Here is a 72,089-nt window from a genome sequence, read left to right on the forward strand (position 1 = left end):
GTAATAAAGTCACCAAGCATCTTCCTTGCATCTGCACCATTGTTATTAGGTTTGACCATGTCTCCTTCTTTTTCAAAAATTTCTGTCAGGTCCTCTCTAGAGGGTTGTGCCTTAGCTTCCCTTAGCTTCCTCTTCAGAGTCCTTTCAGGTTCAGGATCAGCTTCAACAAGAATGTTCTTATCCTTGTTCCTGCTCATATGAAAAAGAAGAGAACAGAAAAGAAGAGGAATCCTCTATGTCACAGTATAGAAATTCCTTTATGTGAGTAGAAGAACAGAAGAGTAGAAGAAGGAGAAGAGAAAAACTCGAACACAGAGAAGAAGAGGGGGTTCGAATTAAAATTTAATTTAAAATAAAATGGAAAATATTTTTTGTTTTTATTTAAAAATGTAGTTAGAATTTGAAAATTAAAAAGAGAAACAAAATAAAATTTGAAAAAGATAAGAAATAGTAACTAATTTATTTAGTTTTCAAATTTTAGAGAAAAGATATGATTGAAATGGAAAACTTTTAAAATAAAACAAAAAGTCAAGTAGTTAATTGAAAAAGATTTGAAAATCAAATTTTGAAAAGATAAAAAGTTACAAAAGATTTTGAAATTGATTTTGAAAAAGGTGTGAATGAAAATCTTTTTGAAAAAGATTTGAAAAAGAAATTTAAAAAGATTTGATTTTGAAATTAAAGTCAATTACTTGACTAACAAGAAACTAAAATATATGATTCTAGAATTTAAAGATTGAACCTTTCTTAATAGGCAAGTAACAAACTTAAAATCTTTGAATCAATCACATTAATTGTTAGTAAAGTTTTTGAAAATATGGAATAAAATTAAGAAAAAGATTTGGAAAATCAATTTTAAAATTTTCGAAAATATGAAAGGAGAATGAAAAAGATTTGATTTTTGAAAAAGTTTTGAAAAGATAGGATTTTTTTTAAATTGAAAATTTGACTTGACTCATAAGAAACAACTAAATTTTAAAATTTTTTGACTAAGTCAAACCAAATTTTTGAGATTTTTGAGTAAATAAGAGAAAGATATTATTTTTTATTTTTGAATTTTTAATGAAGAAAGAGAAAAATATCAAAATGACTCGAAACATGAAAATTCAAGATCAAAACACATGATGCATGCAAGAACACTTTGAATGTCAAGATGAACACCAAGAACTTATTTTTGAAAATTTTTAAGAAAAGACACACCTGCAAGACACCAAACTTAGAAATTTTCAATGTTTAGACACTAACAAATTGAAAATACATATGAAAAATAAGAAAAGACACAAAACATGAAAATGCAAAGATCAAACAAAGATGATCATGAAGAACACCATGCATGAGTTTCGAAAATTTTTGTGAAAAATTAGAACATGCAATTGACACCAAACTTAAAATTTGACACAAGACTCAAACAAGAAACACAAAATTCTTTTTGGTTTTATGATTTTATTAAATTTTTTGGTATTTTTCGAAAATTAATTTGGAAAAGCAAAATAAAGAAATTCAAAATTTTTAATAAGAATTCCAGGAATCATGCAATGTTAGTCTAAAACTCTGGTCTAGGAATTAGACATGGCTTACTAGCCAGCCAAGCTTTCAATGAAAGCTTCGGTCCAAATCACTAGACATGGTCAATGGCTAGCCAAGCTTTAGCAGATCATTACATACAATAGCTAAATTGATGAGAAAGACAAAGAAGCTCTTCTAAGGATAAGTGAAACCTCGGTCCAAAAGATTAGACATGGCTTAACAGCCAGCCAAGACTCAACCTATCTCATGAAACTCTAGAATTCATTCTTAAAAATTTTGAAGCATTTTTAGAAAACAAATATTTTTTTTTTGAAAATTTTTCGAAAATAAAAAGATTAAAAATAAAATAAAATTACCTAATCTGAGCAACAAGATGAACCGTCAATTGTAAAAACTTGAACAATCCTCAGCAACGGCGTCAAAAACTTGGTGCATGAAATTGTGATCTCAACTACGCCAACAACTTGGTACGCACGATTATAATCTCAATTCCTTTTTCACAACTCCGCACAACTAACCAGCAAGTGCACTGGGTCGTCCAAGTAATAAACCTTACGTGAGTAAGGGTCGATCCGACGGAGATTGTCGGCTTGAAGCAAGCTATGGTCATCTTGTAAATCTCAGTCAGGCAGATTCAAATGGTTATGAAGTTTTAATAATTAAAGGATAAATAGAACATAAAATAAGATAGAGATACTTATGTAATTCATTGGTGAGAATTTTAGATAAGCGTATGGAGATGCTTTGTTCCTTCTGAATCTCTGCTTTCTTACTGCCTCCATTCAATCATTCAGACTCCTTTCCATGGCAAGCTGTATGTTGGGTATCACTGTTGTCAATGGCTACCTCCCGTCCTTTCAGTAAAAATGGTCCTCTACGGTTTCTGCACGGCTAATCAACTGTCAGATTTCTTGTCTCGGATGAAAAATACCAGGCACAGCTACCGCATGGCTAATCAGCTGTTGGTTCTTGATCGTGTCAGAAGAAGATCCAATGATCCTTTTGCATACTATCACTGCGCCCCACAGTCGTGAGTTTGAAGCTCGTCACAGTCATCCCTTCCCAGATCCTACTCGGAATACCACAGACAAGGTTTAGACTTTCTGGATCTCAGGAATGCTTCCAATTGATTCTAGCCTATACCACGAAGATTCTGATCTCAGATTCAGATTCTTTGTTGTCAGGAGAGACAATTTGAATCGATGAAGAGAGATCCAAGAGATACTCATTCAAGCTTGTTTTCATGTAGAACGGAAGTGGTTGTCAGGCACGCGTTCATAAGTGAGAATGGTGATGAGCGTCACATAATCATCACATTCATCATGTTCTTGTGTGCAAATGGATATCTTAGAATAAGAATAAGCTTGAATTGAATAGAAAAACAATAGTACTTTGCATTAATTCATGAGGAACAGCAGAGCTCCACACCTTAATCTATGGGGTGTAGAAACTCCACCGTTGAAAATACATAAGTGATGATGGTCCAGGCATGGCCGAATGGCCAGTCCCCAAGTCTAAGGAAAAACATTCCAAAGACCTAAAAATGATCCAAAGATGATCACCAGATGTCAAATATAATAGTAAAAAGTCCTATTTATACTAAACTAGTTACTAGGGTTTACAGAGATAAGTAAATGATGCAGAAATCCACTTCCGAGGCCTACTTGGTGTGTGCTTGGGCTGATCATTGAGCTTTACACGTGTAGAGACTTCTCTTGGAGTTAAACGCCAGGTTGCAGCCTGTTTGTGGCATTTAACTCTGGTTTGTAACCTGTTTGTGGCGTTTAACTTCAGAATATGGTAGGAAGTTGGTGTTTGAACGCCAGTTTGCATCATCAAAACTCAGGCAAAGTATGGACTATTATATATTGCTGGAAAGCCCAGGATGTCTACTTTCTAACGCAATTGAGAGCTCGCCAATTGGTTTTCTGTAGCTCTAGAAAATCCATTTCGAGTGCAGGGAGGTCAGAATCGAACAGCATCTGCAGTCCTTTTTCAGCCTCTAAATCAGATTTTTGCTCAGGTCCCTCAATTTCAGCCAGAAAATACCTGAAATCACAAAAAAACACACAAAATCATAGTAAAGTCCAGAAATGTGAATTTTGAATAAAAACTAATAAAAATATACTAAAAAGTAATTAAAACATACTGAAAACTACCTAAAAACAATGCCAAAAAGCATATAAATTATCCGCTCATCAAGGATCTATTGGTTAAAGTTGAAAACCACTACATCCCTGCAAACTTCATTGTCTCGAATATTGGAGAGGATGAGGATGACTGCATCATCCGTGGAAGACCTTTCCTAGCTATAGCCAATGCTATCATTGATGTGGCTAAAGGAGAACTAACCCTAAATTTAGGGGAAGATCACATGTTATTCAAGATGTCTCATCTCAATTCTCCCTCTAAAAGAGAGATAACTGTTCAACACCTAGTGTGCCAAACCTCACTTTCTATGCAGACCATTGCAGAACCCCCAGACATCAATTCTAAGTTTGGTGTTGGGTAGCCATCAAGAAGCTCTAAGCACAAAGGTACTAAGAAGAAAGTACCTAAAGGCTGGAAGGACAAGAAAGTTCCTACTGAAGGCCTCTAACCTAGCATGAGAGTTTTCTTCACTAAGAATCCAGTCCTACCACATATAGTGAGTCATGTCCTATCTCTAGAGTATGTAGAGCTCATTCATGAGAGAACAGGAAGAAAATTCACTGTCAAGGGCAAAAATCTGAGCCCATACTCACCTCCGTAAGGAGCTAAAGGTCAAGCTAGTGACGTTAAAAGAGTGCTTGTTGGGAGGCAACCCAACCTTAAATATTTTTTTATTTATTTCCTTTTATTTTATTTTATTTTTCTTCTAGGGTCATGATCATATGCAGCATTCATTCAAGAGATAGAATTTCACAGCAGTGAAAACAGAGCGCTCTGGATGGAGTGTCAAAGTTGAACGCCAGTGAGGAAGCCTTCACTGGGCGTTCAACGCCCATCATGGGAAGCATTGCTAGCGTTGAACGCCAGCCAGGGAGCAGCCCCTGGGTGTTCAAACGCCAATGCAAAGGAGTAGGAAAACTAGATTTCTCAGCCTCTCAGGACCTGTAGGTCCTACAGAAGTTCCACCTACCCTACGTTCTTCTACCCTACTTTGCTCGAGGACGAGCAAAACACTTAAGTTTGGTGTTGTAAAAGCTCGGCTTTTTGACTTCTACCACTCCTAGGTATGGAAGAAGAGGATGGAGCAAACTAGAAAGCATGCATATGAGCCTGTGCAGCCACCTCAACAGAGACAAAGGAGTGACATTGAAGAGATCAAGCATTACATTGGATCCTCAAGGAGGAGCACTAGCCACCATCATTCTCTTTACACCCCTTTTCTATTATTTTTCTATTTTTTGTCTATTTATCTATCTATTCTCTTGTTCTAGTTGCATGATCATTTGCATTGATGTCTTAAAAGTTGTAAAATGCTCCATATATCTCTCACCATGCTTAAAATAAAATTTTTTAATTAAAAAGAATTGAGAGATACATGAATTTCAAGTTTAAAATAAGAGTAGTTTAATTATGTTGATGTGGTGTAATTTGATTTTGTTTTCTGAATGTATGATTAAACAGTGCATGTTTGAAGTTAAAATTTTAGAATGTTGGCTCTTGAAAAAATAAGGAAAAAGGAAAAATATTATTGATAAATCTGAAAAATCTGAAAATTGATTCTTGAAGCAAGAATGTGATAACCTTATGCCAGTTCAACGCATTCATATTGATGAAGAACGAATATATATCTTTGAATTGATCAAACGCGGATCGAAGAGAAACAGTAATATTTTTATTAATTCATAGGATTCAGCAGGGCTCCTCCCCTCAACCTAGGAGGTTTAGAAACCCATGCTGAAGAGAAAATACAATGGAAAAACGTGTATAATGGTAAAAAGTATGATATGTTTGAATGATTAAGTAAAATACATTTTAAATACTAAACAGATGACTAGTAAGGATAAAACAGTCTATTTAGTTTTAAAATCCACTTCTGAGGCCCACTTGGTAAGTGTTTGGGCTGAGCTTTAATGCGATCCACATGCTATGAGGCTCCATGGGCGTGGAATGCCAGCTAGGGGGTCCTCTCTGGGCCTTTGGACCCTGGGCTCTGCTCTTTGGGCGCTGGACGCCTGAAAGGGGGCAGGAAGCTGGCGTTGGATGCCAGTTTTGGGCCTTCGGCTTTCCCAGGACATTATATGTTAGATATGTGGGCACTGTTACCATGCTGAGAACCTCTGGTTCTCACCAATACGGATTTTGTGGTTTTCAGATGCAGGGCATGAGGCTCCTTGCTGAGGCACGCTGGAAGCTTTCGATTTTGTGAAGATCTTTATCTTTTGGGCTTTATTTTGGTTATCTGTATTTTGGCACTCTTCTGTTTTTCTATCCATGTTAGTTTATATTTTTTCTATGTATCGCTTACGTTATCTCATTCGTGAGTTTTGCACTTTTCAATTTAGTGGTTCAGATTTACCATTTTCTATAAAGGCTCTTAGTTATAAATATTTTTCACACTACTATATATACTAAATTTTATTTTTAGAGGTTGTAATACCTCACCACCTCTGTCTTATGACTTAAGCATAAGGCTCTGTGTGGTAGGGTGTTACAGCTGGTCTTTGTGTTGAGGTATTTCTCCTTTGTTCTTATTCAATATACCATGTTCTATTGATTAGTCTGTTTGACAGAGTGTGGTGTTGGCTTTGATATGATAATTAACTAAAAGTTTGATTTTTTTATCCATTTATTTATTAATAATTTTTATTTTTTATAGCTTGAGAATGTGGACAGGCTCCATCTACTTTCTGTTGATGATGATAAAGAGCAGTGCATTCAAATACCATGTTGATTTTTGGTTATCATTGCTAGAATTTAACATGTTATGGAGGTTGATGCTGAGGCACACACCTATGATGATGAGGTCATCAAGAAAGCTGAAACAATGGGAAAGCCCGGCCTTGTAGAAATCAATGTAAAACAAGATAGCTTTATATTCACTATGGAAACTACTAGAGCCATAAAAGCCTCTCAGTTATTGCTAAATGCCACTGAAATCCTAAAGCAGAAGCTGGATGTTGTACGTCTATCTGAGGACATAGTGGAGGCTGATGATCAATTTGGTGAATTGGGTGCACATATGCAAGGAGGTTGATCAAAATTATTGTTAGATAGCATCGCAAAGTTATTGGAATTGTCATTCATGTATTAGGAATACATGTGTAGTTGTTATGACATTGATTTTGGTATTTTGTTATACTATCATGTGATTAAATACTTTTTTTAGTGAAAAGTTTATGTGTGTTGGATTGGTTGATTTAAAATTATTGGTCATTGTCTAAATTTTAAAATTATCTATGAATTTTGTAAAGTTTTATTACGAAGATTAAAAAAAGTGACTGAACAAACTTTTTGCCACGCTTTAAAAGCGTAGCCATATTGTACAACAGTCATCAACAGCCACGGTTTAAAACTGTAGCCATATCTCTTGCTATTAGCACGCTTTAAAAGCGTAGCTATATCTCACGCTATTGACACGCTTTAAAAGCATAGCCATACGTCTCGCTATTGTCCTGCTTTAATAGCGTAGCCATATGTCTCTCTATTGGCATGCTTTAAAGCGTAGCCATATCTTGCTATTGGCACGCTTTAAAAGCATAGCCATATCTGGCACATATGGCCACGTTTTAAATGCGTGGCGATCTTTAAAAGTGGGGCATGAATCCCCATATTTTTTTACAGCTGTACAAGCAAGTGCACTGGGTCGTTCAAGTAATACCTGAGCAAGTCAGGGTCGATCCCACGAGAATTATGGCTTGAAGCAAGCTATGGTTGTCTTGTAGATTTTAGTCAGGCGGAATCAGAAGGTTGTAGGCTTTCATTCATGAAGAGAAACTATTTCATGCCAAATAAAGAAAATGGGTAGAAAGTACTGATAGGAGTTATATGCTGGGAATAGTAAATAATAGGAATAGAGTTGAGAGTCGGAGTTGCTTTGTCTTTCAGAATTAACTCTGGTATTACTGCTTCCTTTGCTTGTGAGTGATTTCTCCGATGGCAGGCTAATGTGATTGACACTGGTTTGAGCGGCTGCAAATACTCCTCTGGATCTGAACCACAGGTTTAGTGTGGATCCATCTCTACTTGAGGGTGAAGCTTCTTAGGATTGTAGCCTCTACCACAGAGATCCTAATCTCCCTGTAAATCGGCTGAACTTATGTCTCGAGAAGTCCCCAACAAAATCGTGGATTAGTTGTCTGAGAGACGTATATTCAAGCTGGTGGTTCATCATTGTCCGATGAAAGACGCACTCTGAACCCATGTAGAATATGATAACCTTATGCCAGTTCAACGCATTCATATTGATAAAGAACGAATATACATCTTTGAATTGATCAAACACGGATCAAAGAAAAACAGTAATACTTTTATTAATTCATAGGATTCAGCAGGGCTCCTCCCCTCAATCTAGGAGGTTTAGAAACTCATGATGAAGAGAAAATACAATAGAAAAACATGTATAATGGTGAAAAGTATGATATGTTCGAATGATTAAGTAAAATACACTTTAAATACTAAACAGATGACTAGTAAGGGTAAAATAGTCTATTTAGTGCTAAAATCTACTTCTGAGGCCCAATTGGTGAGTGTTTGGGCTGAGCTTTAATGAGATCAACGTGCTATGAGGCTCCTTGGGCGTGGATGCCAGCTAGGGGGTCCCCTCTGGGCCTTTGGATCCTAGGCTCTGCTCTTTGGGCGCTGGACGCCTGGAAGGGGGCAGGAACTTGGCGTTGAACGCCAGTTTTGGGCCTTCTAATCCGAAGCAAAGTATAAACTATTATATATAGCTGGAAAGCTCTAGAAGTTAGCTTTCCATAGACGTTAAGAGTGATCCATTTGGATTTTTCTAACTCCAGAAAAGCTCTTTCGAATGCAGGCAGGTCATATTTGGACAGCATCTGCAGTGCTTTCTCTGTCTCTAAATCAGACTTCTGCTCCAGCTCCTCAATTTCAGCCAGAAAATACCTGAAATTTTCCAAAAACACAAAAACTCATAGTAGAATCCAAAAATGTGAATTTAACACTAAAACCTATAAAAACTTAATAAAAACTAAATAAAACACACTAAAAGCTATATGAAAGTGATGTCAAAAAGCGTATAAAATATCTGCTCATCACAACACCAAACTTAAACCATTGCTTGTCCCCAAGCACCTAAAAACACAGTAGGATAAATAAAATTAAGATACAAGAAGTTTCTAAGTTTCAAATGAAGCCTAGTTAAAAATCAGATGAGCAGGACTTAGTAGCTTTTTGCTTCTGAATAGTTTTGACATCTCACTATCCATTGAAACTCAGAGATGTTGGCATCTTTTGGAACTTAGAGTCCAGATGATATTTTTGACTTTCCTAGTTAACCTTATTTTTATTCTTGAACACAAATTTCAAAGTCTTGGCCCTAAGCACTCTGTTTTCTAGTATTACCATCGGATACATTCATGCCACAGACACTTTACCTAGGTGAACCTTTTCAGATTGTGACTCAACTTTGCTAGAGTCCCCAGATAGAGGTGTCTAGAGTTCTTAAGCACACTCTTTTGCTTTGGACCACGACTTTAACCACTCAGTCTCAATCTTTTCTCTTGACACCTTCACGCCACTAGCACATGGTTAGGGACAGCTTGGTTTAGCCGCTTAGGCTAGGATTTTATTCCTTTGGGCCCTTGATAAGAAGAGAATTGATGTCGATTTGGATTTTCTCTCAAAATAGGATCACTTCATTGTAAGTATAGCCAAATCAACAACTAACTCTCAACATCAAATTTAGATCAAAAGATAGTCACAATCAAAACACAATAACCAGGAGTTTGAAATCCCGGGTCGTCTTTCCTAGGAGTTGCAAATGAAATGTCAAGATTATTGGCTATGATTGCTTGCAAGAGAGGCAAGAAAAGCAAGAAATGTAAATAGCAAGAAAGTAACTTAACATGCAAGAAATTAAACGAAAGCAATTAAATGATCATGCAAGGAATTAAAAGTCAAAGCAATTAAACCAAGGAAAGGAAATTTCAAATGCAAGAAACCTCTTGGCATGGATTAAGAGCTAAGGTTACCTATCCTAGCCATTGACCACAAAGACATGATGATTATGAAGAGTTAATCTTACTTAGTCAACCCTAAGTAAGATTAAATAGGCATAGTTGATTCCAATCCCTAAGTCCTAGTCAACACTAATGGGTCACTTAGAGTCAAGGGAAACCAAATCAACTAACTACTCTAATGTATCAACAAGAATGGACATCAATAACTCAAGGATCACCAAAGTCATCAATACCAAGCCAAGAGTGAAGAAAAACTATGTAAAAATTAAGCCAAGCATTTTATCAAACACTTGGTGTGCATGAGAATAAAATAATATTAAAATGCATTAAAAATAAAATCTAGCTACCAAAAGAAAATGATAACAACAACTAAAAGAAGCAATAAATGAACATAAAACATAAATTGCATTAATTGAATTTAAAATTAACAAAGAGTGTTCATAACATAAAAGTAACAAAATAAAGGAAATAACAAGAGAAATAAAGAAGATAAAGACAAGAAGGCATGAAAACATAAAGGAAACTACATTAAAACAACAATTAAAGACTTAAATTAAATGAAATTAAACTAAACCTAACCTAATTCTAGAGAGAGGGGGGAGCTTCTCTCTCTAGAAACTAAGACAAGAACATAAGAAAAGCTAAACCTAATTGCCCCCCTTGTTTTCACTTGAATTGGGGTTGAAATAGCATCAGAAATGAGTTGGATTGGGTTTTGGAGTCCCAAAATTTGCCCCCAGCGATTTGCCTTAATGAGCTCACGTGACTCGTGTCACGCGTACGCGTGGATCACGCGTATGCGTCACCTGGCGAAATTCACAGCCACGCGTACGCGTCGCCTGGCTCGCGTTTGTGCGCGTGCACGCGTCGCTTGTGCGCACGCACGGATCGCTGAATCTTCCAAACTCCATTTCTTCATGGTTTCTTCCCCTTTGCATGCTCTTTTTCTCACTTCTTCAACCCATACTTGCCTTGGAAACCTGAAATCACTTAGCAAATGCATCAAGGCATCATATGGAATTAAAGTGGATAAAATTTTGTAATTAAAAGGCCTGAAAGGCATGTTTTCACTTTCAAGCACAATTTAGGAAGAAATCATGAAACTATGCTATTTCAATGGATAAGTGCAAGAAAAGTTGATGAAATCCACCTAAATAAAGCAAATAAATATCGTAAAATGTGGATTCATCAGCCCTCCTATCCACTAATGCTCAAAGCCTTGGGTTCCTTTACCCTTGCCTTTTTGTTTAAAGGGTTACTGGCTTTTTGTGCTTTTTATTTTTTTTCTTTTTATTTTTCACCATTTTCTTTTTCTTTTTCGCATGCACAATTTTTTTTTCTTTTCTTTTGCTTTTTGCTGCTTTTTCTTGCTTCAAGAATCAATTTTTAGATTTTTTAGATTATCAATAATATTTTTCCTTTTTCCTTATTCTTTCAAGAGCCAACATTCATAAATTTCAACTTCAAATATGCACTGTTTATTTCATACATTCAGAAAACAAAAGCAAATAACACCACATCAAACTAATTAAATTAATCTTATGTTAAACTTAAAATTCAAGCATCTCTCAATTCTTTTCAATTTTTTTTTCATTTAAGCAAGGTGAGAGATATGTGGAACATTTTACAACTTGAAGACATCAAATGCAAATGATCATGCAACTAGAACAAGAGAACAAATAAACAAACAGATAGAAAACAGAAAAATAACAGAAAAGGAGAAAAAGAGAACAAATCCACCTGAATGATGGTGGCCAATGCTCCTCTTTGAGGATCCCATGTAGTGCTTTATCTCATGTGCATGCTTTCTGGTTTGGTCCATCCTCTTCTTCTATACTTTAAGAGTGGTAGAAGTCACAAAGCAAAGCTTTTGCAACACTAAACATAAGAGTTTTGCTCGTCCTCGAGCAAATATGATCAATAGGGAAGAAGAAGGTAGGGTGGGTGGAGCTTCGGTGGGACCTCTTGGTCCTGAGAGGCTAGAAAATCCAGATTCCTTATTTCTCTGTACTGGCATTTGAACGCCCAGCGGCTGCTCCCTTGCTGGCGTTCAACGCCAGCAATGCTCCACTCTTGAGGTGTTGAATGCCTAGCAGGGATACCCTGGCTGGCGTTCAACTATAATACTCTTTCCGGAGTGTTCTGTTTTTACTGTTTTGAATTCCATCTCTTGACTGGTGCATATGATCATGACTCTAACAATTGAAAGAAAAATAAAATGGAAGAAAATAAACATGGTTGAGTAAGGTTAGGTTGCCTCCCGACAAGCGCTTCTTTAATGTCATTAGCTTGATGGATAACTCCTTTCAAGGAGGAAGATAGTCATAGAGGAATAGATCCTCACTCCTTACTGGAAGCTTCCTTCCTGTGCTCTCATGGAATAGCGTAATACGCTCAAGAGACAGGATTTTGTTCACTGCCTGAGGTAGGGTTGGGCTTACAGTAGTATGCTGGTGTTCCTTTTTGTCACTTTCCTCTTCCATGGTGAATACCATGATAAGATAAGTGAATACCACCATCTTCCATGGTGAAAAGCCCTCAATAGGGATATTCTTGTTTTTCCAGCCCCTAGGTATCTTCCTTTTGGAGCCTTCCTCCTTTGTGGATAGTGTACATCCAACATCAAACTTACGTTTGGTCTTAGGAGGGATTGAGTTAGTTCCATCCAAGGGATGAGGCTTGGATGCTGAATCCTTTATGCAAGTGCCTCCCTTGTCAGGGGGTAATAGAGTGTCAAGGACCTTGAATACCATCCAGTCCTTATGCAAGGTAATCCTTGTTCCCTTTTGGATTCCCAGCTTCTCTATTACTATACTTGACCCTAGGTCATACAGAGTCTTCTCAAAGGTGATGGTGCCTATGGTACAAGGAATCAGAAAGCGTCCAGGGTCTGGAAGCTTCTGAGGTTGCCCTTGTTGAACCAAAGCATTGAGGTCTTTGGAAAGTAATGGAGGTTCTTCCTCCAAAGGCTTTGTACCAAACAGTTTGGCATTCAGCTTCATGAGAGCTCCTAGATGCCGAGCAACTTGCTCTTTCCTAGTGTCTTCATCCTTACTTGAGGATGAGTAGTCATCAGAACCTATGCACCACAGAAGTGCATTCAAAGGAACCTCAATGGTCTTTATGGTTTCCTTTGGTTCTGAGACAAAGGGTTCTTGAGTGGGCTTTAAGCTCTCAAGGGGTGTGCTCTCACCGGCATTCAACGCCAGCTCTGTCAGCTTATTGGGCGTTGAATGCCCTTGCTGTCCACCCTGACTGGCGTTCAACGCCTGTCCCTCTAGCATTCTCGGCGTTGGACGCCTAGCAGGGGTGTCCTTGCTGGCGTTCAACGCCAGCTTCCCTGCGTGTATGGGCATTGAACGCTCAGTGATGGCTTCCTCACTGGCATTCAGCGCTAGGCTTACTGCCATCATGGGCGTTGAACGCCCAGTGAGGGCTTCCTCACTGGCGTTCAATGCCTTCCCAGTCTCTCCAGACTTGGCCTCTGCCTCAGTGGAAGGTATCAGATTTGAACTTAAGCCAAGATCATACAGGGCTTTGTCATAAATGATCTTTCCAGTAATCCATAGGATCTAAAAGCTCCATGGATCTGGCATCTTCCTTAGCAGCTCAAGCTGAATTAGGATACTGTACTTGTAAGACCCGGTTAATTAACGGCTAATTAACTCATAAATGAGAATTTATTCTAGAAAGCCAAAAATTTTATTTTTATGGCTTAATGTGATAGAGGAGTTTGAGACGAGAATTTCGGTACCAATTTTATAGAAATCGGACCAAGATTGGACCGAACGGGCCAAACCGGGCCAACCGGACCCAAAGTGGGCCCTTGGCCCAACATAACTAAAGCCTAAAACACTCATTTTCAGCTTTCTCTCTCCTCACATAACACTCAAACACGCTGAAATGGTGGAGAGGAAGGGAAGAACATTCTCTCATCCTCTTTCTCTCATTTGATCTTCAAACCACCATAACTTTTGATCTAGAGCTCCGATTGCCGCTCCGTTTGCGGCCACGCGTTCATCGCAGAGAGCTCTACAAAACCCATACAATTAATCTTGAGGTAAGCCACGTTTTACTGTTCGAAATTCCAGCCCTTGATTTCTAGTTTCATGAGCAAAAATGTTGAGATTTTGGGTTCTTTGATGTTATAAGACCCAACTCTCTTGAAGGAGAAGGTTAATCTTGTCTCCTTGGACCTTGGGTGTGGTAAGATTCTCAACCCTAGTGTAATTTGTTGTTCTATGAGGTTTGGGTATTGAGATGTTGTGTATGGGTATGATGATTGTGGCTTAGGTTGTGTATATGTGAATATTGGAGCTTGATTGGTGATTTTGGAAAGCTTGGAAGAGGGTTTTGTGTGATAAAAATCTGTTCTTGGAGGTGTTGATACCTTGAGAGCTTGTGGACAAGTGGTTTGGAAGTGCTCCGGTTGAGCTTGGGTAATCGGCTAAGGTATGGTTTCGGTTTCCCGTATCTAATATGTAATATGGTAGGAAATACTTAGGCTAGAGGCCCTAAGATAGGCATTGAATTGTTGGTGTTATTGAATGGTTGAGATATAAGATGTGTTCATATATGTGATTATGAATATTGATTCCTTGATTGTGTGATATATGAGAAATGCATGTTGTGATATATGCTTGATGGATGATTGAGGTTGAATTGATGGGTGGTACTATGTTGATAGTGAGTATGATGTTGATCACGTATAATGATGGTTGATTTGGAAATTGATATTATTGGAAATTGGGATGAGAAGGATGTATGACATGAGATTGTGTTTGTCCTTTAGCCATTGATTGAGAAGTGTTAAAATGGTTGGAGGTAGTTTTGGGAATTTTGGTAAAATGTCAATGTGTGAGTTGAGGATGGCTTGTTGTTGATTTTGGTACATTTTGAATGATTTCAAAGAAAAGAATTGAAATTGGCATGTTTTGATTGATTTTGAAAAGAGTTGAAAGTGGCTTGTTTTGAAAATGGCACTTTGTGGTTTTGAATGAAAAAAATGGTTTTTGGCCAAACTTTGACGGGACATAACTTGGACTACGAATTTTTGATTTGCGCCAAATCTATTTAGAAATGAAATTGGATCCGGGATGTCCATGCCGTTCGAAGAACGGGTGAAAACTGATTTAAAATGAGAGAGTTATGACCGTCGGAAGATTGGGGGTTGAATCTGTGAATTCTGCAGCTTTTAACTTAGAAAATTTTTAGCAGAATGACCCCTCGCGCGTAGGCGCACTTGGTGCGTACGCGCCGTTCTTCGAGAAAGCATCATCCACGCGTGCGCGTGGTGTGCGCGAGCGCGTTGATGCGCTGCATCGAATGCCCAGCCATTTTCCAGAGAGTTGTGCCAGTTTTGTGCCTGGGGCACAATATATTCGTGCGTATGCGTGGCTGACGCTTGCACGCTGTTTGGATATTTTTCAACCCGCGCGTTCGCGCGTATGACGCTTGCGCGTCGATGAGTTTTTGGCCATCCGCGCGTGCGCGTGGAGTGCGCATACGCGTGGCCCTGTTTTCATCCCAAAGTTGATTTTTGAGTTTTAAAAGCCAAATTTCATACTTCTAAGCCTCCGATCTCACCACTTATATCTTAAATCATTATGATATGCCTAGCATGAGGAAAAGGGCTAGTGAATGTGGTAACTTGCGAGTGAAGCAAGGGAAAAATGAATGATCAATGAGGATCAAAGATGATTATGTGAGATGCGGAGAATGGCGGTGGAAGTGCTTGTTATGCCATGGGTCGAAGGGTCGTAATTGTTAATGAATTGGCTGGTTATGGATTTAACCGTGAGCCGGATGGCTAGATTATTGCTGTGTTACGGCGGAGCCATGATTATGGCTATGTATAAATGCATATATGCTGTTGAATGAATTGTGAATGTTTGCACTTCCACTATCGGAGATGAGGGTTTCCCTGGGAGGAAGCAGTGGCTAGCCACCACGTGCTCTAGGTTGAGACTCGAAGCTCTTTTGACCCTATGTCGTCAGGGTGGCCGGGCACTGTGAAATTCTCGGACGAGCTCACCCCCATAAATATTCACCAATGATGGTGATGGATAAATATTCACCAGTGATGGTGATGGATAAATATTCACCAGTGATGGTGATGGATAAATATTCACCAGTGAGGGTGATGGATATGGATCATGATTATGATCAAGCTTATATTGAGTATAACTCGAGTTGGGGAGACACGACAGAGGGACAGTCCAATGGTTAGCTACCAGGACTTGTCGAGTTGGCTCTATAACCGACAGATGATATCATCAGCCACTAGGGACAGGCATTCATCATATGCATACTATATGAATTGTTTGAGACTGCCTATTTGACTGCATATAACTTGCTAATTATCTAAATGCCTTATCTGTTCCTACTTGTAAATCTCTTGTTTGATATAACTGTGTTTGCTACATTATACTTCTGCTGGTGGTTAGGAGGTCTGAAGGAATTGGAAAAGGAAGTATTAGTTAGACTGAAGGATCTTTAGTCAGTTGCCACTTATGGTTTAGCGTGTTTATAAGCTTTGATATTATCTGGAGGAAGTTCTAGAATTGCCTTCGGCTTTCCTCTATTATTATGTATTATATATGTGGAAGCTGTTACCGTGCTGGGGACCTCTGGTTCTTACCCATGCGGATTTTGTGGTTTTCAGATGCAGGACGCGAGGCTTCTCGTTGAGGCATGCTGGAGACTTCTGGATTAGCGAAGATCCTTGTTCTCGGGACTCTGTTTTGGGTTATATATGTTGTTTAGATACTTTTATCTCCATTAGATAATACAAACTGTGATGACTCCTCTTATAGGAGGTTTTGGAGAATAGGTTTCTGTATTTGTGTCCCTTTGAGTTTCCTTTGGGGTTTTCCTTATTTTATTATATGTATATATTGCTATGCTCGAACCGGTTATCTTCGCAGCCGGATTTTGAGTCTTGATATTCCTGTTTTTGACACTCCTTTATATATACATGATCTCGCGTTAGCTTATCCCTGTTCGTTATGTTATCGATCAGAGTGTTGCGCGTTCAAGTTACGGTTTTTGTTTACCCCTTTTTCTACAAGGCTCCTTGTTATAATCAATTATTCATACTACTATACGTACTAAGTTTTTGATTTAGAGGTCGTAATAGCTTGCCATCTCTGAATTATGACTTAAGCATAAGACTCTGTATGGTAGGGTGTTACATTATGGTATCAGAGCAGTTCGTTTCTGTAGAGCCTGAGGGACGGACTGACTATGCTTTTGTGCATTCTCTGTTTGTGTGTTATGTGCTATTAGTATATCTGCTTGATATAATTGGCATAAACGTTCATGAGCATGCATTTGGGACTTTGAAGCACTAAACTTCCGATATTGAGACTGATCAACTTAATATCGATTGTTTGGTGTTTATAGAAACCAGATGGCGCCTCGTGGACACGGTAGAAGCCGTGGTAGAGGCCGTGGTAGAGGTCGTACTAACGCTCATGCACTGGAGGTTAACCCTAATGACCCGGTGAACCTTATGACTACGTTGAAAAATATGGCTACTGCGATGCAAGCCACTGCTGAAGCTCTTGAGCAACGGATAAACAATCATGGCAACAACAGAAATAGAGCTCAGGGACCAATAGAGGTCAGAACTTTCTCTGTGATGGTAAACAAGTGTAAGGTTGCTGAAGAGTGTGTGAAGAAGGCAGCCGCTGAGAGGGGAAATCATAAGGGACCATTCCCACAGAACCGAGGGAAGAACTTTGCACCTAGAGGTCCGCCCTTCAAGTGGGGAAGTTCTTTCAGGAGGCCCAACAACAACAACTCCCAAGGGAAAAGGTTTGGGAAGCAACCACAGAATGAGCAAGCTTGTGCCAGGTGTGGAAGTCACCATCCGGGAGCCCCGTGTATGGCCGGATGGGGTTTGTGCTATTACTGTAGTAAGGCGGGACATAAGTTCCCAAACTGTCCGGAGAAGCAGAAACAAGGTGCTGGAAAAGCACAACAGACTGGTCGGATGTTCACCACCTCAGCTATAGGTGCTGAGGGATCTGAGGCACTTATTCGAGGTAACTGTGAAATGGCTGGTCAAACTTTAAATGCTCTATTTGATTCGGGAGCATCGCATTCATTCATTGCATTTGAAAAAGCCCATGAGTTAGGATTGAAGATCGTAACCTTAGGTTATGACTTAAAAGTGTATAATGCTACCCATGAAGCCATGGTAACTAGGCTAGGATGCCCGAAAGTTTCGTTTAGGTTTAAGCAGCGTGATTTTGTCCATAATCTAATCTGCTTACCGATGATCGGTCTTGATCTTATCTTGGGATTGGACTGGTTATCTGAGAACCATGTCCTGCTTGATTGCTCTACAAAGTCGGTGTACTTTATGCCGGAAGATACAGAAGGGCCGGTCGTGGTGAATAATTATTACTTGAATTCTATGATGGTGAACTGTTCTGGAATCGAATGTCAGGGTATCCTGTTGTTAACCGCTGGTGTTTCGGGTGATGATCAAAGGTTGGATCAGATTCCGGTAGTGTGTGAGTTTCCGGAAGTGTTTCCTGATGATATTGAGGAATTTCCACCTAACCGAGAGGTCGAGTTTGCTATTGAGTTGGTGCCTGGGGCGGGACCAATCTCATTTGCACCTTATAGGATGTCACCGTTAGAGATGGCCGAGCTAAAGTCTCAGTTAGAGGAATTGTTGGGTAAGAACTTTATCCGACCAAGTGTTTCCCCGTGGGGTGCTCCAGTGTTACTGGTAAAGAAGAAAGATGGAAGTATACGACTCTATGTGGATTACAGGCAGCTGAACAAGGTCACCATAAAGAATAAGTACCCATTGCCAAGGATTGATGATCTCATGGATCAGTTACAAGGAGCTGGGGTTTTCTCTAAAATCGATTTGCGATCTGGTTATCACCAGATAAGGGTGAGGGGTGAGGATATCCCTAAGACCGCTTTCAGGACTCGTTATGGTCATTACAAGTATACTGTAATGTCCTTTGGGTTGACGAACGCTCCTGCAGTATTCATGGATTACATGAATAGAGTATTCCGTCCGTTTCTGGATAAATTCGTTGTTGTCTTCATTGACGACATACTGATTTACTCCAAGACTGAAGAAGAGCATGCAGAACACTTGAGGACCGTGTTGCAAATTTTAAAGGAGAAAAGACTCTATGCGAAACTGTCTAAGTGTGAGTTTTGGAAGGATGAGGTGAAGTTTTTGAGTCACGTGATGAGTAAGAAGGGAATAGCCGTAGATCCAACCAAGGTAGAAGCTGTGATGGATTGGAAGCAACCAACCACAGTAACTGAGATAAGGAGTTTTCTGGGTTTAGCTGGCTATTACCGAAGGTTCATCAAAGGCTTTTCGCAATTAGCTTTGCCGTTGACAAAGTTAACTCGCAAAGACACTCCGTTTGTTTGGACTCCTGAGTGCGAGGAGAGCTTTCAGACATTGAAGAAAAAGTTGACCACTGCACCTGTGTTAGTGTTACCTGAGCCGAACGAGCCTTTTGAGGTGTACTGTGATACATCGTTAAAGGGCCTAGGGTGCTTGCTGATGCAGCATCATAATGTGGTGGCGTATGCCTCACGATAGTTGAGACCTCATGAAGTTAGTTACCCTACGCATGATTTGGAACTCGCTGCGGTTGTGTTTGCCTTGAAGGTGTGGAGGCATTATCTCTATGGGGTTAAGTACCAAGTCTTCTCTGACCACAAGAGCTTGAAATATCTCTTTGACCAGAAAGAGCTTAATATGAGGCAAAGGAGGTGGATGGAATTGTTGAAAGACTATGACTTTGAGTTAAATTACCATCCTGGAAAGGCGAATATAGTGGCGGATGCGTTAAGTCGGAAGTCGCTGTATGCGTCTTGGATGATGCTTCAAGAGGAGAAGTTGCTCAAGGGATTCGAGAGTCTAAAAATTGGTGTTCGAGAAGTATCTGGAACCTTGTGTTTGAGCCGATTAGAAATCTCAAGTGACTTTAAGTCCGAACTCCTAAAGGCTCATGAAAATGATAAAGTGTTATGGAAGGTATTACCGGCTATTGAGCAAGGAAAAAAGTGGAGAGTGTCGGAAGAAAAAGACGGGTTATGGAGATTCAAGGGTAGGATCATTGTGCCGGATGTTGGCACTTTGAGGCAAGATATCTTAAAGAAGGCACACAAAAGCGGATTCTCCATTCACCTGGGAAGTACTAAGATGTACCATGATTTAAAGGCGATGTTTTGGTGGCCGGGTATGAAGAATGATGTGGCGGAATATGTTTCAAAGTGCTTAACTTGTCAAAAGGTAAAGATTGAACATCAAAGACCTTCCGGGATGTTGCAACCCTTAGAGGTTCCGCAATGGAAGTGGGAAAGTATTGCAATGGACTTTGTGTCGGGATTGCCAAGGACTAGGACTGGTTTTGATGCTATTTGGGTGATTGTGGACCGACTGACGAAGTCAGCTCACTTTTTACCCGTTCGAATGACTTACACCCTTGAGGATCTAGCACGGTTATACATAAAGGAGATTGTGAGACTCCATGGTGTACCTGCTACTATAATCTCTGATAGAGATCCTCGTTTCACTTTGAGGTTCTGGGGTGCATTTCAGAAAGCTTTTGGAACCCGATTAAGCTTGAGTACAGCCTACCATCCTCAAACAGATGGTCAATCCGAGAGGACGATCCAAACACTAGAGGATATGTTGAGAGCTTGTGTTTTGGACCAACCGGCGAGTTGGGATCGGTATATGCCGTTAGTTGAGTTTGCATACAATAATAGTTACCATGCGAGCATCGGAATGGCTCCGTATGAGGCATTGTATGGGAGGAAATGTCAATCTCCGCTATGTTGGTATGAAGCTGGAGAAAAAGGCTTGTTGGGGCCGGAAATAATAGCTGAGACCACAGAACAAGTCAAGAAAATCCGAGATAGGATGCTTACGGCGCAGAGTCGCCAGAAGAGTTACGCCAATCAGAGGCGGAAGCCCTTGGAATTTGAGGCAGGAGATCATGTTTTCCTGAAGGTTACTCCGACCACAGGAGTAGGTAGAGCGATTAAAGCAAAGAAGTTGAATCCTCGGTACATTGGTCCATTTCAGATCCTGGGGAGGATTGGGCCGGTGGCGTATCGGGTGGCTCTACCACCTCATCTTTCGAACCTGCACGATGTGTTTCACGTGTCGCAGCTTCGGAAATACACCCTTGATGTGTTTCACCATGTGTTAGAACCCGAATCGGTTCACTTAAGGGAAGATTTGACGCTTCCAGTGGCTCCAGTTAGAATTGATGATACTAGTACCAAGCGGTTGCGTGGAAAAGAGGTTTCATTGGTCAAAGTTGCATGGAGTCGAGGCGGTGTTAAGGAACACACTTGGGAACTTGAGTCGGAAATGCGTACGGATTATCCGCACTTATTCTCAGGTAATTTAATTTGAATTTTGTGGGCAAAATTCCCAATTAGGTGGGTAGAATGTAAGACCCGGTTAATTAACGGCTAATTAACCCATAAATGAGAATTTATTCTAGAAAGCCAAAAATGTTATTTTTATGGCTTAATTTGATAGAGGAGTTTGAGACGAGAATTTCGGTACCAATTTTATAGAAATCGGACCAAGATTGGACCGAACGAGCCAAAACGGGCCAACCGGACCCAAAGTGGGCCCTTGGCCCAACATAACTAAACCCTAAAACACTCATTTCAGTATTCTCTCTCCTCACATAACACTCAAACACGCTGAAATGGTGGAGAGGAAGGGAAGAACACTCTCTCAACCTCTTTCTCTCATTTGATCTTCAAACCACCATAACTTTTGATCTAGAGCTCCGATTGCCGCTCCGTTTACGGCCATGCGTTCACCGCGGAGAGCTCTACAACACCCATACAATTAATCTTGAGGTAAGTCACGTTTTACTGTTCGAAATTCCAGCCCTTGATTTCGAGTTTCATGAGCAAAAATATTGAGATTTTGGGTTCTTTGATGTTATAGGACCCAACTCTCTTGAAGGAGAAGGTTAATCTTGTCTCCTTGGACTTTGGGTGTGGTAAGATTCTCAACCCTAGTGTAATTTTTTGTTCTATGAGGTTTGGGCATTGAGATGTTGTGTATGGGTATGATGATTGTGGCTTAGGTTGTGTATATGCGAATATTGGAGCTTGATTGGTGATTTTGCAAAGCTTGGAAGAGGGTTTTGTGTGATAAAAATCTGTTCTTGGAGGTGTTGATACCTTGAGAGCTTTTGGACAAGTGGTTTGGAAGTGCTCCGGTTGAGCTTGGGTAATCGGCTAAGGTATGGTTTCAGTTTCCCGTATCTAATATGTAATGTGGTAGGAAATACTTAGGCTAGAGGCCCTAAGATAGGCATTGAATTGTTGGTGTTGTTGAATGGTTGAGATATATGATGTGTTCATATATGTGATTATGAATATTGATGCCTTGATTGTGTGATATATGAGAAATGCATGTTGTGATATATGCTTGATGGATGATTGAGGTTGAATTGATGGGTGGTACTATGTTGATAGTGAGTATGATGTTGATCACGTATAATGATGGTTGATTTGGAAATTGATATTATTGGAAATTGGGATGAGAAGGATGTATGACATGAGATTGTGTTTGTCCTTTAGCCATTGATTGAGAAGTGTTAAAATGGTTGGAGGTAGTTTTGGGAATTTTGGTAAAATGTCAATGTGTGAGTTGAGGATGGATTGTTGTTGATTTTGGTACATTTTGAATGATTTCAAAGAAAAGGATTGAAATTGGCATGTTTTGATTGATTTTGAAAAGAGTTGAAAGTGGCTTGTTTTGAAAATGGCACTTTGTGGTTTTGAATGAAAAAAATGGTTTTGGGGCATACTTTGACGGGACATAACTTGGACTACGGATCTTTGATTTGTGCCAAATCTGTTTAGAAATGAAATTGGATCCAGGATGTCCATGCCGTTCGAAGAACGGGTGAAAACTGATTTAAAATGAGAGAGTTATGACCGTCGGAAGATTGGGGGTTGAATCTGTGAATTCTGCAGCTTTTAACTTAGAAAATTTTTAGCAGAACGACCCCTCGCGCGTAGGCGCACTTGGCGCATACGCGCCGTTCTTCGAGAAAGCATCATCCACGCGTGCGCGTGGTGTGCGCGTGGTGTGCGCGAGCGCGTCGATGCGCTGCATCGAATGCCCAGCCATTTTCCAGAGAGTTGTGGCAGAATTGTGCCAGTTTTGTGCCTAGGGCACAATGTATTCGCGCGTATGCGTGGCTGACGCTTGCGCGGTGTTTGGATATTTTTCAACCAGCGCGTTCGTGCGTATGACGCTTGCGCGTCGATGAGTTTTTGGCTATCCGCGCGTGCGCGTGGAGTGCGCATACGCGTGGCCCTGTTTTCATCCCAAAGTTGATTTTTGAGTTTTAAAAGCCAAATTTCATACTTCTAAGCCTCCGATCTCACCACTTATATCTTAAATCATTATGATATGCCTAGCATGAGGAAAAGGGCTAGTGAATGTGGTAACTTGCGAGTGAAGCAAGGGAAAAATGAATGATCAATGAGGATCAAAGATGATTATGTGAGATGCGGAGAATGGCGGTGGAAGTGCTTGTTATGCCATGGGTCGAAGGGTCGTAATTGTTAATGAATTGGCTGGTTATGGATTTAACCGTGAGCCGGATGGCTAGATTATTGCCGTGTTACGGCGGAGCCGTGATTATGGCTATGTATAAATGCATATATGCTGTTGAATGAATTGTGAATGTTTGCACTTCCACTATCGGAGATGAGGGTTTCCCTGGGAGGAAGCAGTGGCTAGCCACCACGTGCTCCAGGTTGAGACTCAAAGCTCTTTTGACCCTATGTCGTTAGGGTGGCCGGGCATTGTGAAATTCCCGGACGAGCTCACGCCCATAAATATTCACCAATGATGGTGATGGATAAATATTCACCAGTGATGGTGATGGATAAATATTCACCAGTGAGGGTGATGGATATGGATCATGATTATGATCAAGCTTATATTGAGTATAACTCGAGTTGGGGAGACACGACATAGGGACAGTCCAATGGTTAGCTACCAGGACTTGTCGGGTTGGCTCTATAACCGACAGATGATATCATCAGCCACTAGGGACAGGCATTCATCATATGCATACTATATGAATTGTTTGAGACTGCCTATTTGACTGCATATAACTTGCTAATTGTCTAAATGCCTTATCTGTTTCTACTTGTAAATCTCTTGTTTGATATAACTGTGTTTGCTACATTATACTCCTGCTGGTGGTTGGGAGGTCTGAAGGAATTGGAAAAGGAAGTATTAGTTAGACTGAAGGATCTTTAGTCAGTTGCCACTTATGGTTTAGCTTGTTTATAAGCTTTGATATTATCTAGAGGAAGTTCTAGGATTGCCTTCGGCTTTCCTCTATTATTATGTATTATATATGTGGAAGCTGTTACCGTGCTGGGGACCTCTGGTTCTCACCCATGCGGATTTTGTGGTTTTCAGATGCAGGACGCGAGGCTTCTTGTTGAGGCATGCTGGAGAATTCTGGATTAGCGAAGATCCTTGTTCTCGGGACTCTGTTTTGGGTTATATATGTTGTTTAGATACTTTTATCTCCATTAGATAATACAAACTGTGATGACTCCTCTTATAGGAGGTTTTGGAGAATAGGTTTCTGTATTTGTGTCCCTTTGGGTTTCCTTTGGGGTTTTCCTTATTTTATTATATGTATATATTGCTATGCTCGAACCGGTTATCTTCGCAGCCGGATTTTGAGTCTTGATATTCCTGTTTTTGACACTCCTTTATATATACATGATCTCGCGTTAGCTTATCCCTGTTCGTTACGTTATCGATCAGAGTGTTGCGCGTTCAAGTTACGGTTTTTGTTTACCCCTTTTTCTACAAGGCTCCTAGTTATAATCAATTATTCATACTACTATACGTACTAAGTTTTTGTTTTAGAGGTCGTAATACCTTGCCATCTCTAAATTATGACTTAAGCATAAGACTCTGTATGGTAGGGTGTTACAGTACTTCTTAGTAAGTATCTCTATTTTATCTCCCCTTAGGTCCTTCTTTTCAAATACCTCTGTAAAAGAGATATTAACTTGTAGTTCCTTAAGGGCTGTTGGGGAATGAGCTAACTGCTCATCTGCCAGTTCTTTCTGCACGCCAAGGAAATGTGGCTCTTGAGATTCTTTCATCTCTGCAAGAGGGAGCTTTGTGATCATCACAAACTCCTCTTGTATGCCTAGAGAGGAATCAACTTGAGGTTCCTTCTCTTCTGTAAGGGCATGCTCAATGGCAGTCTCAGGATCCTTTTGGTCCTTACTTGCCTTAAGTTCCTCAGTAGCATGCTCCTGAGGTTTGGCCTCCCTGGTGAAGACTACTATATTACCTTCTTTTAAGGTTTCCATGTCTAGAACTTCTGTCTTAGCTGGGGTCTCCTCACAGGAGTATAAGTGTTGGTTATTGGCAGCTATCTCAATGAGCTCATCTGCCACTTCATGAGTCTCTATGAGGTCCAGAGAACCACCTGTAAAGTGATCTATTATCTCTCTGGCCATCTCAGAGATAGCTTCATAGAAGATGATCGTCTTACCCCATCCAGACAACATAGGGGGAAATTTTTGAAAATAAACTTGTACCTCTCCCAAGCATCACGGAGAGACTCACTCTCCTTCTGTCTGAAGGTCTAAACATCTATCACTAGCTTTGCTAGTCTCTGTGAGGGAGAGAACTTGTTCAGAAAATTGTTAATAACCTAATCCTAGGTGTTCATACTTCCCCTGGGTGCAATATCCCACCAATCCTTTGCTCGATCTTTCAGAGAAAATGGGAATAGTTTTAGCTTGTGGAGTTCAGGGTCTACTCCATTAGTGTCTGCAGTGTCACAGAACTGCAGAAAGTCAGTTATGAATTTACTGAGGTCTTCCTGTGGATGTCTGTGAAATTGAAACTTCTACAACACTAATGTAATATGTTGTGGGTTGATCTCAAAGCTTCTTGCTCTGATAGGAGGTACATTGATATTTCCTCCATAGAATTCAGGATTAAAGCCACCAAGCACCTTTCTTGCCTCTCTTCTAGGTTCGGCCATGTCTCCTTTTTCTTGTTCAAAGTTTTCTAAAAGGTCTCTTCCATAGTGTTGTAATTTAGCTTGTTATAAATGCCTCCTTAGAGTCCTCTCAGGTTCAGGATCAGGAGTCAAGAGGGGTTCTTTATCCCTATTCCTGGTCATAAACAAGAAGACAAGAAAAAGAAAGAAAAGAAGAAGACTTTCTATGCCAATAGGCAAGAATCTCCTCCTTAGAGTCAGATGTAGAGAAAGACGACAAAATAGATGCCAAATGGGAGTTCTATGTTCAAGAACAAAGGACTCCCTGTAAGATGTGAAGATAGAAGAAGAGAGAAAAGTGAAGATAGAAGAAGGGGAAGAGATAGAATTCGAATAATAAAGATAAGAGAAGAAGAGAAGTATAAATAGGAAAAGTAAATAAGAATATTTTTATTTTTATTTAATTAATTAATTTATTAATTTTTGAAAATTAAATTAAATTAATTTAAAAAGATTTGAATTTTAATTGTTGAATTTTCAAAAATAGAGGAGGGAAGAGAAGAAGAAATTTTCGAAAATTAAGAGAGATGAGAGTTAGTTAGGTAGTTTTGAAAAGAAAGAGAGAGAAGAAAAGTAGTTTTCGAAATTTAAGAAGAGAGGAGAGTTAGTTAGCTGGTTTTGAAAAAGAAGAGAGAGAAGATATTATTTTCGAAAATTCAGGAAGAGAAAAGTTAGTTAGGAGGTTTTGTAAAAGAAGAAAGAGAGAAGAAGAGAAGTAGTTTTTGAAAATTAAGAATAGAAAAGTTAGTTAGGTGGTTTTGATAAAGAAGAGAGAGAAGATAAGATATTAATTAAGAAAAGATTTTTAATTTAAAAATAAAATAGAAGATAAGATAAGAAAAGATTTGAAATTGAAATTTAAAATTAGGAAAAGATAAGATAAGATTTTAGAAAGTTTTGAAAAAGATATGATTTAAAAATGAGAAGTTAGAAAAGTTAAGATAATAAACAAAAAAAGATAAGATTAGAAAATTGATTTTGAAAAAGATTTAATTTTAAAAATTTGAAATTTGAAGAAGATAAGATAAAATTTTTGAATTTTGAAAAAGATATGATATGATTTTGAAAAATATAAGATTTTTTTGAAAAAGATATGATTTTTATTTTTGAAAAATTTTGATTTTTGAAAACTTGACAACTAAGATATGATAAGATAAAAATTTTGAAAATTGAAATCTTAATTTTGTTTGAAAAATTTCGAAAATCAAGTTGAAAATTAGTTAGAAAAGATATTTTTTTATTTTTTGAATTTTATGATAAAAGAGAAAAATACAAAAAAGACACAAGACTTAAAATTTTTAGATCTACCACCCTTGTTTTTCGAAAATTTTTGGAGGGAAACACCAAGGGACACCAAACTTAAAAATTTTAAGATCAAGACACATACAAGACTCAAGAACACTTTGAAGACAAACAAGAATACGAAGAACAAAATTTAAAGACTCAAAGAACTCAAGAACATAAAAAGAACACCAAACTTAAAATTTTTAGAAAACCAAGACAAAGTTTTCAAAAATTTGAAGAAAAATAAAAATAAAACACCAAACTTAAAGACTTTACACAAGATTAAACCAAAGAAAAAATATTTTTGAAAATTTTTAGAAAATAGGACTCAAAGAGAATGCAAGACTCAACAAGAACATTAACACTGTGACTCAAAGAAAACAATTCAGAGGATGCCAAAAATAAGCTATATGAAAAAGGTTTTTGACAGAGTTTAAAAATTTTTGGAATTGAAGAGCATGAACATGCAGGATTCAAACCAGGAACAAAAATTAAACAAAGAAAAGAAAAATATTTTTGAAAAAGTTTTAAGAATTTTTCAAAAAAATTAAAGAATAAGAAAATAAAAATTAAAGACTCAATTAAAATAATGTAAAATAAACTTACCTGATCTAAGGAGCAAAACAATCCGGCAGTTTGTCCAAACTCAACAATCCCCGGTAACGGCTCAACCTAGGAGCAAAATAAACCTTCCTTATGCCAGTTGAACGTATTCATATTGATGAAGAATGAATATACATCTTTGAATTGATCAAACACAGATCGAAGAGAAACAGTAATACTTTTATTAATTCATAGGATTCAGCAGGGCTCCTCCCCTCAACCTAGGAGGTTTAGAAACCCATGCTGAAGAGAAAATACAATGGAAAAACGTGTATAATGGTGAAAAGTATGATATGTTTGAATGATTAAGTAAAATACACTTTAAATACAAAACAGATGACTAGTAAGGGTAAAACAGTCTATTTAGTTTTAAAATCCACTTCTGAGGCCCACTTGGTGAGTGTTTGGGCTGAGCTTTAATGAGATCCATGTGCTATGAGGCTCCTTGGGCGTGGAATGCCAGCTAGGGGGTCCTCTCTGGGCCATTGGACCCTGGGCTCTGCTTTTTGGGCGCTGGACGCCTGGAAGAGGGCAGGAAGCTGGCGTTGGACGCCAATTTTGGGCCTTCGGCTTTCCCAGGACGTTATATGTTAGATATGTGGGCACTGTTACCATGCTGACTGATGCCAGGGCATCTTAGCCTAGTTTCACTAGCCTTTTTCTTTGTTTTTGATAGGTTTTATGCATTTTCTTGAGTCATAAGTAAGCCATTAGGGTAGAAATCCAGGTATGCCTATAATCATTCAACCATAAGTAATTTAATGTAATTTCATGATGATTTATGCTATGATTACTTGCATGTTAAGAATGATAAGAAGTCTCACGATTTTAGCAAAGATTTGATGTATTCATTGGTTGATGATAGGTGAAGGAAAGCATGGAAGGAGGTTGAAGAAGGAGCATGTAAAGGATGAAGAGGAAGCATCGTTGGTGGCCAAGTTTGACCACCAACGTTGCCTCAAACATTGGAAGAGGAACAGAGCACTTCTCTGTAATTAACACTGATGCTCACATTTGAAGTAACGTTGGACATCCAATGTTACCCCCCAACGTGGTAATAAAAATTTCAATTCTGGAGCTAAAAGTTTTTTGAGTGACTTATGCGCGTCCATGACGCGTACGCGTAAAAAGGCAAAAATTCAATATCATGCGCAAGCATGCGTCACGCGCACTCGTAGAATGGCAAAATTTGACCATCCACGTGGATGCGTGGGTCACGCGTACGCGTCGAAAAGCCAACGTTGGAGTCCAACGTTGCCTCCAACGCCAACCTCCAACGTGCGCGATGCCAAATCCAGAAATTGAAGTTGAAAATCTTCGAATCGACGCGTACGCGTCAGTGACGCGTACGCGTGGATAGAAAAAAAGCCAAAGCATGCGTAAGCGTGGAGCATACGTACGCGTGGATAGAGAAAAACGCCAAGGCACGCATATGCGTGGAGTATGCGTACGCGTGAAAACGCCAACGTTGGAGGGAACGTTTGAGGTCCAACGCTGAGGCCAACGTCCCCTGAAGCTATAAATTGAAAATTCTGCATCCACGCGCACGCGTGACCCACGCGTACGCGTGGATAAGCATTTTTTACCAGTATTCGCGAATGCGCAAGGCACGCATACGCGTGGATTCGCTAATGTTGGCCCTCCAACGTTGAGTCAAACGCCAATGATAGCAAGCTTTCTGGTTTTTACTGATCTGATTCAAAGTGGCATTTGAGTCAACGTTGGCCTCAAACGTTGACTCAAACGTGAAGCATCAGAGTGCCTAATTTCAAACAGATCTCTTCTCAACATCAAGGCAACCAAATGGAGCTATCTTCAACCCAATCTCCTCAAGGCTAAAAGCCCAATTCAAGGCTTTAAGATCAATAGAAGAGAGTGTATAAATAGCTTAGAATTTAAGTTAGAAAGAACTTTTTACTTTTCATTGTGAAATTTTCATTACTTTCTGCATTTTCAATTTAGAATGTATTTTACAATTCCACTTTCCATTTTGAGAGCTATGAATAACTAAACCCCTTTCATTGGGTTAGAGAGCTCTATTGTAATTTAATGGATCGATAGTAATTTTCATCTTCTTCTTCTTCTTTCTTTTCTCTTGATTATTGTTAGAAAGCTTTCGGTCTTAATTCAATTTGATAGTTGTCCTGAGAGAGAAGCTATCCATAATTGGAATTCTTCGGAGCCTTGAGAGAGGAATGAAGGATTCATGCTAGAATTGCTTTCTCACAGTGGATTAGATTGGGGTTTGGATGGATATCATGACATGTAATCCAACTAACACTTTGATCTATGAATTTGTGTGGTACAGTCAGTGACCGAACTTAAACTCTTCCCATGAGCAATTAAATCAAGACATTGGGGAATTGTTCATGCTTAGAGAGATTGGTGAGCCAAGACATTGGGATCCAATCATCTAAGATTGCCAAGCAATGTCAATGAATGTATTGATTGAGGAAGAGTTGAAAATGATTTGATCTGGAGAATGCAATATCTCCCAAAACCCAATAAATCACCATCTCTGATATACTCATTCTATTTACTTTCTGCATCTTTAATTTCATGCTTAATTCCCCGATCCCATTTAATTTTCAGCAATTTAAGATTCTGTCATTTAATTTCTAGCCATTTGATTTCTGTTCATTTACTTTCTTGCAATTTAAGTTTCCCACCAATTTTACTTCCTGCAATTCCAATTGAAATCTGATTTTGCTCAACTAGAACAATTCTCCAATTATAATTGCTCGATCTACCAATCCCTGTGGGATTCGACCCCACTCTTTTGTGATTTTTTACTTGACGACAATCCGGTGCACCTGCCAGAGGAAAATTTGTTGAGAGGCAAGTTTCCGCGTATCATGTTTTTGGCGCTGTTGCCGGGGATTGGTTTTGTATTGACAATTACCAAATTGAAGGATAACTAGATTGAGCACTCTACTTTTTATTGTGATTAACTGAATTTTAATTCCTGTTGTTCATTTAGTTTCTGTATTTTAGTTATTTTTCTTGAATTTTATCTTACTGCTTTACTTTCTGGCAAGCTAACCTACTAACTATTTGATAAATTGCACTAACCAAGCTAACTATACTCTGTTCTTTTAGACTCTACACTTGCTGTTTCTTGTACTTGTTCATTGTATGATGGGTAGGAGAAAGAAAACTTCAACTTCCTTTGACAATGAACCGGAAAGAACCTTCCTAAGATTAAGGAGGGAAGCAAGGGGAAAAAGGGTTGTTGGTGCAGAAGAAGAGGACGAATACTTTGATATAACCATAGAGGATAATATGGAGAACCATCATGAAGAAGAGGTGAACAACAATGTCAGAAGAGGTGGAGCTAACTCTGCTGGACAAGAGAGGAGAGTTTTGGGATCATACATCAACCCAAACCCAGGAAACTGTGGTAGCAGCACTCAAAAGCCAACCATCAATGCCAATAACTTCGAATTGAAGCCCCAGCTCATAACTCTTTTGCAAAACAACTGCTCTTATAGAGGAAGTGCACAAGAAGATCCAAATGAGCATCTCACTAAATTCCAAAGGATGTGTGACACGGTTAAGTCTAATGGTGTTCACCCTGACACCTATAGACTATTACTGTTTCCATTTTCTTTGAGGGATAAAGCATTAAAATGGTCGGAATCATTCCCAAAGGAGAGCTTGAAAACATAGGAAGATGTAATGAGCAAATTCTTGACCAGGTTCTATCCTCCACAAAAGGTCAACAGGCTGAGAACTGAAGTGCAGATGTTCAGACAACTGGATGGTGAGACCATTTATGAAGCCTAGGAGAGATTCAAAGATCTGATGAGGAAATGCCCCCCTGACATGTTTAATGAGTGGGTGCAACTTCATATCTTCTATGAAAGGCTGAATTGTGAATCCAAGAAGGCTGTAGACCACTCATCTTGAGGCTCACTCAACAAGAAAAAGACCATTGAGGAAGCCATTGATGTGATAGAGACAGTGGCTGACAATGAATATTTTTATACCTCAGATAGGAGTAGCAACAAGGGAGTCTTGGAATTGAACCAAATGGATGCAATCCTGGCCCATAACAAGATGATCACCAAGCAGCTTGCTGAATTGACCAAGCAAATGGAGAAGAATCAGGCTACAACCATCCACACTCAACCCTCACCTCAAGAAGAATTGGAAACTAAAGAAGGAGTTAACTGGGAGAAAGCTAATTACCTTGGAAACCCATCCAGGAAAACCAATGATCCTTACTCCAAAACCTATAACTCTGGTTGGAGAAACTACCCAAACTTTGGGTGGGAGAACCAACAAAGCCAAAGCCAAGACCACGGGCCACACAATCCAACCCAGCACAACAACTCCACCCACCAAAACTCCAACCAAAGACCCTACCATACCACACAAGAAGCCTACTCACAGCCATATTACCAAAGCCACAATATCAACTCTAAACACCACAATTTCAACCACCATTCACCACAGGAAAAATGAAAGAATGGCTAGGATGGAAGCAATGCTTGCAAACCTCTGCAAAGAAGTTGAAGACATAAAGAAATTCAAAGAAGAAGAAAGAGTGAACATGAGCAGCAGAGGAGCAGCTCTTAAGAATCTCGAGTCACAGGTGGGATACCAATCTCAAAAAATCCCCAAATCTACTGATAGCTTCCCAAGTGACACTGAGAAGAATCCAAGAGAAGGAACGCAAAAGGTGACATGGGAAGAATGCAAGGCAGTAAGCCTAGCAAGTGAGGAGGTTAGGGAAGAAGAGTTTGAGCAAAGGAATGAAACTGCCCAAGAGAGAGAATCACAAGAGAAACAAGATCTGCAACCATATGTGCCACAAGCACCATTTCCTCAGAGACTAAGGAGAGGTGAGAAAGAAAGATCATTGATGAGCGAAAAATTTATACGCTTTTTGGCATTGTTTTTACATAGTTTTTAGTATGATTTAGTTAGTTTTTAATATATTTTTATTAGTATTTAATTAAAAATCACATTTCTGGACTTTACTATGAGTTTCTGTATTTTTTTGTGATTTCAGGTATTTTCTGGTTGAAATTGAGGTACTTGAGCAAAAATCAGATTCAGAGGTTGACGAAGGACTGCAGATGCTGTTGGATTCTGACCTCTCTGCACTCAAAGTGGATTTTCTAGAGCTACAAAAGTCCAAATGGCGCGCTCTCAATTTCTTTGGAAAGTAGACATCCAGGGCTTTCCAGCAATATATAATAGTCCATACTTTTCCCAAGTTTAGATGATGCAAACTGGCGTTCAACACCAGCTCCCTGTCCTATTCTAGAGTTAAACGCCAGAAACAGGTTGCAAAGCGGAGTTAAACGCCAAAAACAAGTTATAAACTGGCGTTCAACTCCAAGGAAGACCTCTACATGTGAAAGCTTCAATTCTCAGCCCAAGCACACACCAGGTAGGCCCGGAAGTGGATTTCTGCATCATTTACTCATTTTTGTAAACCCTACTAACTAGTCTGATATATATAGGACCTTTTTCTATTGTATTAGACATCTTTGATCAGTTTTATGCTATCTTAGACCTCCATGGGAGGCTGGCCACTCGGCCATGTCTACCCTATTTTCACTTATGTATTTTCAACGGTAGAGTTTCTACACACCATAGATTAAGGGGTGGAGCTCTGCTGTTCCTCATGAATGAATGCAAAGTACTATTGTTTTTCTATTCAACTCAAGCCTATTTCTTCTCTAAGATATTCATTCGCACACAAGAACATGATGAATGTGATGATTATGTGACGCTCATCACCATTCTCTCCTATGAACGCGTGCCTGACAAACACTTCCGTTCTACATGGAAACAAGCCTGAATGTGTATCTCTTAGCCTTCTGATCTATGATCAGAGTCTTCGTGGTATAGGCTAGAATTATTGGCGGCCATTCTTGAGATCCAAAAAGTCTAAACCTTGTCTGTGGTATTCCGAGTAGGATCCGGGAAGGGATGGCTGTGACGAGCTTCAAACTCGCGAGTGCTGGGCATAGTGACAGACGCAAAAGGATTACTGAATCCTATTCCAGCAGGATCGAGAACCGACAGATGATTAGCCATGCGGTGACAGCGCATCTTGGACCATTTTCACTGAGAGGACGGGAAGTAGCCATTGACAATGGTGATGCCCTACATACAGCTTGCCATAGAAAGGAGTATGAAGGATTGGATAAAAGCAGTAGGAAAGTAGAGATTCAGAAGGAACTAAGCATCTCCATACACTTATCTGAAATTCTCACCAATGAATTACATAAGTACATCTATCCTATTTTACGTTTTATTTATCTTTTAATTATTAAAACTCTATAACCATTTGAATCCGCCTGACTGAGATTTACAAGGTGACCATAGCTTGCTTCAAGCCGACAATCTCCATGGGATCGACCCTTACTCACGTAAGGTTTATTACTTGGACGACCCAGTGTACTTGCTGGTTAGTTATGCGGAGTTGTGACAAAGAACTAAGATTATGGACATGCGTATTAAGTTTTTAGCACCGTTACCAAGAAATGAACGATCACGATTTTGCATACCAAGTTTTTGGCGCCGTTGCCGGGGATTGTTCGAGTTTGGACAACTGACTGTTCATCTTGTTGCTCAAATTAGGTAATTTTATTTTAATTTTAAGCTTTTTTTTTATTTTTCTTATTTTTATTTCTATTTTCAAAAAATTTTCAAAAAAATTTTTTTTTCTATAAAATAAATAAATTATTCTATGGCTTCAGAATTTTTAAGAATGAATTCTAGAGTTTTATGAGATATGTTGAAGCCTGGCTAGCTGTAAAGCCATGTCTAAATTCTTTTGGACTGAGGCTTCTTCTTCACATGCTTGAACTATGTATACTAAAGCTTGGCTGGTCATTGGCCATGTCTAGTGTTTTGGACCGGAGCTTTCACTGAAAGCTTGGCTGGCTAGTAAGCCATGTCTAATTCCTGGACTAGAGCTTTAGACTAACATTGCATGATTCCTGGAATTCTCATTAGAAATTTTGAAGTCCTTATTTTTCTTTTTCCAATTAATTTTTGAAAAATAAAAAAAAAATTAATAAAATCATAAAAACCAAAAAAAAAATTTTGATGTTTCTTGTTTGAGTCTTGTGTCAATTTTTAAGTTTGGTGTCAATTGTACATTTTTAATTTTCACTAAAAATTTTCGAAAAATTCATGCATGGTGTTCATCATAATCTTCAAGTTGTTCTTGATGATTTCCCTTGTTTGATCTTTGCATTTTCATGTTTTGTGTCTTTTCTTGTTTTCCATATGCATTTTCAATTTGTTAGTGTCTCAACATTAAAAATTTTTAAGTTTGGTGTCTTGCATGTTTTTCTTTTCTTAAAAATTTTCAAAAATAAGTTCTTGGTGTTCATCTTGACATTCAAAGTATTCTTGATATTCATCTTGACATTCAAAGTGTTCTTGCATGCATTGTGTGTTTTGATTCATAATTTTCATGTTTTGAGTCTTTTTATTATTTTTCTCTTTCTTCATTAAAAATTCAAAAATAAAAAAAATATCTTTCCCTTATTCTCTCATAAATTTTCGAAAATTTGTTTTCAAATTAAATTTCAATCATATCTTTTTCTATTTCAATCATATCTTTTTCAAAACCACCTAACTACTTTTCTCTCTCCTAATTTTCGAAAATCACCAACCTCTTTTTCAAAATTCCTTTTTAATTAACTAATTGTTTTAAATTTTAACTTAGTTTAATTTTATTTTTTTTATTTCGAACTTTAACTTTAATTTTAAATTAAAAACAAAAATATTTTTATTTTATTCTTCCCCCTCTCATCTCCTTCTATTTATTTATTTATCTACTAACACCCCTCTTTCACTCAAAAATTCGAACCCACTCTTCTCCTCTGTGTTCGAATTTTTCTCTTCTCCTTCTTATATTTTTCTCTTCTTATACTTACATAAGGAATCTCTATACTGTGACATAGAGGATTTCATATTTTCTTTTGTGTTCTCTTCTTTTTCATATGAGCAGGAACAAGGATAAGAACATTCTTGTTGAAGCTGACCCTGAACCTGAAAGGACTCTCAAGAGGAAGCTAAGGGAAGCTAAACCACAACTCTCTGGAGAAAATCTGACAGAAATTTTTGAAAAAGAAGGAGACATGGCCGAAAATAACAACAATACCAACAATGCAAGGAAGATGCTTGGTGACTTTACTGCACCAAATTCCAACTTACATGGAAGAAGCATCTCAATCCCTACCATTGGAGCAAACAATTTTGAGCTAAAGCCTCAATTAGTTTCTCTGATGCAACAGAATTGCAAGTTTCATGGACTTCCATTAGAAGATCATTTTCAGTTCTTAACTGAATTCTTGCAGATCTGTGATACTGTTAAGACCAATGGGGTTGATCCTAAGGTCTACAAGCTTATCCTTTTCCTATTTGCTGTAAGAGACAGAGCTAGAATATGGTTGGACTCTCAACCTAAAGACAGCCTGAACTCTTGGGATAAGCTGGTCACGGCTTTCTTAGCCAAGTTCTTTCCTCCTCAAAAGCTTAGTAAGCTTAGAGTGGATGTTCAAACCTTCAAATAGAAAGAAGGTGAATCCCTCTATGAAGCTTGGAAGAGATACAAGCAACTGACCAAAAAGTGTCCTTCTGACATGCTTTCAGAATGGACCATCCTGGATATATTCTATGATGGTCTATCTGAATTATCAAAGATGTCATTGGACCATTCTACAGGTGGATCCATTCACCTAAAGAACATGCCTGCAGAAGCTCAGGAACTCATTGACATGGTTGCAAATAACCAGTTCATGTACACTTCTGAAAGGAATCCTGTGAGTAATGGGAAGCCTCAGAGGAAGGGAGTTCTTGAAATTGATACTATGCATGCCATATTGGCTCAGAATAAAATATTGACTCAGCAAGTCAATATGATTTCTCAGAGTCTGAATGGATTGCAAGCTGCATCCAACAGTACTAAAGAGGCATCTTCTGAAGAAGAAGCCTATGATCCTGAGAACCCTGCAATAGCAGAGGTGAATTACATGGGTGAACCTTATGGAAACACCTATAATCCCTCATGGAGAAATCATCCAAATTTCTCATGGAAGGATCAACAAAAGCCTCAACAAGGCTTTAATAATGGTGGAAGAAACAGGTTTAGCAATAGCAAGCCTTTTCCATCATCCACTCAGCAACAGACAGAGAATTCTGAGCAGAGTCCATCTAGCTTAGCAAATATAGTCTCTGATCTATCTAAGGCCACTCTAAGTTTCATGAATGAAACAAGGTCCTCCATTAGAAATTTAGAGGCACAAGTGGGCCAGCTGAGTAAAAGGGTCACTGAAACTCCTTCTAGTACTCTCCCAAGCAATACAGAAGAGAATCCAAAAAGAGAGTGCAAGGCCATTACGTTACTTGGTGTGGCCAAACCCAGAGAGGAGGAGGAGGGCATGAATCCTAGTGAGGAAGAACTCCTGGGACGTTCACTGGCCAATAAGGAGTTTCCTTTTGAGGAACCAAAGGAATCTGAGGCTCAGCTAGAGATCATAGAGATTCCATTGAACCTCCTTTTACCATTCATGAGCTCTGATGACTATTCCTCTTCTGAAGAAGATGAAGACATTGTTCAATGGCAAGTTGCCCAGTATTTAGGAGCAATCATAAAGCTAAATACCAAGCTATTTGGTAATGAGACTTGGGAAGATGAACCTCCCTTGCTCATCAATGAACTGAATGCATTGGATAGGCAGAAATTACCTCAAAAGAAACAGGATCCTGATAAATTTCTAATTCCCTATAACATAGGCACCATGACCTTTGAGAAGGCTCTGTGTGACCTGGGGTCAGGAATAAACTTAATGCCACTCTCTGTAATAGAGAAACTAAGAATCTTTGAGGTACAGGCTGCCAAATTCTCATTAGAGATGGCAGACAAATCAATGAAACAGGCTTATGGATTAGTAGAGGACTTGCTAGTAAAGGTTGAAGGCCTTTACATCCTGGCTGATTTCATAATCCTAGACACTGGGAAGGATGAGGATGAATCCATCATCCTTGGAAGACCCTTCCTAGCCACAACAAGAGCTGTGATTGATGTGGATAGAGGAGAGTTGGTCCTTCAACTGAATGAGGACTACCTTGTATTTAAAACTCAAGGTTCTCCTTCTGTAACCATAGAGAGGAAGCATGAAAAGCTTCTCTCACTGCAAAGTCAACCAAAGCACCCACAGTCAAACTCTAAGTTCAGTGTTGGGAGGCCACAACCAAACTCTAAGTTTGGTGTTGAACCCCTACATTCAAACTCTAAGTTTGGTGTTAGGAGGTCCCAACAATGCTCTGAATATCTGTGAGGCTCCATGAGAGCTCACTGTCAAGCTATTGACATTAAAGAAGCACTTGTTGGGAGGCAACCCAATGTTATTTAACTATATTTAATTATTTTCCATTTCTATTTTATATTTTTTAGGTTGATGATCATGTGAAGTCACAAAAACTACTGGAAAATCAAAAACAGAATGAAAAACAGTATTAAAAATAGCACACCATGGAGGAAGAGCATTCTGGCGTTTAAATGCCAGAAACAAGCATCTGTCTGGCGTTTAATGCCAGAAACAAGAACCAAGCTGGCGTTTAACGCCAGAAACAAGCATCAACCTGGCGTTAAACGCCAGAAACAGGCTACATTTGGGCGTTTAACGCCAAAAACAGGCAGCAGTCTGGCGTTAAACGCCAGTATTGCATACAAAGGGCGTTTTGCACGCCTAATTGGAGCAGGGATGCTAAGTCCTTGACCCCTCAGAATCTGTGGACCCCATAGGATCTGTGGACCCCACAGGATCCCCACCTACCCTTCACCAATCACCTCCATACCTCTTCCCCAAATACCCTAAACCATTCACATCCATCCACCCTTCCCCATAAACCCCACCTACCTCCAAAATTCAAATTCATCTCCCACCCAAACCCAACCCCATGACCGAACCCTAAACCTCCCCCCACTTCTATATAAACCCCTCATTCCTTCTTCATTTTCACATAACACAACCCTCTCTTCTTCTCCTTGGCCGAATACACACCTCTCTCCCTCTCCTCTATTTTTTCTTCTTCTTCTCCTTCTTCCTTTCTTCTTCTGCTCGAGGACGAGCAAACATTTTAGGTTTGGTGTGGTAAAAGCATTGCTTTTGTTTTTCCATAACCATTAATGGCACCTAAGGCTAGAGAAACCTCAAGAAAGAGGAAAGGGAAGGCAATTACTTCCACCTCTGAGTCATGGGAGATGGAGAGATTCATCTCAAAGGTCCATCAAGACCACTTCTATGAAGTTGTGGCCAAGAAGAAAGTGATCCCTGAGGTTCCTTTCAAGCTCAAAAAGAATGAGTATCCGGAGATCCGACATGAGATCCGAAGAAGAGGTTGGGAAGTTCTCACCAACCCCAGTCAACAAGTCGGGATCTTAATGGTTCAAGAGTTCTATGCAAACGCATGGATCACTAGGAACCATAATCAAAGTGTGAACCCGAATCCAAAGAATTGGCTTACAATGGTTCGGGGGAATACTTAGATTTCAGTCCGGAAAATGTAAGGTTGGTGTTCAACTTGCCAATGATGCAAGAAAACGCACGCCCCTACACTAGAAGGGTCAACTTTGATCAAAGGTTGGACCAAGTCCTCATGGACATATGTGTGGAAGGAGCTCAATGGAAAGTTGACTCAAGAGGCAAGCCGGCTCAATTGAGAAGACTGGACCTTAAGCCTGTAGCTAGAGGATGGTTGGAGTTCATTCAACGCTTAATCATTCCTACTAGCAACCGGTCTGAAGTTACTATAGACTAGGCCATCATGATCCATAGTATCATGATTGGGGAGGAAGTGAAAGTTCATGAGATTATACCTCAAGAACTCTACAAGGTGGCTGACAAGTCCTCCACTTTGGCAAGGTTAGCCTTTCCTCACCTCATTTGTCACCTCTGCAATTCAGCTGGAATTGGCATAGAGGGAGACATCCTCATTGATGAGGACAAGCCCATCACCAAGAAAAGGATGGAGCAAATAAGAGATCATGGACCTCAACAAGAGCATGAGGAAATTCCTCACCATGAAATCCCTGAGATGCCTCAAGGGATGCACTTCCCTCCACGAAACTATTGAGAGGAAATCAACACTTCCCTAGGAGAATTAAGTTCCAACATGGGACAACTAAGGATGGAACACCAAGAGCACTCCATCATTCTCCATGATATTAGAGAAGATCAAAGAGCTATGAGGGAGGAGCAACAAAGACAAGGAAGAGACATAGAGGAGCTCAAGAACACCATTGGTTCTTCAAGAGGAAGAAGACGCCACCCTCACTAAGGTGGACCCATTCCTTAATCTCCTTGTTCTTATTTTCCTGTTTTTTGGTTTTTGAGCCTTATGTTTTATTTATGTACTTGTCTTTACTATATGATCATTAGTGTCTAAGTGTCTATGTCTTAAAGCTATGAATGTCCTATGAATCCATCACATCTATTAAATGAAAAATGTTCTTAAAACAAAAGAACAAGAAGTACATGGTTTCGAATTCATCCTTGAAATTAGTTTAATTATTTTGATGTGGTGACAATACTTTTTGTTTTCTAAATAAATGCTTGAACAGTGCATATGTCTTTTGAATTTGTTGTTTATGAATGTTAAAATTATTGGCTCTTGAAAGAATGGTGAAAAAGGAGAAGTGTTATTTGATAATCTGAAAAATCATAAAATTGATTCTTGAAGCAAGAAAAAGCAGTGAATACAAAAGCTTGCGAAAAAAAAAGAGAAAAGAAAAATGGCAAAAAAAAAGGGAAAGAAAAAGAAAAAGCAAGCAGAAAAAGCTAAAAGCTCTTTAAACCAAAAGGCAGGAGCAAAAAGCCAATAGCCCTTAAAACAAAAAGGCAAGGGTAAAAAGGATCCAAGGCTTTGAGCATTAATGGATAGGAGGGCCTAAAGGAATAAAATCCTGGCCTAAGCGGCTAAACCAAGCTGTCTGGTGCATGAAATTGGAAATCACAGTTCTTCACAAATTCGCACAACTAACCAGCAAGTGCACTGGGTCGTCCAAGTAATACCTTACGTGAGTAAGGGTTGATCCCACGGAGATTGTTGGCTTGAAGCAATCTATGGTTATCTTGTAACTCTTAGTCAGGAAAACAATAAAATAATTCACTTATCAAATTTGATTGCAAGGAATAAAAGGGCAGAACACAAATTATACTTGTATGCAATGATGGAGAATATGTTGGAGTTTTGGAGATGCTTTGTCTTCTGAAATTCTGCTTTCCTCTGTTTCTGATTCACGCACGCATGTCCTCCTATGGCAAGCTATGTGTTGGTGGATCACCGTTGTTAATGGCTACCATCCATCCTTCTAGTGAAAAGGGTCCAGGTGCGCTGTCACCACACGGCTAATCATCTGCAGGTTCTCAATCGTACCGGAATAGGATTTACTATCCTTTTGCATCTGTGACTACGCCCAGCACTCGTGAGTTTGAAGCTCGTCACAGTCATTCAATCCCTGAATCCTACTCGGAATACCACATACAAGGTTTAGACTTTCTGGATTCTCTTGAATGCTGCCATCAATCTAGCTTATACCACGAAGATTCCGATTAAGAGATCTAAGAGATATTCATTCATTCTACAGTGGAACGTAAGTGGTTGTCAGGCACGCGTTCGTGGAGGAATGATGATGATTGTCACGTTCATCACATTCATATTGAAGTGCGAATGGATATCTTAGATAGGAACACGCATGTTTGAATGGAAAACAAAAATACTTGCATTATTTCATCGAGACACAGCAGAGCTCCTCACCCCAACAATAGAGTTTAGAGACTCATGCCGTCAAAAGGTACAAAGTTTAGATCTAAAATGTCATGAGATACAAAATAAATCTCTAAAAGTTGTTTAAATACTAAACTAGTAACCTAGGTTTACAGAAAATGAGTAAACTATGATAGATGGTGTAGAAATCCACTTCTGGGGCCCACTTGGTGCGTGCTGGGGCTGAGACTTAAGCTTCTCACGTGCATGGGCTGTTTTGGGCGTTCAACGCCAGGTTGTAACCTGTTTCTGGCGTTGAACTCCAACTTGTAACTTGTTTCTGGCGCTGGACGCCAGACTGCAACATGGAACTGGCGTTGAACGCCAGTTTACGTCGTCTATCCTTGGGTAAAGTATGGACAATTATATATTACTGAAAAGCCCTGGATGTCTACTTTCCAACGCAATTGGAAGCGCGCCAGTTGGACTTCTGTAGCTCCAGAAATTCCATTCCGAGTGCAGAGAGGTCAGAATCCAACAGCATCAGCAGTCCTTTTTCAGCCTGAATCAGATTTTTGCTCAGCTCCCTCAATTTCAGCCAGAAAATACCTGAAATTACAGAAAAACACACAAACTCATAGTAAAGTCCAGAAATATGAATTTTTCCTAGAAACTAATGAAAATAAACGAAAAACTAACTAAAACATACTAAAAACTATATGAAATTAACCCCAAAAAGCATATAAAATATCCACTCATCACAACACCAAACTTAAACTGTTGCTTGTCCCCAAGCAACTAGATAAATAAAATAGACTACTAATAAGTCAAGAAGCAATAATATCTCAGAGTTTTTGAGTGAAGCTTAGATTCTAATTAGATGAGCGGGACTAGTAGCTTTTTGCTTCCTAATAGTTTTGGCATCTCACTTTATCCATTGAAGCTCAGAGTGATTGGCATCTATAGGAACTTAGAATGCAGATAGTGTTGTTGATTCTCCTATTTCAGTATGATGATTCTTGAACACAGCTACTTTATGAGTCTTGGCCGTGGCCCTAAGCACTTTGTTTTCCAGTATTACCACCGGATACATAAATTCCACAGACACATAATTGGGTGAACCTTTTCCGATTGTGACTCAGCTTTGCTAAAGTCCCCAATTAGAGGTGTCCAGGGTTCTTAAGCACACTCTTCTTTTTGCATTGGACCTTGACTTTAACCGCTCAGTCTCAAGTTTTCACTTGACACCTTCACGCCACAAGCACATGGTTAGGGACAGCTTGGTTTAGCCGCTTAGGCCAGGATTTTATTCCTTTAGGCCCTCCTATCCACTGATGCTCAAAGCCTTGGGATCCTTTTTATTTACCCTTGCCTTTTGGTTTTAAGGGTTATTGGCTTTTTGCTCTTGCCTCTTGGTTTTAAGAGCTTTGGCTTTTTCTGCTTGCTTTTTCTTTTTCTTTCTCTATATATATATATTTTTTTTTTCTGCAAGGTTTTGTATTCACTGCTTTTTCTTGCTTCAAGAATCATTTTTATGATTTTTCAGATTATCAATAACATGTCTCAAGTTCATCATTCTTTCAAGAGCCAACATATTTAACAGTCTTAAACATCAAATTCAAAAGACATATGCTCTGTTCAAGCATTCATTCAGAAGACAGAAAGCATTGCCACCACATGCAAATAATTAGAATTTTTCTTATTAAAAACTTGAAAAATGTTGCCTCTTATTCTAAAGAAATTTTTCTATTTTATTCATGTTTAATGATGATGATAAAATTAAATTATAGCTTAATTGGAGATAAAATAAAAAATATAGATACTAATTACTACTATATGACTCCTAAGGTAAAACTAAAATAAAAATAGTTATCACAAAGTTAAGGCTAAGATTGGAATCTAACAACCTTTGTTCTGGGAAGTGGATGTTCCTCTAATCTGCGGGGTGCTTGGTCCTTCAAGAGATAATTTCTGGCGCTTTAATTCCCTTAAATCACGCCCTTGCTCCTCCTGTTCTTTAACCAAATAGCAAAGAATGCTACTTTGTTCCTTCTGTTCTTTCTTTATTTGTTCCATAGCTTCTTGCATTTTGGTAATATATGTTTCAAGATACTCCCAGTATTCAGATTGAGGGATTTCTGGGAGAATTTCCTGTGTTCTCTTCTTGATGGGGGCATCCTGTGCTTGTTGTTTTTCCATTGATGCTTTGGTGATTGGCCGCTCAACTGAGATATACTCAGTTATTCCCATCCTTACTCTAGTGTCCTTGCAGAGCATAGAAATCAAGCTTGGATAAGCCAACCTGGCATCTTTGGAATTTTTGTTTGCAATTTTGTAAAATTCAGTTGAAATCAGTTGATGAACTTCCACTTCTTTTCCCATCATGACGCAATGGATCATCACTGCTCTTCTAATAGTGACTGCAGAACGGTTGCTAGTGGGCAGCAGAGAATGCCCAATGAAGTCCAGCCATCCTCTGGCGACTGGTTTGAGATCTTCTCTTTTGAGTTGATTTGGGACACCCTTCGTGCTGGTGGTCCACCTGGCTCCAGGGATACATATATCCTCTAGAATCTTATCCAGGCCCTTGTCTGTTCTCATCATTCTCCTATTGAAGGAGTCTGGATCATCTTTCAGCTGAGGTAGCTTTAAGATCTCCCTGATCTTGTCAGGATGGGTATGAACAATCTTTTCTCTGACCAAGGTCCGATAGTCATAGAGAGCAGATCCAGATAGTCTTTGCTTGTATGTTTGCCACATATTAGCATAGAACTCCTGGACCATATTCCTTCCCACTTTCGTTTTAGGATTAGCTAAGATCTCCCAGTTCCTGATTCGAATTTGCTCCTGGATCTCCGGATATTTGTCTTCTTTCAGATTGAATCTAACTTCCGGGATCACTGATCTTAGACCCATTATTTTGTAATAATGGTCTGAATGTTCTTTAGTTAAGAACTTCCCTTGATTCCAAAGTGGTTTTGGAACACTCTCTTTCTTGCCTCTTGGAGTGGGTTGTTTTCCTTTAAGAGCCGTGATCTTAGTGGGTATGGTTTAGTAATCACGGATATACACACCAAACTTAGAGGTTTGCTTGTCCTCAAGCAAAAGAAAAGAAAGGAGAGGGATAGAAGGAGAGCTAGTGTAGGATGGTGGATGAGAGAAAGGAGGCCGAATGGGTTTTTAAAAGGGAGGGGGGGTTTTCGAAAATAGGGAGAAAGATAAGATAGAAGATATGATTTTAAAAAAGATATAAGTATGATAAGAAAAGATATAATTTAAAATTGAAAAGATATGAAAGATATTTGAAAAAGATAAAATTGGATTTTTGAAAAAGATAATATGGAGATTTGAAAAAGATATTGATTAGTTGAAAATATTTTTGAATGAAAAGAGATAGATTTGTTTTGAAAATTTTGAAAAAGAGTTGAATTGGATTGAAAAAAAGGATTTATGCTTATGGATTAAGATACATTTAATATTTTTAAAGAAGGGTTTTTAGAAATTAGGGATTTTAGAAATCAGGGTTTGTAACATGTTAATGCAATAATTAATGAATTGAGACATGAAAATTAAGGTTAAGATGAAAAATATGAAGAAAAAACGAATTTACCTCCTCCCCACCATCCTGGCGTTTCAACGCCCAAACGCTGCATGTTTTGGGCGTTCAACGCCCAACTGCTGCTTCTCCTGGGCGTTCAACGCCCAGCTGTTTCTTCTTTCAGGCGTTAAACGCCAGGAACTCCTTTGTCACTGGGCGTTTTTCTGAACGCCCAGGACGCTGTAAATCTGGTGTTAAACGCCCAGAAGGAGCTTCTTTCTGGCGTTCAACACCCAGTGGATGCTTCTTTTGGGCGTTGAACGCCCAAAACATAGTTTTTGAGTATGATGGTGGGAAAGGTCCTATGAAGTCAATTCCCCATACGTCAAACAACTCAATCTCCAAGATTCCTTGTTGAGGCATGGCGTAACCATGAGGCAGATTACCAGCTCTTTGGCAACTGTCACAGTTACGTACAAACTCTCGGGAATCTCTATAGAGTGTGGGCCAATATAAGCCACATTGGAGGACCTTGATGGCTGTTCGCTCACCTCCGAAATGGCCTCCATATTGTGATTCATGGCAATTCCATAGGATCCTCTGTGCTTCTTCTCTAGGCACACACCTACGGATTATTCCATTTGCACATCTCTTGAAGAGATAGGGTTCATCCCACAAGTAGTACTTTGCATCAGTGATTAATTTTTTCTTTTGTTGCCTGTTGTACTCTTTGGGTATGAACCTTGCAGCTTTATAGTTTGCAATGTCTGCAAACCATGGTGTTTCCTGAATGGCAAATAATTGCTCCTCCGGAAAAGTCTCAGAGATCTAAAGAGAGGATTGGGATGTCCCTTCTACTGGCTCTATCCGGGACAGATGATCAGCCACTTGGTTCTCTGTCCCTTTTCTGTCTCTTATTTTTATATCAAACTCTTGCAGAAGCAACACCCATCTGATGAGCCTGGGTTTTGAATCCTGCTTTGTGAGTAGATATTTAAGAGCAGTATGGTCAGTATACACAATCACTTTTGATCCTACTAAGTATGATCTGAACTTGTCAATGGCATAAACCACTGCAAGCAATTCTTTTTCTGTGGTTGTGTAATTTTTCTGGGCGTCATTTAAAATGCGGCTAGCATAATAAATGACATGCAGAAGCTTGTCATGCCTCTGATCCAATACTGCACCAATGGCGTGATCACTAGCATCACACATTAGCTCAAATGGTAATGTCCAATCTGGTGCAGAAATAACTGGTGCTGTGACCAGCTTGGCTTTCAGCATTTCAAACGCCTGCAGACACTCTGTGTCAAACACAAATGACATGTCAGCAGCTAGCAGATTGCTCAGAGGTTTTGCATTTTTTGAAAAATCCTTTATAAACCTCCTATAGAATCCTGCATGCCCCAGAAAGCTTCTGATTGCCTTAACATTGACAGGTGGTGGTAATTTTTCAATTTCCTCTATTTTTGCTTGATCCACCTCTATTCCCTTGTTTGAAATTTTATGCCCAAGGACAATCCCTTCAGTCACCATAAAGTGACATTTTTCCCAGTTTAAAACCAGGTTGGTCTCTTGGCATCTTTTCAGAACTAGTTTCAGGTGATCAAGACAAGAGCTGAATGAGTCTCCATATACTGAGAAGTCATCCATGAAGACTTCCAAAAATTTTTCCACCATATCAGAGAAAATAGAGAGCATGCATTTCTGGAAGGTTGCAGGCGCATTACACAGCCCAAACGGCATCTTTCTATAAGCAAACACTCCAGATGGACATGTGAATGCTGTTTTCTCTTGATCCTGGGGATCTACTACAATCTGATTATAGCCTGAGTAGCCATCCAAAAAGCAGTAATAATCATGACCTGACAGTCTTTCTAGCATCTGGTCTATGAATGGTAAAGGAAAATGATCCTTTCTGGTGGTTGTATTGAGTCTTCTGTAGTCAATACACATGCGCCACCCTGTAACTGTTCTTGTGGGAACCAGTTCATTCTTTTCATTATGAACCACTGTTATGCCTCCCTTTTTGGGGACAACTTGAACAGGGCTCACCCAGGGGCTATCAGAAATAGGATAAATAATCTCAGCCTCCAGTAATTTGGTGACCTCTTTCTGCACCACTTCCTTCATGGCTGGATTTAGCTGCCTCTGTGGTTGAACCACTGGTTTGGCATTATCCTCCAATAAGATTTTGTGCATGCATCTAGCTGGGCTTATGCCCTTAAAGTCACCTATGGACCACCCAAGAGCTGTCTTGTGTGTCCTTAGCACTTGAATCAGTGCTTCCTCTTCCTGTGGATTTAAAGCAGAGCTTATGATCACTGGAAAAGTGTCACCTTCTCCCAGAAATGCATATTTCAGGGATGGTGGTAATGGTTTGAGCTCGGGTTTAGGAGGTTTTCCTCTTCCAGAGGAAATTTCAGAGGCTCTTTCATTTCCTCTGAATCCTCCAAATTAGGCTGAACATCTTTAAAGATGTCCTCCAACTCTGATTCAAGACTCTCAGCCATGTTGATCTCTTCTACCAAAGAGTCAATAAGATCAACTTTTATGTAGTCTTTTGATGTGTCTGGATGCTGCATGGCTTTGACAGCATTCAACTTAAACTCATCCTCATTGACTCTCAGGGTTATTTCCTCCTGTTGGACATCAATGAGAGTTCGTCCAGTTGCTAGGAAGGGTCTTCCTAGAATGAGAGTAGCACTCTTGTGCTCCTCCATTTCCTTCTTATGACTCAAGATTTCTTTCATGAACTTGGCATTAGAAGGTATTTGCTCAAGTGCCTCTGCAAATGGAATCTTTATTTCAAGAGTCCTGAGATAATCTGCAAAGCGAGCAAATTGCTTATCCTGCTCCTCTTGGCGGAGTTTTTGAGGATAAGGTATCTTGGCTTTATATTCCTCAACCTTAGTTGATGTAGGTTTATTTCCTACAGAAGTGGTTGAAGAAGCCTTTTTAGATGGGTTGTCATCAGCACTTGTGTGTGTCTGATCCCTCACTGGCAATTGAGTGCCAGAGTTAGAAGCTGGAGTGACGTTAGACGCCAGCTCCTCATCTGTTCCTGGCGTCTGAACGCCAGAACTGTGCTTCTTTTGGGCATTCAACGCCAGATCCTTGCTTGTTTCTGGCGTTGAACGCCAGTCCTGAGCATGGTCTGGGCGTTCAGCGCCAGCCTTCCACCCAATTTCTGGCATTTTGGCGCCAGAATTATTTTTCCCTAGGCTCTTACTATCCTTAGGTGGATTTTGGGTGGTTTGCTCATTTCTTGGCTTCTTGCTGCCTTGAGGTGGGGTATTTAATGTCTTCCCACTTCTTAATTAAACTGCTTGGCATTCTTCTGTTATTTGTTTTGACAGCTGCTGCTTTGTTTGCTTCAATTGTTCTTCCATATTTATATTAGCCATCCTTGTCTCTTGTAGTCTATCCTTGAATTCGGCTAACTGCTTTGTTAGAAAGTCCAATTGCTGATTGAATTCAGTAGCTTGTTTTACAGGACTGAGTTCAACAGTTACTGTTTTAGCCTTTATTTTGAAAATAAAATAAATTAAAATAAATAAAAATGGGTGAATATTTTCGAAAAAAAAAATGAGGAGAGAGAGTGGGGTTAGGAAATTTTGAAAAGAATATGATGATTTTTGAAAAAGGTTTTAAATTTTGAAATAAAAATCTGAATTTTAAAGGTAAATTTTGAAAATTTTCTTTAAAATAGAGAGAGAATATATTTTTGAATTTAAAGAGGAGAGAGAAAAACAATAAGATAGCACAAGATTTAAAATTTTTTAGATCTAATGCTCCTTGTTTTCGAAAATTTTGGAAGGAAAACACCAAGGAACACCAAACTTAAAAATTTTAAGATCAAGACACAAGGAAAACTCAAGAACACTTTGAAGACTCACAAGAGCACAAGAACATGAAGAAAGAACACCAAACTTAAAATTTTTAGAAAACCAAACTAAAATTTTCGAAAAACAAAGAAAAATCAACAAGAAAACACCAAACTTAAAGTTTGGCACAAGATTTATTCAAAGAAAAATTATTTTTGACAAAGATTTTAAAAATAGGATAGCCAATTACTAAGAACATAAGCACCACGCTCTAGCTAATTGAGCTATAAATTTAAAGTGTTTTAATGAGGTATAAATAATAAAAGACTCTAAACCAAAAAGAAAAATTTTTCCTAATCTAAGCAACAAAATAAACCGTCAGTTGTCCAAACTCAAACAACCCCCGGCAACGGCGCCAAAAACTTGGTGCACGAAATTGGAAATCACAGTTCTTCACAAATTCGCACAACTAACCAGCAAGTGCACTGGGTCGTCCAAGTAATACCTTACGTGAGTAAGGGTCGATCCCACGGAGATTGTTGGCTTGAAGCAATCTATGGTTATCTTGTAACTCTTAGTCAGGAAAACAATAAAATATTGTCACGTTCATCACCTTCATATTGAAGTGCGAATGGATATCTTAGATAGGAACACGCATGTTTGAATGGAAAACAGAAATACTTGCATTAGTTCATCGAGACATAGCAGAGCTCCTCACCCCCAACAATGGAGTTTAGAGACTCATGCCATCAAAAGGTACAAAGTTTAGATCTAAAATGTCATAAGATATAAAATAAATCTCTAAAAGTTGTTTAAATACTAAACTAGTAACCTAGGTTTACAGAAAATGAGTAAACTATGATAGATGGTGTAGAAATCCACTTCTGGGGCCCACTTGGTGTGTGCTGGGGCTGAGACTTAAGCTTCTCACGTGCATGGGCTGTTTTGGGCGTTCAACGCCAGGTTGTAACCTGTTTCTGGCGTTGAACTCCAACTTGTAACTTGTTTCTGGCGCTGGACGCCAGACTGCAACATGGAACTGGCGTTGAACGCCATTTTACGTCGTCTATCCTTGAGCAAAGTATGAACTATTATATATTGCTGGAAAGCCCTGGATGTCTACTTTCCAACGCAATTGGAATCGCGCCATTTGGACTCCTGTAGCTCCAGAAATTCTATTCCGAGTGTAGAGAGGTCAGAATCCAACAGCATCAACAATCCTTTTTCAGCCTGAATCAGATTTTTGCTCAGCTCCCTCAATTTCAGCCAGAAAATACCTGAAATTACAGAAAAACACACAAACTCATAGTAAAGTCCAGAAATATGAATTTTGCCTAGAAACTAATGAAAATAAACTAAAAACTAACTAAAACATACTAAAAACTATATGAAATTAACCCCAAAAAGCGTATAAAATATCCGCTCATCACTGTCCCTAACCATGTGCTTGTGGCGTGAAGGTTTCAAGCCAAAAGCTTGAGACTGAGCGCTTAAAGTCAAGGTCCAAAGCAGAAAAAAAAAGAGTGTGCTTAAGAACCCTGGACATCTCTAATTAGGGACTTTAGCAAAGCTGAGTCACAATCTGAAAAGGTTCACCCAGTTATGTGTCTGTGGCATGTATGTATCCGGTGGTAATACTGGAAAACAAAGTGCTTAGGGCCAGTGCCAAGACTCATCAAGTAGCTGTGTTCAAGAATCAACATACTGAACTAGGAGAATCAATAACACTATCTAAATTCTAAGTTCCTATAGATGCCAATCATTCTGAACTTCAATGGATAAAGTGAGATGCCAAAACTATTCAAGAGGCAAAAAGCTACTAGTCCCGCTCATCTGATTGCAGCTAAGTTTCATTGATATTTTGGAATTTATAGTATATTCTCTTCTTTTTATTCTATTTGATTTTTAGTTACTTGGGGACAAGCAACAATTTAAGTTTGGTGTTGTGATGAGCGGATAATTTATACGCTTTTTAGCATTGTTTTTACATAGTTTTTGGTATGATTTAGTTAGTTTTTAATATATTTTTATTAGTATTTAATTAAAAATCACATTTCTGGACTTTACTATGAGTTTGTGTGTTTTTCTGTGATTTCAGGTATTTTCTGGCTGAAATTGAGGGACTTGAGCAAAAATCAGATTCAGAGGTTGAAGAAGGACTGCAGATGCTGTTGGATTCTGACCTCCCTGCAATCAAAGTGGATTTTCTGGAGCTACAAGAGTCCAAATGGCACGATCTCAATTGCGTTGGAAAGTAGACATCCAGGGCTTTCCAGCAATATATAATAGTTCATACTTTGCCCAAGTTTAGATGACGCAAACTGGCGTTCAACGCCAGCTTTTTGCCCTATTCTGGAGTTAAACGCCAGAAACAGGTTGCAAAGCAGAGTTAAACGCCAGAAACAAGTTACAAATTGGCGTTCAACTCCAAGGAAGATCTCTACACGTGAAAGCTTCAATGCGCAGCTCAAGCACACACCAAGTGGGCTTAGAAGTGGATTTCTGCATCATTTACTCATTTCTGTAAATCCTAGTAACTAGTCTGATATATATAGGACCTTTTTCTATTGTATTAGACATCTTTGATCAGTTTTATGCTATCTTAGACCTCCATGGGAGGCTGGCCACTCGGCCATGTCTACCCTATTTTCACTTATGTATTTTCAACGGTAGAGTTTCTACACACCATAGATTAAGGTGTGGAGCTCTGCTGTTCCTCATGAATTAATGCAAAGTACTATTGTTTTTCTATTCAACACAAGCCTATTTCTTTTCTAAGATATTCATTTGCACACAAGAACATGATGAATGTGATGATTATGTGACGCTCATCACCATTCTCACCTATGAACGCGTGCCTGACAAACACTTCCGTTTTACATGGAAACAAGCCTGAATGTGTATCTCTTAGCCTCCTGATCTATGATCAGAGTCTTCGTGGTATAGGCTAGAATTATTGGCGGCCATTCTTGAGATCTAGAAAGTCTAAACCTTGTCTGTGGTATTCCGAGTAGGATCCGGGAAGGGATGGCTGTGACGAGCTTCAAACTCGCGAGTGCTGGGCGTAGTGACAGACGCAAAAGGATTACTGAATCCTATTCTAGCAGGATCAAGAACCGACAGATGATTAGCTGTGCGGTGATAGCGCATCTTGGACAATTTTCACTGAGAGGACAGGAAGTAGCCATTGACAATGGTGATGCCCTACATACAGCTTGCCATAGAAAGGAGTATGAAGGATTGGATGAAAGCAGTAGGAAAGCAGAGATTCAGAAGGAACTAAGCATCCCCATACGCTTATCTGAAATTCTCACCAATGAATTACATAAGTACCTCTATCCTATTTTGCGTTTTATTTATCTTTTAATTATTAAAACTCTATAATCATTTGAATCTGCCTGACTGAGATTTACAAGGTGAGCATAGCTTGCTTCAAGCCGACAATCTCTGTGGGTTCGACCCTTACTCACGTAAGGTTTATTACTTGGATGACCCAGTGCACTTGCTGGTTAGTTGTACAGAGTTGTGTCAAAGAACTAAGATTATGGACGTGCGTATTAAGTTTTTAGCGCCGTTACCAAGAAATGAACGATCATAATTTTTCATACCAATCATATTCAAGATTCCTAGATATGTTTGCATCTCTCAGTGTCAACATTCCCTACCTCGAAGTCCTCAAACAGATGCCTACGTTTGTCAAGTGGATGAAGGAGCTACTAGCCAGGAAGAGTAACCTGAGAGGTGGCCAAACAGTGGTGATGAACAAGGAATGCAGTGCTCTCATTCAGAAAGACTTACTCCTGAAGAAAAAAGATCCAGGAAGCTTTCATATTCCCTGTATCATAGGAGAAACAAAAATTGACAGAGGATTTTGTGATCTAGTTGCTAGCATAAATGTAATGCCTCTATCTCTTATGAAGAAGTTGCAAGTCCATGAGGTGAAATCCACTAATATCATCATACAATTGGCTGATAAAACTCAGAAGCAGGCTGAAGAAATAGTGGAAAATGTGTTGGTAAAAGTGGGAAACTACTACCTCCCCACATATTTCGTTGTTCTGGACATGGAGGAGAGCTACCTCCATCCAACTATTCTGGGGAGACCATTTCTAGCTACTGGTCGATCACTCATTGATGTAGAACAAGGAGAGTTGATACTGAGTGTACATGATGAGTAGCTCACTTTCCGGGCCTTCAAGCCCGTGCATGAATGTGCACAAGAGAGCAGGCAATCAAAGGAGGAATGTAGTGAGATCTCGCTGCATGAAAACAGCAATGAACCACCATGCAAGCATCAGGAGCTCAACTCGAAAGCTCAACAAGAAACTCAAGAGATGAAGCAAAAAATGGGGTTCAAGAAAGAACCGAAACCACAAGAGCTGAGAGAAGTAGCTAACAAGAAACTCCCTGGCACAACAAGAGTCAATGGGGCACTGATGAATGGAATTGTTGATGGTTTAGAATTCTCAAATGAAAGCTCGTTGCAATATAGTTTCTAAACCAACATCAATCCTTTCATACAAAAATTTGTTTGTCACTAAAACAAACCCCTAAAATCTATAAACCGAAGTATTGAACCTCGGGTCGTTCTCCCTAGGAATTACAATAAAGTGTCTTGTTATTGGTTATGAGATGTTTTGGGGTTTTTGGATGAGAAACATGAAAAGTAAATGGAAATGAAATTCAAATAACAAAAGGTCTTGGCAAGGTTTGGTGGTCAATGATCTCTATCCTAATCACTAACCACAACATGAGAATTGGCAAGGAACAACCCCATTAAGTCATCCTCTAACTAATAAAGGAAAGTCAAATAAGCTATGTTAATCCAAGTCCATAAGTCCTAGTTCTCCACCAATTCAATTAGCGAGATCTAGAGTTAATGGCTCCCAATCGTCAATCACTTGGACATTAGTAACTCAAGAGTTTCTAAGTTACCTTCCCAAGCCAAGAGCACTAAAATCTACTCTAAAATCCAACTAAGCATTTCATCAAACACTTAGAAGGCATAAAGGAAAGTAAATGAACTAAGCAATTCAACAATAAAAGAACATGAATCATAAATTGCATTGAAAGGAAAATATAAGAACAAAAGTGCATCAATATAAAAGGAAAGAATTACAAGAATTAAAAGCAAAATTAGAGAGAAGAGATGTAGAAGAAGAAGAAATTGCAAAGCAAAAGTAAATCAAAGCATGAAATTAACCTAGATCTAAAAATTCCTAATCTAGATCTAACCTACTCCTAATTCTAGAGAGAAGTGAGAGCTTCTCTCTCTAAAACTAACTTTCCCTCCAAAAATTAAACTAAACTAAACTAATGTGTAAAAGTATGTTGATTCCTATTCATTCCTTGGGTTAAATAGCATCAGAAGTGAGTTGGATTTGGGCCTGGGAAGCCCAGAATTCGCCCCCAGCGGATTCGCTTTAAGTGGGTCACGTGCGGACGTGCACGTCGATTGACAAATTCCCATCCACGCGTACGCGTCGCCATGCGACCTCATCATTTCACGCGTGCGCGTCTGCTGCGCGTGCGCGTCATTGATCTTATCCTAAATCATTGCTTTTCCATGATTTTTCCATTTTGCATGCTTTCTTCTCCATTCCTTTGATCCATTCCTAGCCTTTTCAACCTGAAATCACTTAACAAACATATCAAGGCATCTAATAGAATCAAGGTGAATTAAATTTAGCTATTGTAAGACCTAAAAAGCATGTTTTTACTCTTAAGCACAATTAAAGGAGAAGTTATAAAACCATGCTATTTCATTGAATAAATGTGGGAAAAGATGATAAAACCCTCTAAATTCAACACAAGATAAACCCTACAAATGGGGTTTATCAGGCACTACTGGATGAAGAGAAAAGAGTTGTGAAGAGACCACCAAGGGGATGGAGAAACAAAAAGGTTCCTACAGAAGGTTTCTCACCTGGAGACAAGGTGATATCAATCCACCATCCACCAATTCCACCCCATCTTCCAACCATCCCATCTCAGCTACCTCAAGTGTTCACAATCAGAAAAACCCTCTCCCTGGAGCATCTAGAGAAAACCAAGGAACTAAGTGGAGATAAATTCACTGTGAGGGGAGAAGACCTAAGGCACTACAACCCTCCATGACAAAGACAAACCGTCAAACTAGTGACGCTAAAGAAGCGCTCCATGGGCGGCAACCCATGATTTATGTTTCGTTTTTTTATATTTCAGTGTGACTAATAAGTGTTTCTCTAACATAGATTCAAGCTCGTAAGGACAATTTTGATAACTATTCATGACATTGAGAGGCATATGATCAATTTCTAAGTTTGGTGTACCCACATGCACACTAAGATACCCTTCATAAATAATGATCATAGCACCAGTTGATATTTGTTCCCTGGAACATATAGCCAAACATTAAGTTTGGTGTTCTATAGATTGCAAGAACAAGTCATGAGAGTCAAAGTCTCTTGAGTTTTGAAGGACATGAAAGTGCAACCATGATTAAAAGCTTGAGTTCATAATTAGAAATAGCAAATAAAGTCTTTCTCAAGATAGTTTAACCAAAGTGTGACACTTTGAACCATATGACCAAACACTAAGTTTGGTGTTTTCAAAGGCTATATATATGGTGACACTAAAAAGAATCACGGATGGTTGAAATTGCTTGAGGAATGATAGTTAAAGTTTTAGTTTTAAATATTAATTATCTTTTGCTACCACTCGTTGGTAATCGTTCCATTTTGTCATGTTATTATGGTTAGGTGAGCAGGGAATCATTTAATGAAAGGGACAAGACAAGGAAGGGTAAAGCTAGCATGGAGACAAAAGTGAGTCACATGGCTTGTAGAGTGAATATGCAATTCCTTGGAAGAAGCACTTCGAAGACCGAAGAGATATACTTCATGAAGAGGCAACTTTTGTCTTTATTCAAGTTTACATGCAAACCCTTGATCCAAAAACTTGCCCAAGGAATCCTAGCCATCCAACTTTCATTAAAAGCTTACTATAAATAGCCTCACTTGAACCATGCATGTGAACTGAAATCTCAAACTTCTTGCACTCATGATACTCAACCTTTGTGTTCTGACAAACCAAAGCATAGAAACCATGCCCCTTGTGCAACATAGCACCCTTGTTCACTTGTTTCATAACACTTTGCCCTCAAACCACCCTTTCACTGAGAGTGTATCACACTAACTATACCCTTTTCATAAAGCCTTCACCAACCACTCGGATAACCAATCAAGGAAAGTATGGCATCTTCTTCAAGTATCAAAAGAAGAAGAGGAAAGGAACCCATGGTTGAAGGAGCTGAGAATGACTATGATCGATGGAAGTTTAGATCATGGTACCATCAAATGCAACTTGGGTGGATGAATGACAAAACGATATATCCAAAAGTCTCTCTCCTGCTACCTGATGATGGGTACCTAGAAATGAAAGCCAAAGTCAGAAAGAGAAAATGGGAAGAGCTTACATCACCGATCACCAGAATTAATGCAAACATCATAAGTGAGTTTTATGCTAATACCCCAAGGCTTAATATGACTGAAGCTCCAACTTACAAGAGCTATGTACGGGGAATGGAAGTGGACTTTAGCCCAGAGACCATCATGAAGGTCGTAAGACTTAGGATAGCACATTTTGATGAGCCAGGGTACCACCAAAGAGTGAATGGAAACCCAGATTATGATGAAATCTCTAGTGATATCTGTGTAGTCAATGTCGACTGGGAGAGAGACAATCAAGGAAGGCACAAGTACTTGAAAAAGGGAGATCTCATCCCCGAAGCAAAATGATAGTATGAACTGATAAAGAGATCAATTTTTGGCACAGTGAACACCTCGGAAGTCAACAGGCAAAGGGCTGTCATGCTACACTGTATAATGGTGGGGGGAGAAATAAAGGTCCACGAGATCATTGAAAATGACATCCAAAAGGTTGCAGAGAAAAATTCTGCTGAAGCCTGGCTCTATTATCCAAGCACCATTATGAGATTATGCATGAAGGCCAGAGTGCCACTAGAGGATGCACACCCAACATGGCTGTATCTAGGGATGCCTATAACTGTTGAACCAATGATGAAGGTTACAGAGGCACAGCAAAGTTGAAGACCACAAAGAAGGAGAAGGAGAGAAGAACCACAGGAAGGAAAAGAGCAACAAGGAGAACAAGAAGAGGAGCAACCATTCCAACCACAAAATAACATGAACATGGGACGGATGCAAGAAGCAATTGAAAGGTTATCAGAACAGTACATGAGAATTCAAGAGAAGCAGGAAGAACTCCATTCACAGTACATGAGCGCTCAACAAAGACAAGAGGAGCTTTAGTTTAGGATGATGAGTCAACAGAGAGACTATGAGTCAAGATCTTTAGTTATGCAAAGAGAACAAGCTTCACAGTCTCAAGAATATTTCAACCAGCTGGCTCAACTGCAAGTTGAGAACATGAAAGCTTTTAATGAGTTCACGACCCTTCAGGATGCAAGATACGGAGTTCAAGCTGACTATAACATAAATAGTCAAGTCAAGCTCAACTACATTGCAGAACATCTACATACCATGGACCCAGCATTTCTGATTTATGATGAATACTTTGAGGGAAGAAGTGAAAGAGAAATAGACAAAGCAATACGCCTTGAAAATAGAGTAGATGAGACAATGAAAAAAGCTGGATTCTGGCAAAAACTGAAGGGCAAGGGCAAGGGAGAAACTAGTAAGCAAGCAAGTGAAAAGAAAAAGAAAGACAAACAGGATAAGAAATGAAAGGTGGACCTGCTCCTTGCTTATCATATTCAATAAAGAAAGAACATGTTTGTTTTAAGTTGATGATAGCTTTTATGTTTTAGTTGTTTTGCATCCTGTGTGTTTAATTTTGCAATAAGTATGCTAGTCTAAGTATGTGTGCTTTTACTTTCACCTGTTAAATGCTTGTCTTGTCCCCTGAGTCTTTTCAATTTCAATAAAAGAAATGTTTGAACATGAAGTAGAGGTGTTCCTTGTTAGCAAGCAGCAGAATAATAGTCCGTGGTGGTATATATAGTTTGATTGTGTAGTAACTCACTTATAATGAATAAAGGATAGATTGCTCTCTGTCTAAGTGAAAGTTAGCATGCTGTCTATGAATCTTTGTAAATAAAATTCCTTGGAGAAAAGAAAAAAAAATAAAGAGAAAGAAAGAAAAGAAAAGCCAAGAGTGGCAGTAAAAACATAAGAAAGAAAATAATAAGGCTAGACACCAATAGCTTGGACTTTAGGACATATGCCTGTGGTGTCTTTGTACTAGGATCTGCTTGGATGATTAGGTTCTATGGAGTGCTTCAACACTTGGTAACTTGGGTTAACTAACTCGGGATTATCAACCGAAAGTCCATTATCAAGAGCAACCTAACTGTAAGACATTTAGTAACCCAAAGAGGTGCTGGGCATCAATGTTCTAAGAAGAAATGTGAGCCAAGTGTCTGTAGTGAATAATGTGATGAGCACAAATAAGTTGAGAATCTGCTACACACATGACACTGAGCTAAAAGCTTACAGGGAAAGAAAATGAAGAAAATTAATTACCAAGGATAAGTAAATAATAGAAGGTCATAGCAGTGTGTTAATTGACGCTTGAAGGACACATTTTATGCCTAAAGATCAATAAGAAATGAGTTGTTGCATTGTCTGCATAAAACCCCATTAACTAGGAAATAATGCTTTGCTGATATGAATATTCCTTTCTGTTTCATTCTTTCTTCCTAATAACTCAGTACTTGCTTAGGGACAAGCAAGATTTAAGTTTGGTGTTGTGATGCCAGGGCATCTTAGCCTAGTTTCACTAGCCTTTTTCTTTGTTTTTGATAGGTCTTATGCACTTTCTTGAGTCATAAGTAAGCCATTAGGGTAGAAATCCAGGTATGCCTATAATCATTCAACTATGAGTAATTTAATGTAATTTCATGATGATTTATGCTATGATTACTTGCATGATAAGAATGATAAGAAGTCTCATGATTTTAGCAAAGCTTTGATGCATTCATTGGTTCATGATAGGTGAAGGAAAGCATGGAAGGAGGTTGAAGAAGGAGCATGTAAAGGATGAAGAGGAAGCAACGTTGGTGGCCAAGTTTGACCACCAACGTTGCCTCAAACGTTGGAAGAGGAACAGACCACTTCTCTGTAATCAACACTGATGCTCACGTTTAAGGTAACGTTGGACATCCAACGTTACCCCCAATGTGGTAATAAAAATTTCAATTCTGGAGCTAAAAGTTTTTTGAGTGACGCGTGTGCGTCCATGATGCGTACGCGTAAAAAGGCAAAAACTCAATATCACGTGCAAGCGTGCGTCACGCGCACACGTGGAATGGAAAAATTTGACCATCCACGCGGACGCGTGGGTCACGCGTATGCGTTGAAAAGCGAATGTTGGAGTCCAACGTTGCCTCCAACGCCAACCTCCAACGTGCGCGATGCCAAATCCAAAAATTGAAGTTGAAAATCTTTGAATCGACGCGTACGCGTTAGTGACGCGTACGCGTGGATAGAAAAAAAAGCCAAAGCACACGTAAGCGTGGAGCATGCGTACGCGTGTATAGAGAAAAAGGCCAAGGCACGCATAAGCGTGGAGTATGCGTACGCGTGAAAACGCCAATGTTGGAGGGAACGTTTGAGGTCCAACGCTGAGGCCAATGTCCCCTGAAGCTATAAAATGAAAATTTTGCATCCACACGCACGCGTGACCCACACGTACGCGTGGATAAGCATTTTTGACCAGTATGCGCGAACGCGCAAGGCACGCGTACGCGTGGATTCGCTGACGTTGACCCTCCAATGTTGAGTCAAACGCCAATGACAGCAAGCTTTCTGGTTTTTGCTGATCTGATTCAAAGTGGCGTTTGAGTCAACGTTGGCCTTCAAATGTTGACTCAAACGTGAAGCATCAGAGTGCCTAATTTCAAACAGATCTCTTCTCAACATCAAGGCAACCAAATGGAGCTATCTTCAACCCAATCTCCTCAAGGCCAAAAGCCCAATTCAAGGCTTGAAGATCAATAGAAGAGAGTGTATAAATAGCTTAGAATTTAAGTTAGAAAGGACTTTTTACTTTTTCATTGTGAAATTTTCATTACTTTCTGCACTTTCAATTTAGAATGTATTTTACAATTCCACTTTCCATTTTGAGAGCTATGAACAACTAAACCCCTTTTATTGGGTTAGGGAGCTCTATTGTAATTCAATGGTTCGATAGTAATTTTCATCTTCTTCTTCTTTCTTTTCTCTTGATTATTGTTAGAAAGCTTTCGGTCTTAATTCAATTAGATAGTTGTCTTGAGAGAGAAGCTATCCATAATTGGAATTCTTCGGAGCCTTGAGAGAGGAATGAAGGATTCATGCTAGAATTGCTTTCTCACAGTGGATTAGAGTGGGGTTTGGATGGATATCGTGACATGTAATCCTACCAACACTTTGATCTATGAATCTATGTGGTATGGTCAGTGACCGAACTTAAACTCTTTCCATGAGTAATTAAATCAAGACATTGGGCAATTGTTCTTGCTTAGAGAGATTGGTGAGCCAAGACATTGGGATCCAATCATCTAAGATTGCCAAGCAATGTCAATGAATGCATTGATTGAGGAAGAGTTGAAAATGATTTGATCCAGAGAATACAATACCTCCCAAAACCCAATGAATCCCCATCTCTGATCTAATCATTCTATTTACTTTCTACATCTTTAATTTCATGCTTAATTCCCCAATCCCATTTAATTTTCAGCAATTTAAGATTTTGTCATTTAATTTCTAGCCATTTGATTACTGTTCATTTACTTTCTTGCAATTTAAGTTTCCCGCCAATTTTACTTCCTGCAATTCCAATTGAAATCTGATTTCGCTCAACTAGAACAATTCTCCAATTATAATTGCTCGATCTACCAATCCCTGTGGGATTCGACCTCACCCTTTTGTGAGTTTTTACTTGACGACAATCCGGTGCACTTGCCGGAGGGAAATTTGTTGAGAGGCAAGTTTCCACATATCACTGAGAACCTTTGGTTCTCACCCATGCGGATTTTATGGTTTTCAGATGCAGGACGTGAGGCTCCTTGCTGAGGCACGCTGAAAGATTCCGATTTTGCGAAGATCTTTATCTTTTGGGCTTTATTTTGGTTATCTGTATTTTGGCACTCTTCTGTTTATCTATCCATGTTAGTTTATCTTTTTTCTGTGTATCGCTTACGTTATCTCATTCGTGAGTTTTGCGCTTTTTAATTTAGTGATTCTGATTTACCATTTTCTACAAAGGCTCCTAGTTATAAATATTTTTCACACTACTATATTTACTAAATTTTATTTTTAGAGGTCGTAATACCTCACCACCTCTATCTTATGACTTAAGCATAAGGCTCTGTGTGTTAGGGTGTTACAGCTGGTCTTTGTGTTGAGGTATTTCTCCTTTGTTCTTATTCAATATACCATGTTCTATTGATTAGTCTGTTTGACAGAGTGTGGTGTTGGCTTTGATATGATAATTAACTAAAAGTTTGATTTCTTTATCCATTTATTTATTAATAATTTTTATTATTTATAGCTTGAGAATGTGGACAGGCTCCATCTACTTTCTGTTGATGATGATGAAGAGTAGTGCAGTCAAATACCATGTTGATTTTTGGTTATCACTACTAGAATTTAAGATGTTGTGGAAGTTGATGCTGAGGCACACACCTATGATGATGAGGTCATCAAGAAAGCTAAAACAATGGGAAAGCCCGGCCTTGTAGAAATCAATGTAAAACATGATAGCTTTATATTCACTATGGAAACTACTAGAGCCATAAAAGCCTTTCAGTTGTTGCTAAATGCCACTGAAATCCTAAAGCAGAAGCTGGATGTTGTACGTCTATCTGAGGACATAGTGGAGGCTGATGATCAGTTTGGTGAATTGGGTGCACATATGCAAGGAGGTTGATCAAAATTATTGTTAGATAGCATCGCAAAGTTATTGGAATTGTCATTCATGTATTAGGAATACATGTGTAGTTGTTATGACATTGATTTTGGTATTTTATTATACTGTCATGTGATTAAATAATTTTTTTAGTGACAAGTTTATGTATGTTGGATCGGTTGATTTAAAATTATTGGTCATTGTCTAAATTTTAAAATTATCTATGGATTTTGTAAAGTTTTATTATGAAGATTAAAAAAGGTGACTGAACAAACTTTTTGCCACGCTTGAAAAGCGTAGCCATGTTGTACAACAGTCATCAACAGCCACGCTGTAAAACCGTAACCATATCACTTGCTATTTGCACGCTTTAAAAGCGTAGCTATATCTCACGCTATTGGCATGCTTTAAAAGCATAGCCATATGTCTCGCTATAGGCATGCTTTAATAGCGTAGCCATATGTCTCTCTATTGGCATGCTTTAAAAGCGTAGCCATATCTTGCTATTGGCACGCTTTAAAAGCATAGCCATATCTGGCACATATAGCCACGTTTTTAAAGCGTGGCGATCTTTAAAAGTGGTGCACAAATCCCTACATTTTTATACAGTTGTACCAGCAAGTGCACTGGGTCATCCAAGTAATACCTGAGCGAGTCAGGGTCGATTCCACGAGGATTGTGGCTTGAAGCAAGCTATGATTGTCTTGCAGATCTTAGTCAGGCGGAATCAGAAGGTGTAGGCTTTTATTCATCAAGAGAAACTATTTCATGCTAAATAAAGAAAAGGGGTAGAAAATACTGATAGGAATTATATGCTGGGAATACTAAATAATAGGAATAAAGTTGAGAGTCAGAGTTGCTTTGTCTTTCTAAATTAACTCTGGTATTACTGCTTTCTTTGCTTGTGAGTGATTTCTTCAATGGCAGGCTGTATATGATTGACACTAGTTTGAGCAGCTGCAAATACTCCTCCAGATCTGAACTCCAAGTTTAGTGCGGATCCATCTCTACTTGAGGATGAAGCTTCTTAGGATTCTAGCCTCTACCATAGAGATCCTAATCTTACCGTAAATCGGCTGAACTGATGTCTCGAGAAGTCCCCAATGAAATCATGGATTAGCCATCTGAGAGACGTATATTCAAGCTGGTGGTTGATCATTGTCCGATGAAAGACGCACTCTGAACACATGTAGAATGTGATAACTTATGCCAGTTCAACGCATTCATATTGATGAAGAACGAATATATATCTTTGAATTGATCAAACATGGATCGAAGAGAAACAATAATACTTTTATTAATTCATAGGATTCAGCAGGGCTCCTCCCCTCAACCTAGGAGGTTTAGAAACCCATGCTGAAGAGAAAATACAATGGAAAAATGTGTATAATGGTGAAAAGTATGATATGTTTGAATGATTAAGTAAAATACACTTTAAATACTAAACAGATGACTAGTAAGGGTAAAACAGTCTATTTAGTTTTAAAATCCACTTCTGAGGCCCACTTGGTGAGTGTTTAGGCTGAACTTTAATGAGATCCACGTGCTATAAGGCTCCTTGGGAGTGAAATGCCAGCTATGGGGTCCTTTCTGGGCCTTTGGATCCTGGGCTCTGCTCTTTGAGCCTTCAGCTTTCCCAGGACATTATATGTTAGATATGTGGGCACTGTTACCATGCTGAGAACCTCGGGTTCTAACCAATACGGATTTTGTGGTTTTCAGATGCAGGATGACAAGTCATTTTATGCTAGCTTTTCAAGCATTTTTTTACTTGTTTCATTAGGTTTTATGCACTTTCTTGCATTATAAGTAAGTGGTTTGGAGTGGATTTGCATGGTTTTGTTGAATCAATTAACCGTCCTTTATTTGACACTAAATCATGAGGATTTAGCTAAAATTAATTGGTTTTTGAATGATTTGTAAACCTTGTGAATTTGGTGATACTTTGATTGGTTGTTTTGATTACTTGTAGGTGAAGAAAAGAAAGAAACAAGAAAGCATGGCCTATGAAGCGTAGCTAAGGGAGAAAAAAAGCGTGGCACATCAAGGGAGAAAAGCCATAGCACTCTTTCAAAAAGCTCAGCGCTCTCCATTCGAGTGCTACTCAAGGTCAAGGAAGCAAAGCAAGGAAAGCTGAGCTCTCTCCCTTAACCGAGCGCTAAAAATGACCAAGGAAACAAGGCAAGATCAATAGAGCTCAGTTAACATTGTTAACTTTATCGGGCTTCCACCAAAAGAAAATCAAGGTGCAACATTTGGTAGAGGCTTCACAAAGTCTCGAACCCATGACCCAAGGGAAGGGAGGAGTGCTACCTACAAAGGAAAATAAGCCAAAATTGGCCAAGATGGCCTCACAAGGATTCGAACCAGGGAGCTTGAAGAGCGCTACCCTTGGTTATTTCTCAAATGGGGGCCAAGAAGCCTTCCCCAAGGTTCGAACTCAAGGCATTCCACTCATGGCATGCGCTACCTTTGTTCTCTTCACAAGGAAAATTGGTGCTGAATTTCCTCCCTCAAGGCTCGAAGAGAGGCTCCATTCCACAACAAAGAAGCGCTCAGCTCTCCCCATTCACCGAGCGTTAGTGATGCTTGTCACAAGGCTCCCATCCAACGCAACAAATTGGCACGCAAGGGAGGCAGCACCAAGGATGGTGCGCACCAACAAGGCAACATGGAAGTTGCGCTCTTGGCATCAACCGAGCGCTATGAGGCCTGACATGGAAGGCTTGGCACGCGCAACAAATTGCCAAGGACAACAAAAAGGAGAGTGCTACGCTCCCTTGGTTAATCGAGCTTGACCCTGGGAGTGCACCATAATCCAAAAATTCAACCAAAAATCATTTAAATTCAGTTCTCCACAAAATTAAAAAGCCCACTCCAAAATTCTAAAATCCAAAAATAGGAAGTGTATAAATAGAAGTTAGTTTGATTTAGAGGAGGACTTTTTTTTTTGCCTTTACACTTTTTCATCTTTCGGATCTTTTTCTTTTGAACTTTTTAGAACTTCACTTGTCATTTTTCATTTTCATTTTCTAGCTGGGAATTTGGGAATTAGGAAGGAGAATTGAATTCTCTTCCTCTCTGTTCTTACTTCTACACTCTTCATTTTTTGTTTTGAATCTTGGATTGAGAATTGAAGGAATTTTGTTTCATTCTTGATCTGAGATCTCTCTTTGTTTACTTTCTGTATAATTTCAAAGAATTGAGAATTTGGATCTAAGGTTCCTTTACTGTTTTCATTTTTTACTTCTTCTGCAATTATTCTCTGTTGGATCAAGGAAGGAATTGAGATCTAGACTTGTTCTCTAGTCTCATTCAACCCCTGAGATCTTTAACTTCTCTTTCAGTTAATGCAATTGAGCTATATTGACTTTCTATTTTGCTTCTTTAAGCAATTCTTCTTTTCTATTTAGATTTGCTACTCTTTAATTCATCTTTTACTTCTCTGTTGAATGTCATTTACTTTTTCTTGTTTAATTTCTAAAATCCCAGCTCCCAAAGCCCTTTTATGATTCAAGCAATTTACATTTCTTGCAATCTAAGTTTCAGCTATTTACATTTCTTGCAATCTAAGCTTCTGTCATTTATATTACTTGCACTTTAAGATTCAACTTCTTTACTTCCTTTGCCCTTTAATTTACAGTCCATTACCCCTCTCCCTTTAAATTTCATGCCATTTAGCTTCTGTTGAATACAAATCACTCAAATCAACACTTGTTCGCTTAACTAAATCAACCACCTAACTAAAATTACTCAATCCTTCAATCCCTGTGGGATCGACCTCACTCATGTGAGTTATTGTTACTTGATGCGACCCGGTACACTTGCCGGTGAGTTTTGTGTTGGATCATTTTCCACACATCAAGTTTTTGGCGCCGTTTCCAGGGATTGATTAGATTGACAATGATTAAGTAAGGTGGTGGTCTAGATTACGCACTTTTTTTCTTTATTTTTGTTTATTTCCTTTATTTTTAACTAGCACACTAACTATTTGAGACTTTGTCTCTACTAACTCTCACTTCACTCAAGCTACAGAGTGCTCTTGTGTTTCTTGGTGTTTTGGTTTTATGACAGAAGCAAGGAGAGGGATCCCTACCTTCTGTGAAACTGACGAAAGAACTCTTCGAAGGTTAAGAAGAGATGAAAGAGGGAAAGGCATTGTTGGAGAAGAGGATTCAGAGGAAGAATTCCAAGAGATGGAGGAGCACTCAACAAATCCAACAAATCCACCAGTAGGAGTGGCCAACAACAACGGTCAACCACCAAGGAGAGTATTGGCTTCGTATACATTTGCTAATCCAAGGCATTGTGGAAGTAGCATCCTTACCCCAAATGTCAATGCAAACAACTTTGAATTGAAGCCACAACTCATCACTTTGGTTCAAAATAACTGCTCCTATGGAGGAGGGCCACTTGAAGATCCAAACCAACACTTATCCACTTTTCTAAGGATTTGTGACACTGTCAAAACCAATGGAGTGCATCCTGACATCTACAAGCTGTTGCTGTTTTCATTCTCCCTAAGAGATAAAGCCACTCAATGGTTGGAGTCATTCCCAAGAGAGAGCATCAACAATTGGGAGGACTTAGTAAGCAAGTTCTTGGCCAAGTTCTACCCTCTCCAAAGAATCATCAGCTCAAAACAGAGGTCCAAACATTCACCCAGATGGATGGAGAGTCATTATATGAGACATGGGAGAGATACAAAGCTTTACTCAGGAAATGCCCACCAGACATGTTCAATGAATGGGATAAGCTTCAAAACTTCTATGAAGGACTCACTCTAATGGCTCAAGAAGCACTAGATCACTCAGTAGGAGGCTCCTTACAATTGATGAAGACTGCAGAGGAGGCCCAGAATCTCATTGATATGGTGGCAAACAATCAATATTTCTTTGCTCATCAGAGACAATGCCAACCATCACAAAGGAAAGGAGTACTAGAGTTGGAAGGAGTGGACACAATCCTAGCTCAAAATAAGATGATGCAGCAGCAATTTCAGCAACAGTTTGAACAAATGGCAAAGAGGATTAATGGCTTATAAGTTGTATCAGTGAATGTCACAAGCCAACCACCAACCACATGGGGCAGAATGAAGAGAATCAAGAAGATCAGCAGCAGGAACAAATTTAATATGTGCACAACCAAGGTTCTGGATCAAGTGAAGTTTTTGGTGACACTTACAATCCATCCTGGAAGAACCACTCCAACCTTAGATGGGGAGATAACCACCATCAAAATCAGCAGCCATGGTAAAGAAATTCAAATCAAAACAACTCAAGAAACAACCAACAGAACAATAACCAAAATCCATATAGAAAACCCCAAAACAACTATCCCAATCCCAACCATTATCCATCCAATAACCAACCCACCAACCTAAACAACTATCATCCACCCGCACCAGCTCACAACCAACCACAAATCCCACAAGACTCTCAGAGAATCTCCCACTTGGAGATATTGATGGAAAAAATGATGAAACAGCAAGAACTCACAAACAAGAACAATGAAGCTTCTATAAGAAATATAGAAAGGCAGATTGGACAGCTTTCCAAGCAAGCTGTCATTGAAAGGCCATCAAGTTCACTCCCAAGTGACACTATTCCAAATCCTAAAAAAGAGTACAAAGCCATACAGCTAAGGAGTGGAAAGATCTTGGTGAGAGACGAAGAAGCAACCAAGAAGCCAAAGGAGAATGACAAGAAGCAAGCTGAAAAAGAGGAAGCCAGCAACAAAGAAGTAACAGCAAGCAAGCAAACTTCAGAGAATCTCAAAGAGAAAGATGACCAGCCACAAAACTTAAGAAAAGAGAAGGAAGCAATAGAATGACCATCTCAAGGACAGAAGCAAGTGGAGAAGGCTTTCACACCTCCCTTGCCATATCCTTAAAGGTTCAACAAGGAGAGCAAGGATCAACACTTTCCCAAATTTCTTGAAGTCTTCAAGAAATTAGAGATCAATATCCCTTTGGCTGAGGCATTAGAGCAAATGCCTCTATGTGCAATGTTCTTGAAAGAGCTTATCAACAAAAAGAGAAGTTGGCATGAGAAGGAAACAGTGCTTCTCACTGAAGAATGCAATGCTGTGATTCAAAGGGGTATTCTACCAAAGCTTAAGGATCCAGGGAGTTTTGTAGTTTCATGTACCATAGGCAAGATAACCTTAGACAAAGCTCTATGTGATCTTGGTGTTAGTATTAATTTGATGCCCCTAACAATGATGAGAAAGCTTTTCATAGAAGAACTTAAACCTACCAGGATGTCTTTGGTAATGGCCGACAGATCAATCAAGACACCCAATGGCATTATGGAAAATCTATTGGTGAAGGTTGGAGAGTTTATCTTCCCTGCAGACTTTGTAATTTTGGATACAGAAGAGGAAGAAAACAATTCAATCATCCTGGGAAGGCCATTTCTAGCCACAGCAAGAGCCATTATTGATATGGAGAAGGGAGAAATGATCTTCAGGGTGCACAATGAGCAAATGGTCATCAATGTCTTAAAATCAATGCAACATCCCCCTGAGCAAGAGAACTACATGAAGGTGGATATGATAGAGAGTCTGGTAGAAGAAATATTTGAAGCCAACTGTCAAGAGAAACAGGAAGAAGAAGTGGAGGATGAGTTATTAGAAGATGACAACCAGGAGGGACAAGGAGAGAAAGTGGTAGAAATATCCATTGAAGACAAGGAAATGGATAAGCCAAAATAGGAATTGAAGCCTCTTCCTCCTCATCTCAAATACGTGTTCCTTGGAGAAGCAGAGGCCCTGCCAGTGATCATAAACTCTTTCTTGAACATGGAAGAAGAAACAAGGTTGATTGAAGTGTTGAGAGCACACAAGACAGCCTTGAGTTGGACAATTGAAGATATCAAAGGCATCAGCCCTGCCATTTGTATGCATAAAGTTTTTTTGGAGGAAGCATCAAAACCTGTAGTTCAACCCCAAAGAAAGCTCAACCCAGCCATGAAGGAGGGGGTCCAAAAAGAAGTCATGAAGCTATGGAATGCTGGGATAATCTTTCCAATCTCCGACAGCTCATGGGTGAGCCCGGTTCAAGTTGTACCAAAAAAGGGAGGAATGACAATCATCACCAATGAGAAGAATGAGTTGATCCCCACCAGGACAGTGACTGGGTGGAGAATGTGCATAGATTACAGAAGATTGAATGATGCTACAAGGAAAGATCACTTTCCTCTCCCATTCATTGACTAGATGCTGGAAAGATTGGCTGGCCATGCCTATTATTGCTTCTTGGATGGATATTCTGGGTACAACCAAATAGTGGTAGATCTCAAGGATCAAGAAAAGACTTCCTTCACATATCCATTTGGAGTTTTCGCCTACAGGAGGATGCCCTTTGGGCTATGCAATGCCCCAACCACCTTTCAAAGGTGTATGCTTTCCATTTTTTCTGATATGGTGGAAAAATTTTTAGAAGTCTTCATGGATGATTTTTTTGTCTTTGGCAATTCATTTAACACTTGCTTGCATCATTTAACTCTTGTTTTGAAAAGATGCCAAGAAACTAACCTAGTATTGAATTGGGAAAAATGCCATTTCATGGTTCCTGAAGGGATAGTTCTTGGGCATAAAGTGTCAAGTAAAGGTATAGAAGTTGATAAAGCAAAAATAGAAATTATTGAAAAACTTCCTATACCTATTAATGTGAAAGCAGTAAGAAGTTTTCTTGGGCATGCTGGCTTTTACAGGAGGTTCATCAAAGATTTTTCAAAAATAGCAAAGCCATTGAGCAATTTACTAATGATTGATAGCCCTTTCATCTTTGATGACAATTGCAAACATGCTTTTGAAACTTTAAAGAGAAAACTCATTACAGCACTAATTATCACACTCCCTGATTGGAAACTACCTTTTGAACTCATGTGTGATGCAAGTGACCTTGCTATTGGTGCTGTGTTGGGGCAAAAGAAAGACAAGCTACACCATGTCATATATTATGCTAGCAGAGTGTTAAATGAGACACAGAAAAATTATACCACCATTGAGAAAGAGCTTTTTGGCAATTGTATATGCATTTGATAAGTTTAGACAATACTTGATCGGTTCAAAGGTTATAGTATATACTGACCATGCTGCTCTCAAGTATCTAATGTCCAAACAGGATTCAAAGCCAAGGCTTATTAGGTGGGTGTTGCTGCTACAAGAATTCGACATTAAAGTGAGAGATAGGAAGGGGAGTGAGAATCAAGTAGTAGATCATTTATCAAGGGTGCCACAAAAAGCCAATCAGGATAGACCACAGCAAGTGAATGAGAATTTCCCTAATGAGCACCTTTTTCAAGTTCAGCAAGTACCTTGGTTTGCTGACATAGCAAACTACAAAGTGGGAAGAAAGATACCTCAAGAATTTTCCAAGCAGCAAGTGAAAAAGCTACTCAATGAAGCAAGGAAGTTCTTATGGGATGAACCTTTTTTATTCAAGAGATGCTCTGACGGAATGATTAGGAGGTGTATCCCAGAAAATGAAATGAAAGATATATTGTGGCACTGTCATGGTTCAGCCTATGGGGGACACTTTGGACCAGAAAGAACAGCTGCTAAAATACTGCAGAGTAGATTCTATTGGCCAACCATCTTCAAGGATGCCAGAGAGTTTGTCCATCAATGTAATGAATGCCAAAGAGCTGGAGGATTGACAAAAAGGAATGAGATGCCTTAAAATTTCATTCTTGAAGTGGAGCTATTTGATCTTTGGGTCATTGATTTCATGGGGCCATTCCCTCCCTCCTACTCTTTCAAATATATTTTGGTAGCAGTGGAGTATGTCTCAAAGTGGGTGGAAGCAATAGCCACAACCACATGTGATGCACAAATTGTTCTTCAATTCTTAAAGAAGCACATTTTCACTATATATGGAGTGCCTAAGGGACTTGTTAGTGATGGTGGTGGTCATTTTTGCAAAAAACAGATGAAGAAACTACTCCATAAATATGGAGTGATGCATAAAGTAGCCACACCATATCACCCACAGACCAATGGCCAAGCAGGGCTTGCAAATAGGGAGTTGAAGAGGATTCTGGAGAAGACTGAGGGAGCAACCAGGAAAGATTAGGCCAGAAAATTAGAAGATGCACTTTGGGCATATAGGACAGCATTCAAAACTCCTATTGGGAAGTCTCCTTTTCAGCTGTTGTATGGCAAATCTTGTCACCTCCCTGTAGAGCTTGAACATAAAGCTTTTTGGGCCACTAAACTTCTCAACCTTGATTCTCAAGCAGCAGGGGAGAAGAGGCTGCTACAACTAAATGAGTTGGATGAGTTTAGGCTAGAAGCTTTTGAAAGTGCTAAGATATACAAGGAAAAAGCAAAGAGGTGGCATGACAAGAAGATCTCAAAGAAGGAATTTAAACCAGGACAGCAAGTACTCTTATATAACTCCAGGCTTAAGGTTTTACCTGGCAAGCTCAAATCCAAATGGATGGGTCCATACTTGGTGACAAAGGTTTTTCCTTATGGAAGCCTTGAACTGCTAGATGAAGTAACAAAGAGTCACTTCACAGCAAATGATCACAGGGCAAAGCATTACTTGGGAGGCCAATGGGATAAAGAAAAGGAGGTTCAGAACTTGAATTGATCAAAGAATGAGGGATGTCAAGCTAGTGACAATAAAGAAGCGCTTGTTGGGAGGCAACCCAACCTGAGGTAGTTTTCTTTTCATAGCCATTTCAATAAAAAGGTTAATTAGTTTTATCGCTATTGCAAGGAGCTAAGTTTGGTGTTGCACACCAAAATAGTTTAAGGGAGAATGAAGGATTCTAAGTTTGGTGTTCCACCAAAACTCTCATCATAAAACACATTCTCACCTTCTGCATAATTCTAGCTCCAAGCAATTAAATAAACCATTTAACCAATCTGCTATTTTCTAGTTTTTGGCTCTATTACCTTTAGCAAAGACGGAAGGATTTCACAGATGGTTAATTTGATGCATGAGAAACATTGGCAAGGGACTAAGTTTGGTGTTCACTAATGAGGGGCAGAAGTTGGTGAATTAGAAATTATTAAAATGGTTACGTTGCAAGTATAGTTCTTAACTCACCGAAAATCTGCCTATCAATTTAGAAATATGTCACAAAGAGTTTAAATTAAAAATTACTGGGAGTTTTAAGTCCCAGGTCGTCTCCCAACGAGTTGCAGAAAGTGTGCTATTTTATTAATCAGATGTTCCAAGAAGTTGAGTTAAGTAAATTGGAAATTAAATTGAAGAAATTTAATTAATATGAATAAAAGCCTTGACTGGGAGTTGATTAGTTGGAATTTCTACTGTTGATGGAGTGATTTTAAGATTAATTTATAATTAATGGTTATTCTGTTGGGTTATCCTTTACTAGGTAAAGGAAAGTCAAACAAGTTGGAATGTTAGATCTGTTCACAAGTTGCAACCCACTTAGTTCAAAGG

General features: G+C 39.1%; 1 protein-coding gene across 1 annotated transcript; it reads left to right on the top strand.

Moving 5' to 3' along the window:
• On the top strand, window positions 32,115-52,932 carry LOC107640607. The gene is made up of 2 exons (XM_016344118.1): window positions 32,115-32,490; window positions 52,385-52,932. The coding sequence occupies exons 1-2, from the start codon at window positions 32,115-32,117 to the stop codon at window positions 52,930-52,932; spliced, it is 924 nt and encodes a 307-aa protein (XP_016199604.1).

The sequence above is a fragment of the Arachis ipaensis genome, chromosome B05 (assembly GCF_000816755.2).
Source record: "Arachis ipaensis cultivar K30076 chromosome B05, Araip1.1, whole genome shotgun sequence".
Taxonomy (NCBI): Eukaryota; Viridiplantae; Streptophyta; class Magnoliopsida; order Fabales; family Fabaceae; genus Arachis; species Arachis ipaensis.

What these genes read in the sequence shown, in the direction of transcription:
- LOC107640607 (XM_016344118.1), top strand. Translation starts at nt 32,115, where the DNA reads ATGGCTAGGATGGAAGCAATGCTTGCAAACCTCTGCAAAGAAGTTGAA. An exon ending in TCCTCAGAGACTAAGGAGAG is followed by an intron (nt 32,491 to 52,384) that starts GTGAGAAAGAAA and finishes CAAGATTCCTAG; the next exon opens with ATATGTTTGCATCTCTCAGT.